The sequence below is a fragment of the Nicotiana sylvestris genome, chromosome 3, assembly GCF_000393655.2.
Source record: "Nicotiana sylvestris chromosome 3, ASM39365v2, whole genome shotgun sequence".
NCBI classification, from domain to species: Eukaryota; Viridiplantae; Streptophyta; class Magnoliopsida; order Solanales; family Solanaceae; genus Nicotiana; species Nicotiana sylvestris.
Window position 1 is genome coordinate 9875729 of NC_091059.1, and position 72089 is coordinate 9947817.

General features: G+C 40.8%; 3 protein-coding genes and 1 non-coding gene across 4 annotated transcripts; 1 reads left to right on the forward strand and 3 right to left on the reverse strand.

Annotated features, from left to right (window-relative positions):
- Positions 1–23058: 23058 nt before the first annotated feature.
- LOC138887027 (uncharacterized) lies at positions 23059–23454 on the reverse strand. The gene has a single exon (XM_070168738.1). The coding sequence runs from the start codon at positions 23452–23454 to the stop codon at positions 23059–23061; it is 396 nt and encodes a 131-aa protein (XP_070024839.1).
- A 777-nt stretch (positions 23455–24231) lies between these two features.
- LOC138887028 (uncharacterized) lies at positions 24232–25241 on the reverse strand. Its single transcript, XM_070168739.1, has 2 exons — positions 24925–25241; positions 24232–24556 (listed from the first exon to the last, which is right to left on the reverse strand). Exons 1-2 carry the CDS (start codon positions 25239–25241, stop codon positions 24232–24234), a joined length of 642 nt encoding a protein of 213 aa, XP_070024840.1.
- Positions 25242–39861: 14620 nt separating this feature from the next.
- Positions 39862–39968, forward strand: LOC138888894 (small nucleolar RNA R71). The gene has a single exon (XR_011406461.1). It is a non-coding gene; the product is annotated as a small nucleolar RNA R71 (small nucleolar RNA).
- Positions 39969–57467: 17499 nt separating this feature from the next.
- Positions 57468–58694, reverse strand: LOC138887029 (uncharacterized). The gene has a single exon (XM_070168740.1). The coding sequence runs from the start codon at positions 58692–58694 to the stop codon at positions 57468–57470; it is 1227 nt and encodes a 408-aa protein (XP_070024841.1).
- Positions 58695–72089: the final 13395 nt, after the last annotated feature.

The window sequence follows — 72089 nt, forward strand, 5'->3', positions numbered from 1 at the left end:
GCATCTATAAGAGTCTAAATACAACTACAAAGCCTGAAATATACAAAAATAGTATTTATAAATAAAAGGAAGAATGCGATGTCACGAACGCTGGCGGTCACCTTGCTACTCCGATAACTTAGCCTTCAATTAGCTCAAAACCCGCGACCGGGTGGATAAAATACCTGCATCTGCACACGAGGTGCAGGGAGTAAAGTGAGTACTCCCACTCAGTAAGTAATAAAGGTAAATAACAATTGAACAGTAAGAAATCACGTATAACAAATCATCATGCTGTATAGAAGCAGTGCAAAACCCTTTGAGAAAAGTAGTGAAGCTGTGAAATTTTTAGAAATATCTTAGCTCAGTTTAAACCTTTTGTGAAAATGACTTTTTCAACAATTACGCAAATGAATGCGAACAAATGGTGCAGATACGTATAGAAATCTGCCCCTCGGGTACAACACTCAATTAACAGATAATGCTAGACAATCAGGTAGATACCACATGAAATAGCACAAACAACAGATATTGGCAGACAAATGAAATAAAGTAAACACATAGAACAGTACCAGTACCGCTGCGATGTGCAACCTGATCAACATATCGCTGCGACGTGCATCCCGATCCATTTATCGTCAACGACGCTCACTAGGGGTGTGCAGACTCCGGGAGGGGCCCCTTACGGCCCAAGCACACTATCAAGCCATTTCATGGCATCAACTAGGCCCTCGGCCTCATATCAATATCAATATACTACTGCTGCGGCGTGCAACCCGATCCCATAGTATCCTCACATCTGGCCCTTGGCCATACTCAAGTCCAAAAATCATACAAGCCCCTCGGGAAACAGTAAAACATGATGCTCAGCCCAAAAACATTATTGGAAATATTATTTCAAGTGTTAAAGCAAAATAAATTGGCTGAGTTTTGAAAACAGTGGAAAATACACGACTGAGTTCAAGTGTGAAATCAAAACAGTGAGGAAATATCAACAACCATCCACGAAGGGGTTCAAATAATTGGCCTGAAGCCCAAATATGGCAATCGGCCCAAATTATGATGATAACAAATAAGTTTCAGTCAAATATGCGGTAAAATCATCAATCGAGATGGACCAAGTCACAATCCCCAGTAGTAAAAGACCCCACGCTCATCATCCAGCGCGTGTCTCACCTCAATATAGCACTACGATGTGCAAATCCGGGGTTTCAAACCCTCAGGATATCTTTTACAATCATTACTCACCTCAAACCGGCTAAATCTCTAGCTCGTGACGCCTTTGCCCCTCAAATCGGCCTCCACGCGCGTCGAATCTATCCAAAATCAGAACGAATACATCACAATATACTGAGGGAACAAAGCCCAAGCGAAAACAATAAAAAATATCAAAAACTCTCAAATCCGACCTCAAATGGCCCTTCAAATCCCAATTTAAAATCTCAAAATCCCAAGCCCTAGTTCTTCCAATTTTAGCTAAATTTCCATGAATTTCTAGGTTAATATTACATTATAATCACATTTTTGGTTCATAGAACTTACCTTCAATCAATCATCTTCGAATCCCTCTTCAATTTCTCCCAAAGAGCTCTCAAAATACTCAACAATAGAGGAAAAATGGCTAAGACTCACGGATGAAATGTTAATGAACTCACTGCCCAACCCCTGCAATTACTTCTACGCGATCGCGACCAAGGTCCCACGATCGCGAAGCACAAAAATCCGGCCTCTCAAAATAACTCTACGCGAACGCGAGTAGAGCCCTGCGAACGCGATGTTTCCATTCTCAAAGCTATGCGAATGCGTCACATTACACGCGAACGCGAAGGGCAATAACACAGGACCCCCAAACTCTTATACGCGAACGCGAAATACCTTGTGCGAGCACGAAGAACCACCAACTAATACTTCGCGATCACGAACACTCAAACACGAACACAGAGAACAAAATTCCTGCCTCCCAAATTACTTCTACGCTATTGCGACACCACACCCGCGATCGCGAAGCACAAACACTCTGCAACTCCAAAATGCCAAGATTGGTCCGATCGACCACCCGAAACTCACCCGAGGCCCCCGGGACCTCAACAAAAGGTACAAACCCATCCTAAAGCCTCATTCAAACTTGTTCCAATCATCAAAATACCTCAAACAACACCAAAACCATCAATTCACATCGAATTCAAGCTTAAGTTTTTCCAAAACTTCCGAAACACGTTTTTGATAAAAAACCAAACCAAACCATGTCCGAATGACCTGAAATTTTGCACACACATCCCAAATCACATAATGAAGCTACAACAACTCTCGAAATTCCATTCCGACCCTCGGATCAAAGTCTCACCTATCAACCAGAATTCGCCAAAATACTAACTTCGCCAATTCAAGCCTAATTCTACACCGGATCTCCAAAACCAATTCCGATTACGCTCCTAAGTCATAAATCACCCAACGAAGCTAAACAAATCATAAAAACTCCGATCCGAGCTAATTTACAAATAAGTCAACTCTTGGTCAAACATTTCAAATTCAAAGCTTTCAAGTGAGACTCTTTTTTCAAATTCATTCTGATTTTCTTGAAACCCAAAACCAACGATCTACATCAGTCATAATACATTACATGGGGCAAGTCATGCCCGAGATCTGGTGATCAAAGTGCAAAAGCTCAAAACGACTGGTCGGGTCATTACATCCTCCCCCACTTAAACACACGTTCGTCCTCGAACGTTTAAGGAGTTGTTCTAGAAGCCAACCAATAGCTGAATAACCTTACCAAGCATATACCCGGGGGTGATCCCACGTCATCCTATCTCATATAGGTTCGATAACACATAGAAACTGAAATTACACAACCCAATCTAGCCCATGAATCATAGAACCACATTTTCACTCCTGACACCATCAATGCGATCAAAGCCTCACACCTACACTCTGAATAGACCCGAACCAGCTGTAATAGCCCATTCCTGCAACTTCAGGTGTAATTATTTGATATACCACATAGCTCAAACACATGCAGAGATAACTTCCATTCACAGCAGCTGCCCACAACAACCAAACACCGATAGAAAACCTCTTATCATCTAAAGTCCCGTTCCAACACTTTCATATACTGCCAACAATAAATGAAACACGCAAAAAACCATAACCATTCCTCAGATCAACCATTTATGAGGCCATTTCTCCTCTGGCAATTACCATAGCAAATTTTGAACCTAACCTCGATATTTACCCATCAAACATGCTGAAATCGAATCCGCTTGTATTCATTAATGACCCCAACGATCTCTTCTGACCAAACACACCACCCTGGTGACATGACACATCAATACGAGCCTAAGCCACAACTTGCATAACTACGCGCACCATTAAGCAATAGTTCGAACATACTCAAATCATGAAAATGACTCAATTGAAAGAGCTGTACCCCAAGCTCACCGGTACCATCACAACACAAGGCTGAGAACCCGTCTCACATCATAGAATAGAACACACAAATCTAACCTGCAAGGTCATATCTCCACATAGCCTCGCTGAAATGCATGATCCTATCCAAACACTACTCCACATGAAACACCCAAGTCACTATGCTCGAAATTGACAACCACGCACCATTTGATGTCTGGAACCAAAGCAAATCATCACACCCGCGATGAAACAAATATCATATACCACGCAAACCCGATAGGACATAACCGATACGCCACCCACCGAGCAACACCCAATCACTATTCCCGCTCGACTTCCACTAAGAACCTCAATAGAACCGCACCGTGTGTGCCCATAACCAGAAATCATAACGTTTCGCAATGCAGAAAGCAACTCATAGATCTCTCCAGATCACTGATAAGCTCAACAATGGTCGAATAAACCTATCCCTCAACAATACAATTCGGGGCCAACCAAGCCGACTCAAGCTAGAACACGCATCCACATTAGCCTGCCAACGAACTCCTTACCAAGGAAGCCTGAAACTGTTCCTTCCACTACCATAACTCTTGCCAGAGCCATACGATACGGTTCCCGGCACCAAACAAATACCAAAATCCACAACCTCGCCTGGCGACATGCCCGACCACAAGAAACACATCTGAAAGGTCCCTCAACACTGGAACTGAATCAATGATAGCAACCTCTGTACTGACATCCATCACGAAGGCCCATTCAAGAAAAGCAATCCTTCCCAGCCATCCGCTAGGTCTTCAAAATATAAACCACTCTACTAGGACATACTCTGACGCACCTCGCCACTCAACTTGTGGCATTTCTAGCATAGCCCATAGCGCAATAGTCCAGAATAATCCAACATTTAGATAACCAGTCTAAACCCCAATATAATATCCAAATTCTAACATACCAAGAAAAGAAAGATCCATTCGGGCCTCTAAATCTCGGTAGTCACTAAACAGTGCCGATACACACGATCCACAACCATAACATAGCCTGAACATGAGAACTCCCAGTCTCCAACTCCATATAGCACACGAATCATTATACCTAATCCCAATTTCGCCGTCCGAAAGCATACCACACCTTAGATACCCCATCATTCCGCGATAGATACTCTAAAATTTCCCTGTGCCACCAAGCAAACCCGAACATCACCCGTCGATCTAACAAGAAAGTGCCGCAATACTACCGAAGTGCTATCAACTTAATCACATTACCCTTTTCTTGAGCATATACTATCGTCAAATCACTTCCAATTAGAAATATAATTCCCTTAACTATTTGAGGCTACCCGCTGCTTAATAGTTTTATGAACTCCCTTTTAGAACTGAACTGTAACCTAACACACGCAAGTCTCGGTCCTCCACAACATACCGCATATACCATACCATCTGAGGCTAACATGAAAACTTTATCTCCCTTCCGAGCCACAGAAATCTATGCACTCAACTAGTCAAGAACTTTCCATTGGTCCCATCTAGAAGAAAAATCATTATATATCACATGCTTCGCATGCCCATAGAAAATATATATCTCCAAACCGCGGTAAAAAAAATCAACAAGGACTCTCCCAACTCTGTTTGCACCACAAAGTTGCCAGGACTGAATCCTTCTAACTAGACCAAGCTAAGCAAGCCATCACACCCACGAGCATTGCTACGAAATACCAGAAATAACTCATTACCTCGAACACACCCAAAGAATTAATCATATCCTTACCATGTCGATCCGGTCTACTATCAAGCTACTCCATCTATCTAAATTTCTTCTGATTTATCTTCAACTTGATATTTTCCTTTGTTGTAGCACCGTAATTCCTCAACTCAGGCTTACCACACTAGACCCAAGCATAAAACCATATTGTCTAAGACCCATAAGCTGTTGAACATTCTCTCAAATATTCCTAGAAACACCACATTCTAGAATACTTTACTCTAAAGAACTTCCTGCGAATCTAAATCTGTTACCTTTCCTTTCTTGATACTACTATATAGAATCCCATAATTACATAGAAATACCACTAGTCTTGACCTCTCCCAATGAAAACACAGTCTCTAACTACATACACAACCTTAAGATACCCGATTGTTCCCTGTAGAATCTTGAACACATTAGAACCGTTCTCGCAAGTCATTCACTCTTTTTCAAACCGCAGTTTACCTGACCTTAACGAATAGAACCACCCATGCCTCATTGGCACTTCGACACCACATAATTAAATCCTCGCCCCAGTACAATCAAGCAACTTCCTGCTCTATGCACCGAGTGTTTTTACCAATAACCACTTAAGACATCCCATGATCCTATTACCCTATGAAGCATAATATACCCTTTGTCAACCTTTTTCCTTTACTCAACCCTCTTCGGTCTCTATTTTTGCTAGCCATTACTGATTCGCCGCACGCCTTAAACTGGAACCAACGTAGCACCTAACCGTGCAATTAACTACTCACAGCAGACTCCTCCACTTGGATCGGAGCCATAAATCAAGATGCACTCATAACTCATAGCACTTGTACTCCATTGATGCCACAAAATCATAGTGAGATTAAACTCAAATCATTTATAAATTTCTGAAAACACCGATCATCTAGTACTACAATCTTCTGCAAATCTCGCATTCATTCCCGCAATAGCTAAGCCCACTCTCTTAGGTGACCCGAAATTTCAAATTTCAACACGTACCTTTCAATTACCCATGAGATCTTCTAATATACACATAGGGTTCACACCACTTCAGAACACTCTGCAGGAGATAACCCGCCTGTTTCGCCTCAATATAACATTTCTGTATACCTTTCACCATCATAAACTGTCCGCAGTCACTTAGTTTTCCTAAGTCTGAACTCATACCGTAACATGGATTTTACTTCACTCACAGCCGAAAAACATGAAAAGATCCTTCACACGCCTATAACTCGGGGATATACCTCGAATTACGATGGAATTCAAACACCTAATAGTTCTTCTATTATCCAGCAGACCTTCATCGTCACTTCCCAGTCACATAAATACATCTCGCAGTACTAACATACTCATCACATGGCTATCCAACCATCACTTCCACTTATAGGGACAATACCGAACATATAAGTTCAAAATACTTACTCACACAATCAGCACCTTGGTGCTCATGCCATAGGCAAAGATCCGGCCGCAAGTCCTTCAGACTAGCCTAACATCAACTCACAGAGATCACATCTCGCCCCTCGATCAGGGAATCACAAGCCATCAAGGCACATATGATACCGAGTGCTCATGCGCGCATGCGAACGGGTGGATAAAATACCTGCATCTGCACACGAGGTGCAGGGAGTAAAGTGGGTACTCCAACTCAGTTAGTAATAAAGGTAGATAACAACTAAGCAGTAAGAAATCACGTATAACAAATTATCATGCTGTATAGAAGCAGTGTAAAACCCTTTGAGAAAAGCAGTGAAGCTGTGAAATCTTTAGAAATATCTTAGCTCAGTTTAAACCTTTTGTGAAAATGACTTTTTCAATAGTTACGCAAATGAATGCGAACAAATGGTGCAGATATGCACAGAAATCTATCCCTCGGGTACAACACTCAATTAACAGATAATGCCAGACAATCAGGTAGATACCATATGAAATAGCACAAATAACAGATGTTGGCAGACAAATGAAATAAACTAAATACATAGAACAGTACCAGTACCGTTGCGGCGTGCAACCCGATCCACATATCGCTGTGGCGTGTAACCAAATCCATTTATCGTCGATGGCGCTCACTGGGAGTGTGCAGACTCCGGGAGGGCCCCCTTACGGCCCAAATGCAATATCAAGCCATTTCGTGGTATCAACTAGGCCCTCAGCCTCATATCAATAACAATATACTACTGCTGCGGCATGCAGCCCGATCCTATAGTATCCTCACATCTGGTCCTTGTCCATACTCAGTTCAAAAATCATACAAGCCCCCCGGGCAATAGTAAAACATGATGCTCGGCCCAAAAACATTATTGGAAATATTATTTCAAGTGTTAAAGCAAAATAAATTGGCTGTGTTTTGAAAACAGTGGAAAATACACGACTGAGTTCAAGTGTGAAATCAAAATAGTGAGGAAACATCAACAACCATCTATGAAGGGGTTCAAATAATTGGCACGAAGCCCAAATATGGCAATCAGCCCAAATCATGATGATAACAAATAAGTTTCAGTCAAATATGCGGTAAAATCATCAATCGGGACGGACCAAGTCACAATCTCCAGTAGTAAAAGACCCCCATGCTCATCATCCAGTGCGTGTCTCACCTTAATATAGCACTATGATGTGCAAATTCGGGGTTTCAAACACTTAGGATATCATTTACAATCATTACTCACCTCGAACCGGCTAAATCTCTAGCTCGCGATGCCTTTTCCCCTCAAATCGGCCTCCACGCGCGTCGAATCTATCAAAAATCAGAACGAATACGTCACAATATGCTAAGGGAACAAAGCCCAAGCAAAAACAATCTAAAAATATCAAAAATCCCGAAATTAGCAAAACCCGAGCCCCGAGCCCATTTCTCGAAACTCAGAAATTTTCACATCAACGGATTCCTTATCCTTCCACGAGTCCATACATATCATATTCTCTCAAATCCTACCTCAAATGGCCCTTCAAATCCCAATTTAAAATCTCAAAATCCCAAGCCCTAGTTCTTCCAATTTTAGCTAAATTTTCATGAATTTCTAGGTTAATATCACATTATAATCACGTTTTTGGTTCATAGAACTTACCTCCAATCAATCATCTTCGAATCCCTCTTCAATTTCTCCCAAAGAGCTCTCAAAATACTCAACAATAGAGGAAAAATGGCTAAGACTCACGGATGAAATATTAATAAACTCACTGCCCAGCCCTTGCAATTCCTTCTACGCGATTGCGACCAAGGTCCCGCGATCGCGAAGCACAAAAATCCGGCCTCTCAAAATAACTCTACGCAAATGCGACTAGAGCCCTACGAACGCGATGTTTCCATTCTCAAAGCTATGCGAACAGATCACATTACACGCAAACGTGAAGGGTAATAACACAGGACCCCCAAACTCTTATACGCGAATGCGAAATACCTTGTGCGAACGCGAAGCACCACCAACTAATACTCCGTGATCGCGAACACTCAAACGCGAACGAAGATAACAAAATTCCTGCCTCCCAAATTGCTTCTACGCGATCGCGACACCACACCCGCGATCGCGAAGCACAAACACTCTGCTACATCAAGACAGTAGAATCTGCAACTCCAAAATGCCAAGATTGGTCTGATCGACCACCCGAAACTCACCCGAGGCCTCCGGGACCTCAACCAAAGGTACTAACCCATCCTAAAGCCTCATTTAAACTTGTTCCAATGATCAAAACACCTCAAAAAACACCAAAATCATCAATTCACATTGAATTCAAGCTTAAGTTTTTTCAAAATCTTCCGAAACACGCTTTTGATCAAAAACCCAACCAAACCACGTCCGAATGACCTGAAATTTTGCACACACATAGAAAATCACATAATAAAACTACAATAACTCTCGGAATTCCATTCTGACCCTCGGATCAAAATCTCACCTATCAACCGGAATTCGCCAAAATACTAACTTCGCCAATTCAAGCCTAATTCTACACCGGACTTCTAAAACTAATTCCGATTACGCTCCTAAGTCATAAATCACCCAATGAAGCTAACCAAATCATAAAACCGAGCTTATTTACAAATAAGTCAACTCTTGGTCAAACCTTTCAAATTCAAAGCTTTCAATTGAGACTCTTCTTTCAAATTCATTCTGATTTTCCTGAAACCCAAAACCAATGATCTACATCAGTCATAATACATTACACGGGGCAAGTCATGCCCAAGAACTGGTGATCAAAGTGCAAAAGCTCAAAACGACCGGTCGGGTCGTTACAAAATGTTCCTTGATACAAATTATTCCATCTTTTTTCCAGTATTTTTGCATTTTTTTTACAAAGAGATATAAGAATATAGACACACTTATATATTATATCTCTCTCTTTTGTTCTTTTTGTTTTCTTTTCTGTTTCATGCATTGCACAATCTTTCTTTTCTTTTTCTAACAAACATTAATTATCATGGCTGGAAGAAGTAGTAACTATAATAGTAATATACATCTCTTTTTTCTTTTCTTTTGGGTGGTTATAGACCATGGTGTTTTTAAAAAAATAGGATAAAGGCTTAAAGATAGGTTCTAAGAGGTAAAAGCTTCATTTTTTTCTTGGAGAGAATAAAATAAAAGAGGCTAAAAGGTATATCAAAGAAAGCCTAATTTCATCTTTCAAGAATCACTGTCATCCACTATTTCGCCTCGAAGAACATTTAGAGCAAGTTCTAGAAAAATTATTGAGTATACCTTCTTGTGATAATAACTTTTCTCGCCTTCACAAAAATAAAGTCATAGGCATGGAACTGATATGGTAATGACAAATAAAACTTAATATTTGTGCACGATAGAAAGAATTTATTTTACTAATTAAAAACCTATAGTGACACAAACATTAAGATGAAAAAGTTTATTATAACATTATATATATATATATATATATATATATATATATATATATATATATATACATGAAGTACCAAATAAAATTTTGAAAATTAAAAATCTTTTTAGCTTTCAAATTTACAGCCACAGAGAAAGCTTGAAAAAAACTGTGACCACACATATTCTATGTGCAATAGACTGAACTAGCTTTTAGACCTTATCAGTTATGGGGTCCGGGTTTAAATATAAACCAGAAAATTTACCTGAGCCAATAATTAATTTATACAATTAGATAATTAACCAACCAGTGACTTAGGCATACCGACCACCATGGAATTACTCCTGTATAGATGGCTCTATTTTTTTAGAGGCCTTCATGGGATGTCCCGATTGTACAATAATCTGGATATTAACCAGATCAATTGGTTAAGCATTTATTCATATAAATTATGTTGGCTTATGAGGCTCCATTGCTTTACCCTCAATGGCTACAGGTAAAGAAATTATAGTTCTGAGTTTAATGTCATAAGCTCGACTTATTAAAAGCGAAATGTTTAGGCTATCAATGTTACCAATAGTTGTTGCTCAAAATGTCCTCCAAAATACAACTTTAACATGTGACCATTTACCTTAAATTTGTCTCCTCCATTGATCTGTTGAATTTCAATTGCCCCATATGGAGCAACATCTGTAACATTATAAGGACCTGTCCATCTGGATTTTAATTTTCCTGGAAATAGCCTCAGCCTGCTATTGTAAAGAAGTACTTGATCTCCAATTTTGAAAATTTTTGGTCGGATCAAATTGTCATGCCATATTTTTGTTTTTTCTTTGAATATTCTGGAATTTTCATAAGCTTCCAACCTCAGTTCTTCCAATTCATTAACCTGATAAAATCTCTTTTTACTAGCAGAAGTTAATTCAAAGTATAATGTTTTCAGTGCCCCAAAAGCTTTGTGTTCTAATTCAACTGGCAAATGGCAAGCCTTTCCAAAGACTAATTTATATAGGGATGTTCCATTTGGCATTTTGAATGCCGTTAGGTATGCCCATAATGCATCATCTAATTTTAAAGACCAGTCTTTCCTTGAAATTCCAACCGTCTTTTCAAGAATTCTTTTTAACTCGCGATTGGAAACTTCAACTTGCCCCTGTGTTTGAGCATGATATGGTGTTCCAGTTTTGTGAGTCACACCATATTTTGATAGCAAAGCAGAAAATTGCTTATTCATGAAATGAGTTCCTTGTTCACTAATGATGACTCGAGGTGTGCCAAATCTAGTAAAAATATTTTTTCTAAGATAACTACACACTGTATGAGCATCATTCTTCCTTGTGGGGATGGCCTCAACCCATCTTGATACATAATCCACAACTACAAGGATATATTCAAATGAATGAGAAGAAGGAAAAGGACCCATGAAATCTATTCCCCAAACATCAAATATTTCAGATACCTATATTGATTGTAATAGCATCTCATCTTTCTTAGTGATATTACCTGTTTTCTGACACTTGTCACATTGTGCAACATATGCTCGGGCATCTTTGAAGAGTGTTGGCCAGAAAAATCCGGCCTCCAATGCTTTAAATACCGTACGGTTTGCAGCATAATGACCTCTAATTGCTCCATCATGGCACTGATACAAAATTTTGGTCATCTCTTCTTCAGGTACACACCTCCTAATGATATTATCTGCATAAATTTTGAACAAGTAAGGTTCATTCTACAGATAGTACTTAGCATCAGAAATAAGCTTTTTTCTCTGCTGGTAAGAGAGATCTTGGGGTGTCCATCTTCTAACCAAGTAGTTAGCAATATCAGCGAACCAGGGTGGTTGAGTCTCAATAGAGTCAACTGAAAAAATGTGTTCATCAGGAAATTCTTCTTTTATCTCGCTGAACTCAAGGGGAGGGTCTTCTAGTCTAGACAAATGGTCAGCTACCTGATTCTCTGTTCCTTTTTTGTCTTTTATCTCAAGGTCAAATTCTTGCAGAAGTAAAATTCATCTTAACAATCTGGGTCGAGCATCTTTTTTTGGCTAAGAGGTATTTTAAAGCTGCATGGTTAGTAAAAATAGTCACCTTTGTTCCTATCAAATAAGAACAAAATTTATCAAATGCAAATACTACCACCAGTAACTCTTTTTCTATTGTGGAATAATTCAGTTGAGCCTCATTCAGTGTTCTACTGTCATAGTAAATGGGACGAAAAATCTTATACTTTCTTTGGCCTAAAATAGCTCCAATTGCTGTATCAATAGCATCACACATAACCTCAAAAGTTTGACTCAAATCAGGGGACACAACTATAGGGGCTGTTGATAATTTCTCCTTAAGGGTGTCAAAAACTATCATACAATCACCTGAAAAATCAAACTTAACATATTTCATCAAGAGGTTAGTCAAAGGTTTTGAAATCTTTGAAAAATCCTTTATGAAACGTCTGTAAAAACCCGCATGACCTAGAAAGCTGCTAATGACTTTAACAGTTGTGGGAGGAGGTAATCCTGCTATAAGATTAATTTTATCCTTATCAACTTCTATCCCATTAGCCGTGATTTTATCCTAAAACAATTCCCTCTGTAAGCATAAAATGACATTTTTTCCAATTCAGAATCAAGTTTGTCTCTTCACATCTCTTAAGAACTAAAGTCAAGTGGTAAAGACAATCTTCAAATGTTTTTCCAAAGAGTGTAAATCATCCATAAAAATTTCATGAAATTTTTCAGTCATGTCAGAAAAAATTGCTGACATGCAACGTTGAAATGTAGCAGGAGCGTTGCACAAACCAAATGGCATTCTCCTGTATACATATGTTCCATGAGGACATGTGAAAGTTGTCTTATCCTGATCTTCGGGTGCAATTGGTATTTGGTTATACCCTGAATAGCCATCAAGAAAATAGTAAAAACTATATCCTGCAATTCTTTCTAACATTTGATCAATAAATGGTAACGGAAAATGATCTTTTCTGGTAGCATCATTGAGACATCTATAATCAATACAGACTCTCCATCCTATAACAGTCCCCGTAGGTATGAGTTCATTATTTTCATTCTTTATAACTGTCATACCTCCTTTCTTTGGTACTACCTGAAATAGACTTACCCAAGGACTATCTGAAATTAGGTAAATAATACCTGCTGCTAGAAGCTTGACAATCTCCTTTTTCACCACTTCCTGCATTGCAGGATTCAATCTCCTTTGGGGTTGGATTATTGGCTTGTAGCTATCCTTCATGAGGATTCTATGCGTAAAAATTGCTGGACTAATCCCTTTGATATCCTCTATAGTCCTTCCTAAAGCTCCTTTGTGTGCTTTTAAGATTTGAATTAGTCTTTCTTCTTGTTCTGCAGTCAAAGAAGAGAAATAACTACTGGAAATAACTCTTGCTCAAGATAAACATATTTTAAATGAGAGGGAAGAACTTTGAGTTCAATTTTTGGTTAAACTTCTTCTGATTGCATCTCCTTTGTGACGACCTGAATCGTTGTCTCATGAGTTACCGCTCCGTTTCCCCCATTTTATGCTTCTCTATGCTTCATTATCGGTATTGGATGTGATCGGGTTGATTTGGATTGGTTTTGGTAGGAAATGAGGCACTTAGTCTCTTTAAGGAAGGCTTAGTTTGGAAAATGTTAACCGGATGTTGACTTATGATTTAGAGGGCTCGGATGTGATTTCTGATAATTTCGTTAGCTTCGCGGGATGATTGGTGACTTAGGAGCGTGATCGGAAGTGGTTTTGGAGGCCTGATGTAGAAATATTCTTGAATTGGCGAAGTTAGTATTTTGGCGAATTCCGGTTGATAGGTGAGATTTTGATCTGAGGGTAGGAATAGAATTACGAGAGTTTCAATAGCTTCGTTAGGTGATTTGGGATGTGTGTGCAAAATTTCAGGTGATTCGGAGGTGATTTGGTTGAGTTTTTGATCGAATGCGTGTTTCGGAATTTTCATAAGAACTTAGACTTGAATTCGATGAGAATTGATGATTTTAGTGTTGCTGGATGTGTTTTGATGATTGGAACAAGTTTGAATAACGTTTTAGGATGTATTGGTACTTTTGGTTGAGGTCCCTGGGGCCTCGGGGTGATTTCGGATAGCTATCGGGAAGTTTTTGGACTTGTAAAGTTGATGTTGCTGCTGCTTCTAGTATTTTCGCTTCTGCAGAAGTTGAACTGCAGAAGCGGTATTGCAGGTGCGAAGATGTAGTCGCAAAAGCGGTTTTGGACTCTAGGTGGATTTCCACAGAAGCGGAAAGGTTGACCGCAGAAGCGGTTTCGCTGATGCAGAATTGGAGCCGCAGAAGCGGCCTGGGGTGTTAAGTGAGTGTCCACAAAAGCAGATAGAGGAACCGCTGAAGCGGTGCCTCATAAGCGGAAATGGAACTATAGAAGCGGTTTTAGCTGGGTAGAAATATCAATGTCCATCTTCACGAATTTTTGAAAGGTTTATCATTCTAACTTTGGACTTGGAGTATTATGGGCGATTTTGAAGAGGGTTTTCAAGGGGCTTCAATAAGGTAAGGATTCTTGGACTTAAAAAACGATTTTATGGTGCAAATACATGAATTAAGACTGAAAAATTAAGGAATCAAGGCTTAAAAATGGATGCTAGGTCTTGAACTTAAGAGAGTTGAGAACGAGGATTTGAGGGGTCAATTGAACTCCGATTCTTGTGATTTTTATATGTATGAACTCGTGGCGAGATAAGGAATCCGTTGATGTAAAATATTTTGAGTTTCAATAAGTGGGACACTCGAGTTTTGTTAATTTCGAGATTTTCGATATTTTTTGATTAGGTATTGTTCCCTTAGCCTATTGTGACATATTCGTTGTGGTTTTGGTCAGATTCGACGTGCGAGTAGGTCGGTTCGAGAGGCTAGGGCATAGCGAGCTAGCGTTTTGGCTGGCTTGAGGTGAGTAATGATTGTAAATTATGTCCTAAGGGTTTGAAACCCCGGATTGCACAATGTAGTGCTATATTGAGGTGAGATACACGTTGAATGACGAGCACGTGGTCGTTTATTACTGGGCATTGTGACTTGGTTCATCCGGATTGATGTTTTACCGCGTATTTGACTGAAACTTAATTGTTATCATCATGACTTGGGCTTAATGCCATATTTGGGGCTTCGTGCCAATTATCTGGACCCTTCAGGGATTTTTTAGCACTGTTTCCTCACTATTTTGACATACTATTTGAACTCAGTCCTGTTGATTTACACTATTTTACAAACTCAGCCACTTTTAAGGGGTTTCTTTGAGCCTTGGTTTGTCTTCTTGTTCTTTCCTCTATTTGGTATCTGTTTTGAATGACGAATTAGACTTTTATCCTTTGAAACTCAATACAAAGCCCCCATCCCTTTCTTCCCCTTTTAGGATTAGAAGTTCTAATACCCCAGGACTGATAGGTTGGGACGAGTACTAGCATGCAATAAGTAAAACGAGACTAATCGCATTTAAATACCTTAACGGGGTGGGAAGTGTAGAATATGGATATGATGACTGGTGCGCTAATATCTCGTGTGAGAATGATTGCTGGGTATTGCACCAAAGTGATCCATATTATATTTTAACCCTATGACCCCTTTTCATCCTTCTTTATTTATTGATGTCTTGTCTTAAATTAATGTTTTCTTGTGATGATTTTCGGATTGATTAAGGCCGAGGGCCATATGTGAGGATATGCTGAGTGATGTGAGAAGACTTTCAGGCCTTATGAGTGATGTGAGAAGGCTTTCAGGCCTTGTGAGTGATGTAAGGAGGCTTTCAGGCCTTATGAATGATGTAAGCAGGCTTTCAGGCCTTATGTTGATATAGCAATTGGGCCGTAAGGGGCCCCTCCAGAGTCTGCACACTCATAGTGAGCGCGGGTACCTATGTGATATGAGAGAGAGCCCGAGGGGATGATATTATGATGAGTGAGTGATACTGAGCCCGAGGGGCTGATACTGTTCTGAGAGATTGATATTGAGCCCGAGGGACAGATTTCTATCTATATTTCATCTGTTAAATTATCTGTTTTACCAGTTTTAAAGAGAGTTATTTGATACTTCACTGCTTAATTGATTTTACTGCTTAGATAGTATTTCCTTGTTCCATTATGAGATTTCATGCTTTCAGCCATTATTTATACCTATTACTCACTAGGTCGGAGTACTCACATTACTCCCTGCAATGTGTGCGTGCAGATACAGGCATAGCAGAGTTTGCTCCTGAGCGCTGATTCCTTCTAGACCAGGCGGTGACTAGGAGTGACGAGGTATTTGTTGACGTCCGCAGCCCCGTTTCTCCCTTATCTTCATTACTTATGTTATATTCAGACTTTGTACTAAGTTCCAGACCTTGTAGAATTTTAGTAGACTCTATAGTAGCTCATGACTTGTGACACCCCGATTTGGGCTGTGTCGGGATGGTTTCCCTGTTTTATTATTTTATTCCGCACTTATGACTATAATTAATCATGTTTAGACTTATTTATGTTAATTAAATGTTAAAAGAGGTGTTTCGTTCTGTTCGGCTGACCTTGTCTTCACGAGAGGCTCCATCACGATCGGGTTCAGGAATTGGGTTGTGACAAGTTGGTATCAGAGCCTAGGTTACATAGGTCTTACGAGTCATGAGCAGGTTTTGTAGAGTCTTGCGGATCGGTATGGAGACGTCTGTATTTATCCTCGAGAGGCTGCAGAACCTTTAGGAAAACTTCATATTCTTGAAATTATTGTCGTGCGACTGTGTTGATCTGAGAACTAAACTTCTATAATCTATTCTCTCACAGATGGCAAGGACTCGCGCTACCGGATGAGACGGACAACCACCAGCACCACCCACTGAGGCCACTGGAGGCCGTGGACGCGGTTGTGGTCGTAGTAGAGGCAGAGCAACGAGGGCAGCACCTGTAGATCTATCAGCTGCCCCAGCCTAGGATCAGGCTCCAGCTGCAGATGCTCCAATAACACCTGTTCAGGCACCGGCGGTGCCCATTGTGATTCTGGGTTTTCAGGAGGCCTTGGCTCAGATATTATTAGTTTGCACTGGCCTGGCTCAGGTGGTTTCAGCCACTACCACAACATCTACTTGATCATTGCCGACTCAACGCTACACGAATGTAGGGAGAGCGGGTCGCTAACAGCTTTTACCCGAATAGTGGTTCGGGATCGAATTTCCACAGGGAGATTGGAATGGAGTTATTGTCTATTTAGCCTAGGATCGCGTTTGTACTTCTAATTGCACTCCTAACATTTTGGATTTTCTTTAGATTAATAACTACTATTATGAACTAAATATTAATACTAAATTATGCTAAGAAAATATTGCAAGTTTGTAACTAATAGGGAGAAAGGCACTAGGGTCGTGGCATCACATAGGTGGTTAACTAACAGGTAGAAATTACTAATCATAGATTGACATATTTGGGATTTATGTTATAACCGTTGCACAATTGTACCCACTCTCACACCTCTCGGTAGAGAGAATGATTTTTCCTAATTAACTCTCTCGAGACCAATTGGGTAGGCCAATTAGACCAAGAAACTAGGATTCAAGTAGGGTGATTACTCTCTCGAGATTTAACTCGTTAATTGGGACTACCATTTCTCATGGATCCATCCCAGTTCCTTGTTGCGTCTATTTTGGGGTCATAGACTCTCTTTCTCAAGAAGAGTCAAAACTCACTAAGCTAGAGTCAATGTTTGCAACCACCAATCCTTAATTAAAGCATAAAATTAACCCAAATAACGAACACCCAAGATCAATCTATCATTAGAAAGCAACACCCATCAATTACCCACACTAGGGTTGAGCCACAACCCTAGAAATGGGTTTAGCTAGACATAATTGAAAGAGAAACAGAAGAATAAATAACCATATTAATTAATAACTAAAGTAAAACTACAAGAATCTATGGAGAAACTAAAGCTAAGATGCCAAAATAAGCCAAAACGTTGGTCCTCACGAGTGTAGATCTGTTCAATACATAAAACTTAACCTAAAAATGGTAAAATATTCTATTTATAGTGGGCTGAAAAAACTGGACAAAATTGCCTCTACGGGGTCAGTGCGGACCTCACACTTATGACCGCGGCCGTACTGGCTGGTTTGAATTCCATTTCTATCTCTCTGAAGTGGCTGGCGCAGACCGCGTAAAGATGTGGCGCGACCGCGTGAAGGTGTGGCACGGGCCGCGTGATAGTGACCGCGGCCGCGTGGCCTGCAATTGCCCAAAACTACATCTTCTCTGAACCCCTTGGCGCGGACCGCATGACGTAATGGCACGGCCGCGCGAGCTGAACGCGCGCCGCCTAAATCTAACTGCGGCCGCATGGTTAAAATCTTGACTTTGCACTTCTCTGAACCCCCCTAGTGCGGCTTCATGCACAATTGTGCGGTCCCTACCAGGATCCTATTCCACCACTTCACTTGGCCTTTGATACTTGAGCAGGTTTCACTCCGTTTTGAGCCAATCTTTGACATTTTGTCACTTTGTAGATCAAACCTACAATCAAGCATAACCTGTAAGCATTTTGGTACTATTTTGTAGCAAATACTCAAAGCATAGGCAAGTAAGGGTATAAAACACGTTAAAATCTTACTTATCAACTCCCCCAAACTTAAACCTTTGCTTGTCCTCAAGCAAACAAAATAAGACCCACCCCTTAAAGAAAACATCCAAGTAATTCTAGCTATCCTAAAGTCACCTCAACAAGCATCAATTGGGACTAGCAATTGCCCTCAATACGAATGCATCATTAACACATTTAAACTTTGAAAATTGTGGATCAAGTGTGACACAAGAACATCAAGATTTGACACATTTCATCAAGGAACTTCTCTCAATTACTTTGGTCATTGTGGAACCCAAACTCACACATCTTCAACTCTCCCTAAGTGAACCTCACCTTTTAGAGTATTGATACACAAACCATGGTTGATGGACTTTCACTCATCTCTCTAAAAAAGAAGGTCAGAAGTCCGAATCTAAGTACCATATGCTTGCCCCTTATGTAAGTATCCACTTATGTAGGTTTCCTTCAACTCAAGATCATATAGAGCTTTTGTGGAGTCATTGTAAAGGTTTTTGGGTAAGGGTAGGATATGTTTTTGTTCGAGTGGGTACAATCTTCCCTTAAGGTCTTCTTTTGATTCATTTTGGCACACTTTCTTGACTCATTGGAGTATTCACTTCTTTTCAAGGGGTTAGAGAGACACATTGTCACTCTTTCTTATGCGATTCAAAACATTTCTCCTTTTTCTACTTTTTCCACAACCTTTTCACTTTTGTTTTCTTTGAATCCCCTTTTTGTTCTTATTCACATTGGTCTTTCTTTTTGTCTTTTCTTTTCTTTCTTTTTCATTGTCTTCCTTTTCTTTTGCTTTTGTACCTTTTACCACATTGTTTCTTTTCTTGTCTCTCCGCCCAAACTTAGACATTTGCCATTACTCAAGGGAAGATTTGGGTGACAAGAGAGGGCATCATTAAGAACGAGTATAGGCTTGTAGCTTTGGTTCTTGAAAGAAAAAGGTTCAAGGCTCAAAAGGGTTAACTAGGGAATCATTTCATTGGTAGGCTATGGAATTGTTCAACTTAGCATTTGGATCAAGGAGAGCCTATAATCACTTCTCAAGTCAAATTTCACCAAGGATTTCTCCTCAACAAACATTCAGGGAAAGTTCTAGACCATCGGCTCGGGACTTGGACTCACAATTCAAATTCTCACCACACACACTCAAGGATTGCTAAAGACATCGAGTCGAGGGCCCACAACGACCTTAGTTACGATTCAAGCGCACAATGGTCAAAAACGACCACATGATGATTGTTTGGTCAACACAAGAGTCTCAAGGCCACGACTTTGACCATCCTAAACACAACATTATGTCTTTGATCATGGGATAAAAGGCAAATGTGTTAGGCCCAAGAGATGCTTTGCCTGAGGTACCCTTAACTACAAAATATCAAAATAAAAAACGGACTCAAACCCTTAAGAAGGTTGTCATGCCATATATCATTGGGAAGAGCCACCCGGTTTGCACAACACTCCACCCTTGGAAAGAACCGTGGCATTAAGAAAACTAAGGGCTTATTGAAAACGCCAAACAAAACAAAAGGCTGCGAGCCTATCTACGAAGCTAAAAATGGAAACATTTGCAAAAATAGAAAACCGAATGAATATGTACAATGGGGGAGTAGAATATACAACGGGGGATGAATATATACATAAAGTAACTTTATATACAAACCAAGACAAAAAGTACGAGAAAAGTAGCTAAAATGTAAAGTTATGTACAGACCAACTAGACAATCAAATAAAAAACATAAAAGAAGTATCTAATATATACAATCATCCAAATAGAAAAAAAGTAGGGCGCACCCCTAGAATAAGAGTTGGCATTGTACCCAATGCCAACTACCAAAATAAGCACAAAATATCAGATAAAGGATATAGAGGGCTCCCTAGGCCTGGTCCATCTACATAGGCTCCTCAGTGGTCCCCTGATCCTCTGTATGGGCGGGAACCTCAGACTGGTTCCCGGCCTGCTACTGCTCTGCTGCTGGGACAAGGTCATGTTGCTGGACCGGCTGAATATCTGGTACATCACCGGAGGGAGTCTCCTGAATCTCTTCTAGCTCAATCACTACTCCCTCAGTGCTGGGCAACTTCCTCTTCTTCCTCAGAGGCCTGGGTGCCTACTCCTGCTATGGCTCTGATGCTGCTGCTGGAGGGGCTGACTCCCCAAATAACAAGTCTAAAGGCAGCTGATCTACCAATAGCTTGTTCACATATGCTCAAAGCACCTTCACTGACTCTTTAGATGCCCTCGACTTTCTCATATTTTTATGCTCCCGGGCAAGCTCCTTCAGAGCTATGCCATGTGCATCAACTGCCTTAGTCAAGGCACCCCGAGTCTCTATAATCTTCTCCTAGTTGGCCAGGAGCTTCTTCAAAGTTTCCTCAATAGACTGAGGAATCTAGACAGTGGCTGGTGCAGAATGAGCCTCAACTGAAGTGGCCAATATGGACAACTTGAATGTCACAACTGACATCCAGTTGTTTAAACTGGCTAAGGTCTTTGCTAACTGCTGGGCTGTCAAAGGGTTGGTCCGGGAAGAGGGGACTGTTGGGCCAGCTGAAGAACTAGGACCCGTAGAGGAGGAGGGCACACCATCTAGAACAGAGACAACTGGAATGGAGGGGAGCTCAGTATAAGGCTCGATAGTAGACTATACCGCAATTGGCTCCTCAGAGTGGCCGGTCGGGGCAGAAGTGGATACCTTGTGCTTTTTTCCTTTGGGTTGTCCGACCCTTAAATGCTGAACCATGAGAATGGGGACACTGGGCGAACTTTAACATAATAGGACTTCTTCTTCACCTCTAAGTCCCGAACATACATGGTGAGGGTGTTTGGATATGGATAGTTCCAGACGCTGTCAATCCCCATTGAAGTGATCTCCCTATACATTAAATTCCCCATATTGATGGGGAAACCAACCATGATAGATGCAATCATCACAACACGGGGGAGTGGGATAGTCAGGTCATGGGAAGTGGGGTCAAGCCTGTTGCACACAAAAGTGAGCCACCATCTAGCCTCGAAATTCAAGTTCTTTCTCAAAATCTTTACCCCCGCTTGTATCCAATCCGGAACAGTGCCCGAATGAGCCAAATACTTCGCCAACCATGGGCGAACCTCCTCCTTCATATCCAGCTTCTCATTGTATTGAGTCTCATCTTCATCATCGAAACCCAAATATTCATTGAACGCCTTCCTAGAAAACACAACAATCTTGTTTCGCACTTTGGTCACAGTGGAGTCCTTTTTGGTGTAGGCTACGTTGCAATAAAACTCCTTGACCATGTGCTCGTTTGCATCAACCAAATCATAGCTAAAATGCTCCCACCCAACTCTGGTTTGAAATTGATCGTATACATTGGGGAGTAATGGCAATAAGTCCCGGGTGATTATGCTCCTCTCTGTGATTAGTTTCCTTTTGGTCCACATTTATCAGAATTTGTTGAAGACCACTTGACTAACAAAGCGGTCCTCCCACACTTCCACTTTCCTTGTTCGTTCTATACCATCAACCTCGGGAACCCCACTACCTGGGACCTCATCATCACTGTTGTCACCACCTGCTACACTCTTCCCAGATACTGAAGCTGTGGGGGAGGTGGAGTATTCGCCGCTACCTGCTGCTGAGCCATTAGATGACTCAGACTATACAACCTGTGGAGCTTGGGCTGAAGGTGGAATTAGGACTGAGGGGGCTTGCCCCGAGTCAGCTGAGATGTCCTGAGAGGGAAGTTACTCACTCCCCGATTGCTCATCCTCACTCACGACTTGTTTCCTTGTTTTCAGCTTTGGTCGGGGAGTGAGTTTGGTTTGTTTAGCTTTTCCTACCCGGGAGGAGTCACCTCGTCCTCTTTGTTTTACCATTTTCTGCAAGCAAACACGTCTAACTTTGTTAGTTTAAGCATATGCAATGTATAAAGTGATAAAATAATTGCATAAGAATAGCAGGGGAAAAATTGCATACACCTTGCAGACATGCCACTACGGCCGCACAATCAGGGGTGCGGCCGCATGGGAGGCACCGCGGGCCGCTAGATCATGACTGCAGGCCGCACTGACCAACTAACAAAAACTTAATCTCTCTGAAACTCACCCACGCGGGCCGCATAAAAAGGAGGTGCTGCCGTGCGGGGCCAGCGTGGACCGCACAAATAGGGACGCGACCGCGTTGGAGACTTCTTAGCTTTCAATACCAAGGCCACCGTGGGCCACGTGAACTACGGGTGCGGCCGCGTCAGGGCCACACGGACCGCGTAATCATGACCGCGGCCGCGTGGTTAGCTTCAGAGACCAGACTTGTTCCTCTTGTGCTAGTGCGGACCGCACAATCTGGGATGCAGCCGCACTGGCATTCTTCAGAGACTGTGCATTTTTACACTTTGTTTTGCAATGTTTCAACACAAGTCCTGTAACATCTCACAAACAATTAGCTCAAAAATCCTAATCTACAAAGAAAATCAAAGAAAAAGAAAAAGACATGGGTTGCCTCCCAAGAAGCGCCTGATTTAACGTCGCGGCACGACGCATGTTCCCATCAATATCACTTCAAATGTATGAGTGCCACCACATGGCTGTCATCAAACTTCCCCAAATAATGCTTGACATGATGCCCATTGACTCGGAAAACTTCACTATTTTTGTTCTTGAGATCAATAGTGCCAAATGGGGTTACACCAACAACTTCAAATGGACCACTCCACTTAGACTTGAGCTTTCCCGGGAATAACCTCAACCGAGAGTTGAAAAGAAGAACCATATCACCAACCTTGAATTTCTTTACCCGGGCATATTTATCGTGAAGATACTTCATCTTGTCCTTGTACAAGGACGAGCTGGAGTAGGCATGAAATCTAAACTCGTCAAGCTCATTGAGTTGCTCAACCCGGAGATTCGCCGCGACATCCCATTCTAAGTTCAACTTCCTCAAGGCCCACATAGCCTTATGCTCCAATTACACCGGGAGATGACAAGCTTTCCCAAACACCAACCGGTACGGAGACATACTAATTGGGGTCTTGTAAGCCATCCGATAGGCCCAAAGAGCATCATCTAATTTCTTCGACCAATCGGTCCTATTGGCATTGATAGTTTTGGACATGATACTCTTAATTTCTCGGTTGGAAACTTCCTCCTGACCACTAGCTTGAGGATGATAGGGGGTGGTCACTTTGTGATTTACTCTATACTTGGCAAGCAATGAATCGAAAGCCTTGTTGCAAAAGTGAGATCCCCTATCACTAATGATAGCACGGGGGGTGCCAAACCTTGTGAAGATACACTTTTTCAGAAATGCCACCACACTTCGGGCCTCATTGTTGGTCAAAGCCACAACTTCAACCCATTTCGAAACATAATACACCGCCACCAAAATATAAGTGTTCCCACAAGAGCTCACGAAAGGACCCATAAAGTCAATACCCCAAACATAAAAAATATCCACCTCAAGAATTGTGTTGAGAGGCATCTCATCCTTTTTAGAAATCCCACTGGCTCGTTGGCATTAATCACATCTCTTAACAAAATCACTAGCATATTTAAATAAGGAGGGCCAATAGAAACCACAACTAAGCACCTTAGAGGCCGTCCTCACCCCGCCATGATGGCCACCATAGGGGGAGGAATGGCAAGCCTCCAAAATACTTAATTGTTCTTCTTCTGGGACACATCGATGAATCACACCATTGGTGCAAATCATAAATAAATATGGCTCATCCTAATAATAATCCAAACTATCCCACTTGAGCTTCTTCCTTTGGTTAGAAGAGAGCTCATACGGTATTATACCGGTCACAATATAGTTGGCGACATCGGCAAACCACAACATATCATGCATTGACACTGCGAGGAGTTGTTCATCCAAAAATGTATCATTGATCTCAAGGCCGTCAGAAGGTCTCCCATCCTCCTCCAAACAGGACAAGTGGTCCGCCACTTGATTTTCACTCCCTTTCCGGTCCATAATTTCTAGATCAAATTCTTGAAGAAGTAACACCCATCTCATCAATCTCTCCTTGGAATCTTTCTTGGTCATAAAATACCTAAGGACAACATGATCGGTATAGATAATCACTTTGGTCCCCATGAGGTATGGTCGGAACTTTTCCATGGCAAAAACAATAGCTAGCAATTCCTTCTTGGTGACCGTATAATTTCTTTGAGCTTCATTTATAGTCTTGCTTGAGTAGTACATTGGATGGAACATCTTGTTGATTCTTTGGCCCAAGACCGCCCCTACCGCAACATCACTAGCGTCGCACATGAGCTCGAAAGGCAAGCTCCAATTGGGTGCGGTAATGATAGGGGTTGTTGTCAACTTATGTTTTAGAAGCTCGAAAGCCTCCATGCATTTCTCATCAAAGACAAACTTGCCCTCATTCTCTAACAACTTGCACAACGGGTTAACTACCTTAGAAAAATCTTTGATGAACCTTCGGTAGAAACCACGTGCCCAAGAAAACTCCTCACCCCTTTGACAAAAGTGGGGGGAGGTAGCCTTGAAATAACTTCGATCTTGGCTTTGTCAACTTCAATACCTCTCTTCGAAATCTTGTGACCCAACACAATACCCTCTTCTACCATAAAATGACACTTCTCCCAATTGAGAACTAGGTTCGTGTCTTTACATCGGGCCAACACACGGTCTAGATTTTGCAAGCATTCTCCAAAAGAGTCCCCAACCATGCTAAAATCATCCATAAATACCTCAAATATATCTTTCACCATGTCGGTGAAAATTGCCATCATACAACGTTAGAAGGTCTCTGGAGCATTATACAATCCAAATGGCATCCTCGAGAACGCGAATGTGCCATAAGGACATGTAAAGGTCGTTTTCTCTTGGTCTTCCGGTGCAATGAGAATTTGATTGTGCCCCGAGTAACCATCCAAAAAGCAATAGAATGACCGGCCCGCAAGACGATCAAGCATTTGGTCAAGGAACGACAACGGTAAATGATCCTTTCGAGTCACCTTATTAAGCTTTCGGTAGTCCATACATACTCTCCAATCCGTCACAGTACGAGTAGGAATAAGCTCATTGTTGTCATTGGTCACCACCGTCATTCTGCCCTTCTTCGGTATATATTGCACCAGAGAAGTCCATGAACTGTCATAAATTGGATATACCACACCGGTGTCAAGCCACTTGATAACTTCTTTCTTAACCACTTCTTTCATAGCTTCGTTGAGTCTCCTTTGATGTTCAAGTGAAGGCCTTGCATCCTCCTCCAAAATGATCTTATGCATGCAAAAGGCAGGGCTTATACCCCAAATATCGGCCAATGTCCATCCAATCGCCCTCTTGCGCTTTTGTAGAACTGCCAAGGTGGCGTCAACCTACACGTTAGTCAAGCAAGACAAATGAATAACATGCGAAGTGAAATTAGGGCCCAAGAATTCATACCTGAGGTGAGCAGGAAGTGGTTTCAACTCCAACACTGGAGGCTCCTCAATAGATGGCTTGATTGGTGGATTTTGCGATTCTCAAGATCCAAGGATAACTTCCTAGGATCATAAGAATATGATACCATACCATGCAATGCATTTACACATTCCACTCTCCCGACATCATCATTAACATCCATGTTCAAAAGCACAGCTTCAAGTGGATCTTCAATATTAATCATTGCGCTTGTGTCATCCACTACCACTGCCTTGACAATGTCAACAAACGAGCACACCTCGGTGCTATTTGGTTGCCTCATAGACTTGGACACATGGAATACCACCTTTTCATCACCAACACGGAAGGTCAACTCTCCCGCCTCAACATCGACCAAAGCCTTCCCCGTAGCTAGGAAAGGTCTTCCAAGAATAATTGGGACTTCAAAGTCCACCTCACAATCTAGTATGACGAAATTGGTCGGCAAGATAAATTTATCAACACGAACAAGGACATCATCGATTATACCCATAGGCCGCTTTATTGACCGATCCACCATTTGGAGCCTTATTGAAGTTGGACGAGTTTGTCCGATTCCCAAGGTCTTGAAGACCGAATATGGCATTAAGTTTATACTCGCCCCCAAGTCACAAAGGGCTTTTGCAAAGTCAGCACTTCCAATGGTACATGGGATAGTGAATGCACCAGAGTCCTCAAGTTTTGGAGCCATAGAATGTACAATTGCGTTCACTTGATGAGTCATCTTGATTGTCTCACACTCCATTGACCTCTTTTTCATAACCAAATCCTTCATGAACTTTGCGTACCCCGGCATTTGCTCGAGTGCTTCCACTAATGGCACGGTGATAGTTAGACTCTTCATCATCTCAATGAATTTCTTGAATTGGTTGTCACCCTTTTGCTTTGCCAACCGTTGAGGATAGGGTGGAGGAGGCCTAGGCAAGGGTGCCTTGGCTTTGGGCACCACCGGCTTGGGTATATCAATCACGTGTTCCCTAGATGGGTTCACGACCTCTTGTGTCTCCTTCTCAACATCATTAATATCAATCCGCACATTATTGTTCACATTGGGTTCCACTACATCCTCAACCACCAAAGGCATATCATCATCTCGCAACTTATCTTCATCAACCATAACTTGATTTCTTCTTGAGGCATGCACATCACCGCCTCTTCCGTTTCGCGTTGTCACCGCCATCACATGATTGTTGTGCCCACCCTTAGGGTTTACTACCGTATCACTTGGTAGAGCACCCTTTGGGCGAGTATTTAAAGTTTGAGAAATTTGGCCAAGTTACACCTCCAAGTTACGGATAGAAGTGTTGTGGGAAGCCAATTGAGCATCGGAGTCTTGGTTCTTCTTCATCATTTGCTCAAACATAACTTCAATTCTCCCAAAATCATTTCCCAAAGAACTAGACCCTTGAGATTGAAACAGCGGTGGGTTGTTCAGTTGTTGAAACATCGGAGGCCTTTGAAAGCCTTGCCCCTGATTACCTTGACTACCATTGTTATTCCATCCACCTTGACCATTGTTGTTGTTCCAATTGTTGTTGTTGTTTCTGTTCCAATGCCCTTGATTGCCCGAATTGTTGTTCCCCTAATTTCCACCTTGGTTGTTGTTATTGTTCCAATTACCACCTTGTTGATTGCCCCAATTTCCTTGGGGTCTCCATTGTTGGTTCCCTTGATTTCCTCTATTCCCTTGGTAGTTGTTGACGTATTGGACTTCCTCACTTTGATCATCATAGCATTCATTTGAATAACCACCACCATCATCATAGTTATCAAAATTTCCTTGAGGTTGTTTCCCTCTTTGCCTCCTTTTCATCATATTCACTCCTTCCATGGCATTGATTTGGCACGAGTTTTGGACTTGTTGTAATTGCACCTTCGCCAATTGATTCATTGTTGTTGTAAGTTTGGCAATGGCTTGGCCGTGATCATGCAACTCCTTATGCAAATGTATGACATTAGGGTCACCTTGAGGAACGTTTGCCCGGCTTTGCCATGCCGAAGAAGTATCGGCCATTTCATCTAACACATCACAAGCTTCATTGTAAGGAAGCTTCATAAAATTTCCTCCCACAAATTGGTTCACAATACATTGGTTGGTTGTGTTGATGCCCCTATAGAATGTTTGTTGAATCATCACATCATTCATGTCATTGTTAGGTCACTCTTTCACCATAGTTCTAAATCTCTCCCATATCTCGTGCAAGGGTTCCATTGGCTCTTGTTTGAAAGCCAAAATCTCATCACGGACCGCCGCCATATGACTTGGAGAAAAGAACTTAGCGATGAACTTGTCCGCCAATTCATCCCATGTAGTGATAGAATGATTGGGGAGCCTCTCTAACCAATCCAATGCCTTTCCCCGAAGTGAGAACGGGAAAAGCCTAAGTCTCAATTCATCCTCCGAGACATTTGTCTACTTGCTACCCCAACAAGTATCCACAAACCCTTTCAAATGTTTATAAGCATTCTGATCGGAGGCACCCGTGAAATAATCTCGTTGTTCGAGCAAGGTGAGCATAATATTTGTAATCCGAAAGTTCCCCGCTCAGATTTTTGGAGGAACTATTGCACTCGCGTACCCTTGATTAGAGAGAACTCTTGGGGCCAATCTTGGTGGAGGCGGGGGAGGGTCTGGTATGTTCTCATTTTCATTGGCATTTGCATTGGCATTTCGACCTCTCCTTGGAGCTTGAGGTAATACATCTTCTTGTTCTAGATCCTTAACCTCCTGCCATACGACCACGTTGCTAAGAGGGTCATTTGTATTTAAATCCATGTGTACCTGAGTGATTGACACAAATAAAGTTAGTAAAAAGAAGGAAAGAGAAGCAAAACACAAAACTAGCTACACAGATAGTCAACACCGTAAGCTCCCCGGCAACAACGACATCGACTTGATTGCTGCCGACTCAATGCTACACGAATGTATGGAGAGCGGGTCACTAACAGCTTTTACTCGAATAGTGGTTCGGGATCGAATTTCCATAGGGAGCTTGGAATGGAGTTGTATTGTCTATTTAGCCTAGGATCGCGTTTGTACTTCTAATTGCACTCCTAACATTTTGGGTTTTCTTTGGATTAATAACTACTATTATGAACTAAAAGATTAATACTAAATTATGCTAAGGAAATATTGCAAGTTTGTAACTAATAGGGAGAAAGGCACTAGGGTCGTGGCATCACCTAGGTGGTTAACTAACGGGTAGAAACTACTAATAATAGATTGACATATTTGGGATTTATGTTATAACTGTTGCACAATTGTACCCACTCTCACACCTCTCGGTAGAGAGAATGATTTTGCCCAATTGACTCTCTCAAGGCCAATTGGGTAGGCCAATTAGACCAAGCAACTAGGGTTCAAGTAGGGTGATTACTCTTTAGAGATTTAACCCGTTAATTGGGACTACCATTTCTCATGGGTCCATCCCAATTCCTAGTTGGGTCAATTTTGGGGTCATAGACCCTCTTTTTCAAGAAGAGTCAAAACTCACTAAGCTAGAATCAATGTTTGCAACCACCAATCCTTAATTAAAGCATAAAGTTAACCCAAATAACGAACACCTAATATCAATCTATCATTAGAAAGCAACACCCATCAATTACCCATACTAGGGTTGAGCCACAACCCTAGCTAATGGGTTTAGCTAGACATAATTGAAAGTGAAACAGAAGAAATAGAAGAAGAAATAACCATATTAATTAATAACTAAAGTAAAACTACAAGAATCTATGGAGAAATTAAAGCTAAGATGCCAAAATAAGCCAAAACGTTGGTCCTCACGAGCGCAGATCTGTTCAATACATAAAACTTAACCTAAAAATGGTAAAATGTTCTATTTATAGTGGGCTGGAAAAACTGGACAAAATTGCCCCTACGGGGTCAGTGCGGGCTGCACAATTATGACCGCGACTGCACTGGCTGGTTTGACTTCCATTTCTATCTCTTTGAAGTGGCTGGTGCGGACCGCGTAAAGATGTGGCGTGGCCGCGTGAAGGTGTGGCGCGGGCCGCATAATAGTGATCGCGGCCGCGTGGCCTGCAATTGCCTAAAACTACATCTTCTCTGAACCCCTGGCACAGTCCGCATGATGTAATGGCGCGGCCGCGCGAGCTGAACACGGGCTGCCTAAATCCAACCGCGGCCGCGTGGTTAAAATCTTGACTTTGCACTTCTCTGAACTCCCCTAATGCGGCCACATGCACAATTGTGCGGTCGGCACTAGGCTCCTATTATACCACTTCACTTGGCCTTTGATACTTGAGTAGGTTTCACTCTGTTTTGAGCCGATATTTGACATTTCGTCACTTTGTAGCTCAAACCTTCAATCAAGCACAACCTGTAAGCATTTTAGTACTATTTTGTAGCAGATTATACTCAAAGCATAGGCAAGTAAGGGCATAAAACACGTTAAAATCCTACTTATCACTACTTCACAGGACGGGGGAGGCAATCAGACCCCCACTGCTCGCACACCTGAGCAAGTAGTGTAGGGATTGCAAACACTAGGAGCACCTCCAGCTCAGCCGGTCGTACCAGTTTAGGACTTTGTGGTTCCAGCTATGTCAGACGATGAGCAGAGTCGTCTTGAGAGGTTCGGGAGGCTTCAAACTCCTTCATTCTGTGGTGCTGAGGGCGAGTATGCCTAGGGTTTCCTCGACAAGTGTCAGCGTATGCTTCGGACAACAGGAATTTTGGAGTCGAGTGGTGTAGCATTTACCACCTTTCAGTTCACTGGGGCTGCCTTCACTTGGTGGGAGGCATATGAGAAGTGTAGGCCGGTTGGTGCAGTGCCCTTGACTTGGCAGGAGTTCTCCACTCTCTTCTTGGAGAAGTATGTACCGCAGTCCCGTAGGGAGGAGCTGCGTAGGTAGTTTGAGTGGCTCCGGCAGGGTGATATGACTGTGTCTCAGTATGAGGCGAGGTATTGTGAGTTGGCTCGTCATGCCTCGTGGATGGTTCCGACAGATTTCAAGAGGATCAAGAGGTTTGTGGATGATCTTAACTATCATCTCCGTATTTTGATGGCAAGAGAGAGATTTTTGGGTATTTCATTCGAGGAGGTGGTTGATATTGCTCGGGATATCGAGACGGCTCGCCGGTATGGTAGAGAGGAGAGGGAGGCCAAGAGGCCTTAAGGTTCTGGCAGTTTCAGTGGTGCTCCATCTAGATGCCAGTTCCAGCACGGTAGAGGCTGTTATTTTAGGTCCGCTCAGTCGGCCCGTCCTGAGTATCGTGGGGAATCTTCAGGACATGGTCATCATGGTTCTCAGCAGGGTCAGCCTTCACTCAGTGCCCTTCCATCTCGGAGTTCAATGCGTGCCCCGTCTGTTTAGGGTTCTTCCACGCCGAGTGCATCAGCTAGTCACTTCGGTACGAGGGGTTCCCTTCAGTCCCATTCTCCAGCACCTGGGAGTTATTATGAGTGTGGAGAGTTTGGACACATGTGGAGGCAGTGTCCTCATCGTGCTGCCAGTTCATCACAGCAGAGGGGTCAACCCTCATCTTCTGCTCTAGTTTCTTCAACACCCTCCTAGTCAGGTAGGAGTGGAGGTCAGGCAGCCAGGGGTCTCCCCAGAGGTAGAGGTCGATCATGCAGTAGCCAGACCCATTTTTATGCTATTCCAGGCCGGATAGATGCCGTTGCTTCCGATGCTGTCATTACAGGTATTATTTCAGTCTGCCACAGAGATGCCTCTGTCTTATTTGATCCCGGTTCCACCTATTCTTATGTGTCCTCATATTTTGCTTATCATTTGGGTACGACCCGAGGGTGTCTTGCTTTACTTGTTTACATAACTACCCTAGTGGGCGATACTATTGTTGTAGGCCATGTGTATCGGTTTTGTGTTGTGACTATTGGGGGTCTGGAGACCCGAGTTGATTTATTGCTATTGAGCATTGTGGACTTTAATATTATTCTGGGCATGGATTGGCTATCTCTGTGTCATGTTATTCTATACTGTCATGCTAAGACAATCACTTTGGCTATGCCGGGTGTACCGAGGATCGAGTGGCGTGGTGTGACTGATTACGTCCCTAGTAGAGTGATTTCTTTCCTAAAGGCCCAACGTATGGTTAGGAAGGGTTGTCTGTCATATTTAGCCTTTGTGCGGGATGTCGGAGCTGAGGCTCCTAGCATTGATTCTGTTCTAGTTGTAAGGGAGTTTCCCGATGTATTTCCTGCAGACCTGCCGGGCATGCCACCAGACATGGACATTGATTTTGGTATTGATCTGGTGCCGGGCACTCAGCCCATTTCCATTCTGCTATATTGTATGGCACCAACGGAGTTGAAAGAGTTGAATGATCAGCTTCAGGAACTCCTAGATAAGGGGTTCATTCGGCCTAGTGTGTCACCGTGGGGTGCACCAGTTCTGTTTGTGAAGAAGAAGGATGACACAATGAGAATGTGCATTGATTACAGGAAACTAAACAAAGTAAGAGTGAAGAACAAGTACCCCTACCTCATATTGATGATTTATTCGACCATCTTCAGGGAGCGAGGGTGTTCTCCAAGATTGATCTCCATTCGAGTTATCACCAGTTGAAGACCAGGGATTCAGAAATTCTTAAGACTACTTTCAGGACTAGATATGGTCACTATGAGTTTCTTGTTATGTCTTTTGGGCTGACCAATGCCCCAACAGTGTTCATGCATTTGATGAATAGTGTATTTCGGCCTTATTTGGATTCATTTGTTATCGTATTCATTGATGATATTCTGGTGTACTCGCGTAGTCAGCGGGAGCACGCAGAGCAGTTGCAAGTTGTATTGCAGAGGTTGAGGAAGGAGAAGTTGTATGCAAAGTTCTCCAAGTGTGAGTTTTGGCTCAGTTCAGTGTCTTTCTTGGGCACGTGGTGTCCAGCGAGGGTATTAAAGTTGATCCGAAGAAGATAGAGGCAATGAAGAGTTGGCCTAGACCGTCCTCAGCCGCAGAGATTCGTAGTTTCCTCGATTTGGCGGATTATGATCGCCGGTTTGTGCAGGGTTTTTCATCGATTGCCTCTCCCTTGACCAAGTTGACTCAGAAGGAAGCTCCATTTGTATGGTCGGATGAGTGCGAGGAGAGCTTTCAGAAGCTCAAGACATATTACCCTCCACCGAAGATTATCCACATATGGAACACATCCTTGACATCGTAATACACCATCCTCACCACCGAGTGAAAATGTCGAAGTCTTGTTATTCAAAACTGCCTCCTTCATCTGTGCTAATGCTGGATCAATGAGCTTCTTTTCCTTGACTTCCGCTACTAGTGACGATTCTGCTCCATTACGCACCATAACCTTCTCCTCGTCTTTGACCACAACTCCAGTACTGGTTTTGCCATCAGCTTTAGGTTCTTATACCGTCTATTGTGATGCTTCGAGAGTCGGAATTGGGTGTGTATTGATGTAGGAGGGTAGAGTGATTGCTTATGCTTTTCGTTAGTTGAAGTCCCATGAGAAGAACTACCCTGTTCATGACTTAGAGTTGGTTGCTATAGTTCATGCTTTGAAGATTTGGAGGCACTACTTATATGGCGTATCTTGTGAGGTATTCACTGATCATCGTAGTCTTCAGCACTTGTTCAAGCAACAGGATCTTAATTTGAGGCAAGCGGAGATGGCTGGAGGAGCTTAAGGATTATGATATTACCATTCTGTACCATCCGGGAAAGGCCAATATGGTGGCCGATGCCTTGAGCCAAAAGGCAGTGAGTATGGGGAGTTTGGCGTACATTCCACTTAGGGAGAGGCCCTTTGTAGTTGATGTTCAGACTTTGGCCAATCAGTTCGTGATATTAGATATTTCGGAGCCTAGCCAAGTGTTGGCTTGTGTGGTTTCTCGGTCTTCCTTATATGACTGCATCATAGAGTGCCGGTATGATGATCCGCATTTGCTTGTCCTTAAGGACAGAGTTTAGCATGATGATGCTAGGGATGTGACTATAGGTGATGATGGTGTATTGAGGATGCAGGGCCAGATCTGTGTGCCCAATGTGGATGGGCTTAGAGAGTTGATTCTGGAGGAGGCCCACAACTCGTGGTATTCCATTCATACGAGTGCCGCAAAGATGTATCAGGATTTGAGGCAACACTATTGGTGGAGGAGAATGAAGAAAGATATTGTGGGTTATATAACTCGGTGTCTCAATCGTCAGCAGGTGAAATATGAGCATTAGAGACCGGGTGGTTTTCTTCAGCAGATGATTATTCCCGAGTGGATGTGGGAGAGAGTCACCATGGATTTTGTGAGTGGTCTTCCTCGGACTTTGAAGAAGTTCGATTCGATTTGGGTGGTTGTGGATCGGCTGACCAAGTCCGCACACTTTATTCCGGTGTGTTCTACCTATTATTCAGAGCGACTGACAGGGATCTTTATCTGGGAGATTATTCGGTTGCATGGTGTCCCAGTGTCTATTATCTCAAATAGAGGTACTCAGTTCATTTCTCAGTTTTGGAGGACTTTTCAGCAAGAGTTGGGTACTCAGGTGGAGTTGAGCACATCATTTCATCCTTAGACTTACGGGCAGTCCGATCATACTATCCAAATATTAGAGGACATGTTGTGTGCCTATGTTATTGATTTCAGAGGTTCTTGGGATGAGTTCTTACCGCTTGAAAAATTTGCCTACAACAATAACTAACAGTCCAACATTCAGATGACACCGTATGAGGCCTTGTATGGGAGACAGTGTAGGTCTCTAGTTGGTTGGTTCGAGCCCGGCGAGGCTAGGTTTTTGGGGATAGATTTGGTCAGGATGCCTTAGAGAAGGTGAAGTTAATTCAGGAGAGACTTCATACATCTCAGTTGCGTCAGAAGAGTTATGTGGATCAGAAGGTTCAAGATATGTCTTATATGGTCGGTGAGAAGGTCTTGCTAAAGGTTTTGCCCATGAAGGGTGTTATGAGATTTGGAAATAAAGGAAAGTTGATTCCGTGGTTCATTGGACCTTTTGAGGTGTTTTGGAGGATTGGGGAGGTGGCTTATATGCTTGCTTTGCCACCCAGCTTGTCGAGTGTGCATCTGGTGTTCCATGTTTCTATGCTCCGGAAGTATGTTGGGGACCCGTCTCATGTTTTGGACTTCAGCACGGTTCAGCTGGACGATGATTTGACCTATGATGTGTAGCTAGTGGCTATTTTGGGTCGTCAGGTTCGGAAGTTGAGATCAAAGGATATAGCTTCGGTGAAGGTGCAGTGGAGAGGTCGGCCCGTGGAGGAGGTTACCTGGGAGACCGAGCGGGAGATGCGGAGCAGATATCCTCACCTATTTGAGACTTCAGGTATGTTTCTTGACTCGCTTGAGGGCGAGCGTTTATTTTTGTTGGGGAGGATGTGATGGCCTGAACCGTCGTCTCATGAGTTACCACTCCGTTTCCCCCATTTTATGCTTCTATATGCTTCATTATCGGTATTGGATGTGATCGGGTCGATTTGGATTGGTTTTGGTAGGAAATGAGGCACTTAGTCTCTTTAAGGAAGGCTTAGTTTAGAAAAAAGTCAATCGAATGTTGACTTATAAGTTAGAGGGCTCGGATGTGATTTTTGGTGATTCAGTTAGCTTCAGAGGATGATTGGTGATGTAGGAGCGTGATCAGAAGTGGTTTTGGAGGCCTGGTGTAGAAATAGGCTTGAATTGACGAAGTTAGTATTTTGGCGAATTCCGGTTGATAGGTGAGATTTTGATACGAGGCTCGGAATGGAATTCCGAGAGTTTCAGTAGCTTTGTTAGGTGATTTGGGATGTGTGTGCAAAATTTCAGGTGATTTTGTTGGGTTTTTGATCGAATGCGTGTTTCAGAAGTTTCATATGAATTTAGGCTTGAATTCAATGAGAATTGATGATTTTAGTGTTGTTGGGTGTGTTTTGATGGTTGGAACAAGCTTGAATAACGTTTTAGGATGTATTGGTACTTTTGGTTGAGGTCCCTAGGGCCTGGGGGTGATTTCGGATAGCTATCAGGAAGTTTTTGGACTTGTAAAGTTGATGTTGTTGCTGCTTCTGGTATTTTCGCTTCTGCGGAAGTTGGACCGCAGAAGCGGTATCGCAGGTGCGAAGATGTAGCCGCAGAAGCAATTTTGGACTCTAGGTGGATATCTGCAGAAGCGGAAGGGTTGACCGCAGAAGCGGTTCCACTGATGCGGAATTGGAGTCACAGAAGCGGCCTGGGGCGTTAAGTGAGTTTCCACAGAAGCGGATGGAGGAACCCTGGAAACGGTGCCGCATAAGCAGAAATGGAACCACAGAAGTGGTTTTAACTGGGCAGAAATATTAATGTCCATCTTCGCAAATTTTTGAAAGGTTTATCATTCTAACTTCGGACTTGGAGTTTTGTGGGCGATTTTGAAGAGGGTTTTCAAGGGGCTTCACTAAGGTAAGGATTCTTGGACTTAAAACACGATTTTATGGTGCAAATACATGAATTAAGACTGAAAAATTAAAGAATCAAGGGTTAAAAATGGAGGTTAGGGCTTGAACTTAAGAGAGTTGATAATGGGGATTTGAGGGGTCAATTGAACTCCGATTCTTGTGATTTTTATATGTATGAACTCATGGCGAGATAAGGAATCCGTTGATGTGAATTTTTTTGAGTTTTAACAAGTGGGCTTGGGGATCGGGTTTTGCTAATTTCGGAATTTTCGATATTGTTCGATTGGGTATTGTTCCCTTAGCCTATTGTGACGTATTTGTTGTGGTTTTGGTCAGATTCAATGCGCGAGGAGGCCGATTCGAGAAGCAAGGGCATAGCGAGCTAGAATTTTGGCCGGCTTGAGGTGAGTAATGATTGTAAATGATGTCCTGAGGGTTTGAAACCCCATATTGCACAACATAGTGCTATATTGAGGTGGGACACGCGCTGAATGACGAGCGCGGGGTCGTTTATTACTGGGGATTGTGACTTGGTCCATCCCGATTGATATTTTACCGCGTATTTGACCGAGACTTAATTGTTATCATCATGACTTGGGCTTAATGCCATATTTGGGGCTTTGTGCCAATTATCTGGACCCTTCGGGGATTTTTATCACTGTTTCCTCACTATTTTGACATACTATTTGAACACAGTCATGTTGATTTACATTGTTTTACAAACTCAGCCACTTTTACTTGATTTTGAGACTTAAATGATATTTCAAATGTTGTTTGGGCTGAGCACTATTGTTTTACTGATGCCCAAGGGGCTTGTGATGATTTTCGGACTGATTGAGGCCGAGGGCCATATGTGAGGATATACTGAGTGATGTGAGAAGGCTTGCAGGCCTTATGAGTGATGTGAGAATGTTTTCAGGCCTTGTGGGTGATATGAAGAGGCTTTCAGGCCTTATGAGTGATGTAAGCAGGCTTTCACGCCTTATGTTGATATAGCGCTTGGGCCTTAAAGGGCCCCTCCGGAGTCTGCACACCCACAGTGATCGCGGGTACCCATGTGATATGAGAGAGAGCCCGAGGGGCTGATATTATGATGAGTGGCTTATACTGAGCCCGAGGGACTGATACTGAGCCCGAGGGACTGATACTTTTCTAAGAGATTGATACTGAGCCCGAGGGGTAGATTTCTATCTATTTTTCATCTGTTAAATTATCTGTTTTACCAGTTTTTAAAGAGAGTTATTTGATACTTCACTGTTTTACTTCTTAACTGATTTTACTACTTTGATATAGTATTTCCTTGTGCCATTATGAGATTTCATGCTTTCAGCCATTATTTATACCTATTACTCACTGGGTCAGAGTACTCACATTACTCCTTGCACCGTGTGTGTGCAGATACATGCATAGCAGAGTTCGCTCCTGAGCACTGATTCCTTCCAGACCAGGCGGTGATGACGAGGTAGCTGTTGATATCCGCAGCCCCGTTTCTCCCTTATCTTCTATTACTTATGTTATCTTTAGACTTTGTACTAAGTTCCAGACCTTGTAGAATTTTAGTAGACTCTATAGTAGCTCATGACTTGTGACACCCCGATTTGGGCTGTGTCGGGATGGTTTCCATGTTTTATCACTTTATTCCGCACTTATGACTATGATTAATCATGTTTAGACTTATTTATGTTAATTAACTGTTAAAAGAGGTGTTCCGTTCTGTTGGGCTGGCCTTGTCTTCACGAGAGGCGTCATCACGACCGAGTTCGGGAATTGGGTCGTGACATCCTTATCCTCTGAATATTTTTCCAGTATTTCAGCTTCTCTCCTAATTGTGGGATCATCATCTTGTGCGGTGCCTGATTTGGTCAAACATCTTTCCATTGAGTCTGAAATTAATTGATCATCTTTGAATTCATCTGCAAGATCACTAATCATGTCAAAAGAAAAGCATGAAGATGATGCCTCATCTCCTGAAAATCTTAGTATCTTTTGCATATCAAAAATGACTCTTTCTTCATCAACTCTCAAGATTAGTTGCCCTTGATGAACATCTATGATTTCTCTTCTTGTAGTAAGAAATGGTCTACCCAAAATTATTGGTTCATCAGGACATTCTTTCATTTCTAGTACTATAAAATCTACAGGGAACAAAAACTTATCTACTCTTACAAGTACATTTTCAATTATTCCCTTAGGTTTCTTAGTACTCTGAGTTGCAAACTGAAGAGAAACACTTATGTCCTTCATTTCACCGAGATCCAATTTTCTAAAGATAGAAAATGGCATCAAATTTATTGAAGCTCCAGAATCGCAAAGTGCTTTTTCAAAATATACACCTCCCAAAGTGCATGGAATGGTAAAACTGCCAGGATCACCAAGTTTTTGTGGTAGCTTATTTTAAAGTATAGCACTGCATTTTTCAGTAAGCATTACCACAGAAACTTCTTCCAATTTCTGTTTACTTGACAAAATTTCTTTTAAAAATTTAGCATATGAAGGCATTTGCAACAAAGCATCAGTGAAAGGAATATTAATATGAATTTGTTTCAAGATTTCAAAATTTTTTGCAAATTGACCATCAAGCTTTTATCGTTTCATTTTTTGTGGAAAGGGAATTGTCACAGGTGGGGCAGCCATTTTTTCAGAAATGTTTTCTTCCTTATTCTTTATTTCTTTCTCCTTTGATGGTTCAGATGGTTTTTCAAAATTCTTACCGTTGTCTACCTGTTGTTCTGTCTGCATAAGGTTCATCAAGTTCCTTACCTGACCGTAAAGTGATGGCCTTAAGGTGCTCCTTTGGATTTTTCTCTGTATTGCTTGGTAAGGGACCCTGAATCTTTTCTAACACAAGAGCTGCCAATTGGCTTAATTGAATTTTTTGATTTTTGAGGGATGAATTTTGGCTTTCCATCTTTTCATCAGTGACCTTAATATACTTGTACAAAAGGTCATCAAGACTTGGATGAGCTTGTTGGGGCCTCTGCTGATATGACCCTGCTTGTTGATATGGGCTTGCTTGCTGATAAGGTCTGTAACTCGGTTCCCCGCGATTTTGACTCTGGTATCCTGGCGGACCTTGTCCCTATTGTTTTTGGAAGCTTTGAGAGTTTTCTGCACCATTTGGTTTACTCCACTGAAATCCTGGATGCTTCTGTGCCATTGGACTCCCAAAAGGATATGGTTTGTAACCGATGACATAAGCCTGTTCATCTGTTTGATTGGTTGCTTGACATTCATGGTTCTGGTGGTTTCCTCCACACATGTCACAAGCCTTAGATTGGTTTGATTGTTGTGTATTCACCTGAAAAGATTCAAACTTTTATGCCAAAGAAACAATCTGTTGCGTTAGTGTATTTAAAGCATCAACATGATTTACCGTAGCAGCCTTTTTAATGATTACATGCTCAGATGGACATTGGATAGCGTTCTCAGAAATTTCATTCAACACTTGCAATGCTTCCTCTGTGGTTTTTCCCATTACAGAATCTCCTGCAGTTGCATCTATCACATTTCTAGCAGAGGGTTTTAACCCCTGATAGAAAATGTACAATTGCATATGTTCAGGAATGTCATAGTGTGGGCATTTTCTTAACATTGCTTTTAATCTTTCTCAAGCTTGATAAACTGATTCAGTATCAGTCTGAAAGAAATTAGATATGTCTTGTCTTAACTTTGTTATTTTAGCAGGGGAAAAATATTTGTTTAAAAACTTCTGAGTCATCTTGTAAGGCCCCAGAAAATTTCGCTAAGTAATTTAGGATTACGTGCTGTTTCGTAGGCTTATTATAATACTTTATGTGCTATTAACATGGTGTACATCAATTAGATTTGGTAAATATGTGTATATGTCCTATGGTAAGTAATTTGGAGTCCAAGGTGTAAAACCCCAGAAAATTTTGCTTAGTAATTTAAGTTTCTGTGGTGCCAAGGTAGGCTAAATACTTTATCTTGCGTGAAAATGAGGATCTAGGATATAATGGATATCAATTGGATATATAATAAGCGTATAAGTCATATTAGAAGTGAAATGGGGTTCTAAGGAGAGGCTTAAGTCTAGGCCAAGTTGGAAAATTTCATAATAGACGAAAGTTGTAAATAAGTGCGCGCAAGACCTCACTTTGAATGATCATATCTACAGTTATATAAGAATTTGTGTGATTTAAAACCTATCAAATTAAATCCCCTTGAGTCTAGTTTCCAACGCAACAAACCGTTCGTCATTTGGAGGTGTATACAGAAAGTTATGACCATTTTACCTGACATGTGTCACCAGCGCGCCCAGGCGCGCGACCGCGGTGGGTAGGGCTGTGCACGGATCGGATTGGATCGGATTTAGCATATTTCGGATTCGGATTTCGAATTTCGGATTCTGAAAAGTGAAATCCGAATCCGATCCGAATTAACATTGGATTGGATCGGATTTTAAAGTTTGGATCGGATAATTTTTCGGATTGTCGGATCGGATTGTCACAAAAATTTTCAACAATTTAAAGTTCATTCGGTGTCTCTATCTCATCTTCCATCTACCAAAACAAACAAAAAAATCAAAATAAAATCAAAAGTTGAAGAATAGAACATGAAATAGACATAAAAGACAGAAGAGAAGAGAAGAGAGGCGGAAGAAAGAGACATAAAATCAAAGTAAAATCGGAAGTTTGAGTCATTGAGACTCTTTTAGTCTTCACTAAAGAGAAGAGAGGTGCAAGAGAGGCAGAAAAATCTAAGTGAGTGAGGGGGTGTGTGAAAAATGAATAAGCATAACCCTAAAATTTTAGTGTGTATTTATATAGGTACATATAATTTCGGATATCGGATCGGATCGGATTAAAATCATACCAATCCGAATCCAATCCGAAAATCCGAAATTTCATAAAACACAATCCGTATCCAATCCGAAAATCCGAAATTTGAAATCCGAAAATCCGAAATAGAGTGGATCGGATCGGATTTCGGATATCCGATCCAAATGCACAGCCCTAGCGGCGGGACCGCGAGAAAAACTATTTGCAAGGGTGTTTCACCTTGGTGGGACCGCGGTGGGAGCGCGGGGGAACAGTTTAAATGACTAAAATACCCCTGGTCAGTGTAAAAACCGAAGGGGTATCATCTTTTCTTTATTTTTGTCATCCAAGCTCGAAATTTTGGGGTTTTCTTCACCCTCTCAAGACCTTCAACTCCCCCAATCTTCAAGGTAAGTAATCCTTATGATCTTGGTGTGAAATTCCATCATTCCTACACTACTATTGATAAAATTTTCTCTTAAAACACTTAGATTTTTCAAGAAATTCCTTCAAGAACCCAAAGAAGGGTTTTGCAAGATTTCTTCCAAAAGGTAAATCCTACACCTTAGACTTACATATATGGAGTTATTATGGAATTATGAGTATGAATCATGTATTACAACGTATGGTATGGTAATTGGGAGCCATAGGTGCCTAACCTAGGTTGTGTTGGTATTGTAGAGATTGTGAGATGGGTCATTGAGGTATGATTCTTAGTATAATAGTATTATGTATACATGCATGTGCAAATAGGGTTTGTGGGAAGATTGATGAACTTAAATAGGTAAAGATTGGGTTGGGGAATGAAGGAAATCTTGTAAAAGAGAGTTAAAAATCAAGATGCTCAACTAGTGTTTGATAAAATGCTCAAATGAACTGAAACCATGAATACCTTCCTAATTTGTGTTAATTTTGTTATGTCTTAAGTAGATTGGGATTGCTAGACATTCCGAAATGTCATAGTAACTTAAGGAAAGCTTAATCGAGGTATGTATGGCTAACTTTAACCTTTGTAAATTCACCTTGTTTAGAGTACGAGAAATTGGTACGTGTTATTTATGTGAACTATTTGTGAATTTTGGTTGTTTCACGGGTGTTAAGGCAAGATGGCCTATTTCATGAATTCTTGTGATTAACATGTCTTGAATGTTGTTGGTTAAGTTTTCCCAATATAATGGTGTACTTAATTGGCAATAAACCAAATGTGATTTTGAGAGTGTTATGTGGTAAGAGCTGAGAAACAGATGATGGGAGGAAATCGTAAATGATGCAATTGGAACAACTGTGGTAATAATATTTTTGGCTTGCTGTGGGTAATTATTGTGGTGACTTAAATTGCATATGGATTGTTGAATATGATGGAAATGGTATTGATGGCTACAGAAATTCTTGTGAATTGTTGTGGTTGCTCTTTGAGAATTATTGTTGTTGTTCTATGTGAATTATCGTTGTTGTTGTGCTGTTTGTGAATTGTGATTTGTTCGGTGGGAATGGGTTGCGCGCTGCAATACGAAGTAATAAGGTGTGGGTTGTGGTGATAAGGGTGTCCGAGGTAATAAGGGTGGCCGAGGTAATAAGGGTGGAAAAGTGGTCGAAAACACTATTGAAATGAAATTATGAGAAAGATTGTGGAATTATTGATGTGAAAATGTTGAAGGGGAAAAAGGAGAGATTGTAAACTTGTTTGGCTTGATTGTACCTTTCATGTGTATTTGATTGTTGATTCTACTACTGATCGTTACTTGTGTATGGTTTGAGTTTACTTAGGGTAAAAAATTTTCATACATACCAGTACAATTCAAGTGTACTGACGCCCATTTAGCCGGGGGCGCTACATTCGTGTCATGATTGTAGGTGGATCCATAGCAGGTACTCCAGTCCACCGACCGTAGCTCCTCATCATTTCCTGTCAGCTGAATTGGTGAGCCCCTTTCCTTCTGGGGCCCTGCGTGGCTCACGCCACTTTTGTTCTTTTCTTTTGGGATTTTGTTTTGGTATTTGTAAAAGGTATAGCCTGAGCCTTGTTGCCGGCAAGTATTGTATTATCCTTCTTCATCCTTAGAAGCTCCATAGACAGAAAATGTGGGTCATGAACTCATGAAATATGTATTTTATATATTTGGGTAATGTAAGATGTAAACCACGCTGGGAACCATGTACTTTGTGTATGTTTTGTAATGAATCGGTATTTTACATTAATAATATGGTTATTTCACTTGACTAATAAGTAATGAAAGATGTGGGGTAACACATGGGATAGGAAAGGCACTCAGGTCCGCTTGACTGGGGATATCCGGTCAGGCATCGGTCATGTCTCTCGAATTTGGGGCGTGACACATCTGGTCCCATGTCGTAATGGATCCTTGAGGTAAACTTCGCAACCAAGTCTTGGCATCTCCTTTTAAAGAAAAAGCAAATAGCCTTAACTTGATAGCTTCAGGAGGTACTCCATTGTACTTAGCAGTTTCTACAAGTTCTAGAAAATCAATTAAATGACTATGTGGGTCTTCACTTGTATCACCAGTGAATATACAAGATTGTTGAACTGTCTGAATCAGGTCGGTCCTAATTTCAAAGTTGTTGGCTGCCATTAGGGGCTTCCTACAACTAGATTCACAATTAAAATGATCAGGTCTGTCACACCTCCTTTTTACCTACACCCGGAAGGGTATAAAGGAGTTTTTCTAATTAAAGGACAATCGAAACGGGATTTATTATTAAAGATTCAGAGTCGCCACTTGGGAGATTTATGGTGTCCCAAGTCACCGGTTGAATCTCTAATCGAGGAAATTATTGACTCTGTTAAACAGTCTGCGCATCAAAAATCCCGTTAAGGAATTCTGTTAACCCGGGAGAATGTGTTAGGCATTCCCGAGTTCCGTGGTTCTAGCACGGTCGCTTAACTGTCATATTTTGCTTAATTATCCGATTTTACACAATTATGAATCTATGTGCGAATTTTAACTTTTTACCGCTTTTATTATTTTAAAGAGAATTGCAACGTCGTTAAAACACGTCTCGAACCACGTCACATAAATGCACCTGCGGTCTTTGACATATTTCAACTTTGTTGGGATTTGGATTAGGGTCACATAAATGTGCACCCGAGTTTAAGAAAGTAGATTATTAAATACGCGCCTAAAGCAACTACGCATTATTAACTTTGCGAGGGCCATGAAAATTAACTAAATGTCACGCCTGGTGTTCTAAATATTTTAAAGACATAATTAAAGAGGGCCGCGCAATTTGTCATTTTATTTTTGGCGCGGCGCACCTCAATTCTATTTTAAAGGCTATTTAAACTAAAGCTCGGAGGACCATAAACTATTTGTTATCTAATACGACTCAACCCCCATTGATTTTAAGGAGTTTAATTGACAGAACGAGACTAGTTAGTTTAAAGAACGCAAGGGAATTCCTACTTATGTTGTGCCAAAACTAAATCAGTAATTTTAATAAAACATTGAATTGATAACGAACCACCCCTACTAGATTGTGGACTAGTTGGGTTGATCAAAATCCCATGGCTGACCGCCCATTTGCAGCAGGCTCACATGTGAAATAACTGGGCTCCCAAATGAAACCCAACTCGACAGTTTGATGATTGCGGACAGTGCCATTATAATTGGGCCAAAAGACAGCCCAAAACATAAAACAACAAATTCATTTGAAGCTAATTGCATCACTTAAAGAAATCTGGAATCGAGTAAACATAGCTAATCTCTAATTCAAATGCAAAGAAGACTTCTAAGGCTAACATGGATTCTAAGGCAATACTAGTTGCAATAACACCATCTGTTGCACAAACTATTCACTAATTACAAAATCTCAAGGTTCACACAACTGGTATCAAAATACGGTAAGATTCAAGCACATTTAAAATCAACAGACTTGATTTGTTAATTGGCAAATTCCAAACTACTTCAAACTTTGAGAGATCAGAGAACAAACAAACACCCAATACTAAGTTAATTGGATAAGCATGATTCTCATAAAACTCACGAAAGATAAGTCAATAATAATTAAGATCAACAAATGGAAAACGAAAGACCTACTTGCAGCCTTAAAATGAGCCTTCAGTGTTCATGTTATATCATTGACTGATATACCAAAACAAAGGGCACAAGTGAAATAATCAGAAAAAAAAACAGAACAGAAATAGATAGCTCGCAAAACATTTACTCAGATTAAAATTAATTACAAAAGGGCAATGATCTAAGTTGTAGAACCCATAAATGAAACAGTAACAAGGTTAAATTCATAGTAGAAGGCTGAAAACATATTGAAATTGCAGAATTTCCATCTTCATTCATCAAATCAGTTTACACATGAGGTGGAGTGTAAAATGTACCTGGAAAATGAAATAAACAGCAAAAGGTCAGCAGCTGAACAACACAACAACAACACAGCCCAAAAATAACTGAAGGAAAACCAGTTTTGAACCAAACTCCAACCAGCAGAAGGATCCAATAATGTCCAGTAATCAAATGCAACCAAAAACTCGAACCTAAACACTTGAAACCAACCGGTTTAAGCCATTTCAAACCTCCGATTATCTAAGGATTGTTTCAGAAATAAAAAATCTTCAAGAGTTTTAGAAAATTTTAATGGAACAGTGTTTTTTGGATATTTTCAGCTAATTTGTTATTTTTTGGGTTTTTTAGCTACCCAAAAATCTGAAATGAATTTCTCTTAGCTATCCCTTTATAGGCAGCTACTAGGGCAGCTGAAAATAGGTTAAGTTTTTCACTTTTAGACCTTTTCCAATTTTCTAATTTGCTACTTAACCCCTTAACTACTGACTTGGTGCCCAAGCTTATCCACTTAAAAGCCTGAAATTGGCTAGTAATCCCAGCTAGAAGCTTCTTCTTTCAGTTGAGAAAAGATTCCCCGCACTTAAACTACCCAAATCACCCTTGTAGCTACTGTTATTTACCTTGAACCCACCCAGGCCAACTGGCCAAGCTAACTGGGTCATAAACCCTGAATTGAATCCCTAAATGGGCTTAGTACTACCAAAAAAGCACTCTGGCCCAAACTCTTTTACACAATGATCCAAACAAGCAATCACAATAACCACAAAACCTGATGACCCAACCCAACTAAAACATTATAATATTAATTTAAAACCCATTATAATACAACGAAACTCAAATCAAGAATGCAAAGTTCAAACAATCTGAATCTTAAAATTAATAGAGGCTACCGCTAATCTGAACTGAACACATGTTAAAAAACTAGAAAATGGCAATCCTAAATTAATACTGACCATTATACTAACATGACTCGATCTTAATGACACTTTTGAAATGGTAAAAACAAAAGACAAGAGAGGGGACGGAGGAGAAATGAGAGTGAATTTGAACTTAACAGAAAAAGAAAAATGCAGGAAAAACAAAAAGGGAACTGGAGGTACCTACAACTGGATAGGCAAGCCTTGAGGTCATCCCTTGAGCCACAAATTTTGAACGAAATGGGTCTTAATCATGTGTTTTCAGGCAAAAACACATGAATGAGATCAATTTCGACCTCAATCTCACGATTTGGGTTTTTTGAGAAATCAGGGTTCATCTCTGATCTGAAATTTGAAGGGTTTCAAGGGTGTTTGAGGGGTTATGCGTGGGGATTTGGACTGAGGTAGGGACAGGGGTTTAAGGGTGTGAATTTGGGAGCGGTTGGGTGGCGGCGCCACCGGACACGGCAGAGGTGACTGTTAGGGTTTCATGGAGTCGAGGAGTTCTAGCAATATTCGAGGGAAACTAATGGTGGTATGAGTATGAGGGGGAAGAGGCGTAGCTTTGGTGTAAATTGAGGGGCCATCGAAGACCGGCCGCCGCCATAGGGCGATTTCTAGTGACGACATGCGGTGGTTTGAAGCGGCGCTGGGTTTGGGTCTCTGAGGGTACATGAGAGATGATGGGGGGGGGGAGGTGGGGCGTTTGGACATATAAGTATTATTTCCACCATAGTTCCAAGCTGTTGGATCAAGTTACCTCGACGACCCAGATCTGAAGTTGATGAAACGATGTTGTTTTGGTCGTGGGGGGTGCTGGATCGGGTTGGGGTGGATTGGGCTGGGTTGGAACGGGTCTTTGTGCACTTGGGCTGAAGTATTTGAACAAAAATGGCCCAATTTTGGGTCTTTTATTAAGAAGACTTCCTTTTCTTTTTAATTTCTTTTTCTTATCTTTTCCAAATTAAACTAAAAACCCTGAATTAATTCTAAAAACTGAATTAACCTACCAAATCCAATTAATTAACTCTAATAATTGTCACAAACTAATCAAATACCAAATTAAAAAGAGAAACTACCAATATTCCAAAAGTTAAAATTAAAACAAAAGTAAACTATTTTTGTGATTTTTGTAAAACTGCTAATTGCTAATTAATTCCAAAAATAAGTAAAATTAAACCCCAAATGCAATGCATATTTTTTATATTTTTATATGAATTAACATGCACGGACAAAATGCAAGCTATTAACATAAAATACCACAAAAATCCACAAAATTGTAAATAATAAAAGGCAATATTTTGTTTTGAAATTATGGGAGTAATTCATATAGGGCAAAAATCACGTGCTCAAATCTGCCCCTCTTTGCTCGGAAACACGAAGAGTTTTCGTGCAAAGATAAGTGAGCGGATACGAGCATTTTTACCCTCTTGAATACTCCATGTGAAGAATTTTTTGAAAGATTTGACCGCACCCTGCTTCGGAGGTTGCCTACATATCTTTGGCTAAAAAGGAATCAGGTTAGTATAGTTCGGGAGTGTCTGGTAGTTGGGACTACCATAAAGTTATGATCTCACTGTTGTTGCTGTTGCTGCTACTGCTTGCCGATCCCTCTTATTACACCATGTCAAAATAAAAACAATTTAGACTAACTATGATCTATGAATTACAGAAATCCTATCTAAATCTTCACACTTGCTCTTGTATTTCCTGTTGCCTTGTTGTCTTGTATCCTCTCGGTGAAATCCATTGTTGCCACTTTGAATTGTAAACTGATATGTTTTTCCTTTCCCTCAGACTGCTGAACTGGATATGTATTTCCTATGTTATACGAGCGAGCTCCCGACTTCAAAACTTGAAATGTATGCCTCTGTTATATGGGCGGGCTCCCGACTTCAAAACTTGAGAATGTATGCCTCTGTTATACGGGCGGGATCCCGACTTCAAAACTTGAAAATGTATGCCTCTGTTATACGGGCGGGCTCCCGACTTCAAAACTTGAAAATGTATGCCTCTATTATACGGGCGGGCTCCCGACTTCAAAACTTTAAAATGTATGCCTCTGTTATACGGGCGGGCTCCCGACTTCAAAACTTGACAATGTATGCCTCTGTTATACGGGCGGGCTCCCGACTTCAAAACTTGACAATGTATGCCTCTGTTATACGGGCGGGCTCCCGACTTCAAAACTTGACAATGTATGCCTCTGTTATACGGGCGGGCTCCCGACTTTAAAACTTGAAAATATATGCCTCTGTTATCCAGGCGGGCTCCTGACTTCAACAAAATAGACAAAAATAAGGAAAAATTTCTGCCCCAATTTGATAGCTGGGCACATATTACCAAACATTAATAAGAATTTGAAAACTAAAACTTGAATTGTAACACCTCTGTTCTCCAGGCGGGCTCCTGACTGCCGAAACTTGAAATGTATGCCTCTGTTCTCCTGGCGGGCTCCTGACTTCTGAAATTGAAATATATGCCTCTGTTCTCCAGGCGGGCTCCTGACTTCTACAAATTAGACAAAACAAAGAAAATTTTCTTCCCCAGTTTGGAAGCTGGGTACATGGGTGAGTGTTAACTGAATCATTCTACCAACTTTTACTAAGAATTTGAAAGTTAAGTCCTATTATCCAGGGAGGTCCTAACAACTCCTATAATTACGAACCTAAGTTATATCTTCTAAAGGTATTACTCTCACTACATCATGTTATCTACAAGGGTTTTTGAACTACATCCTATTATCTAGGAAGGTCCTGAATACTCCTAATTGAATCCTATCTTAATCGTGCAAACTTTGAAACCCACTTATATTCCTTTGAGATACATTTATGCCAAATTATGCTTCTCATAATTGTTTTGAATTTTAACTAAACCACACTTCCCAGAAGTTCCTGAGAGTTTACGGTCAGACCTATTTTGGTGCTTGCTCTTTCCCCTACGGAGGGTTTCTCCGAAACAAACAAATTTTCTGCCCTTGTTTCACTCAAAGAAAATTTGTCAGTTTAAAATGGTGGTTAGTTCATGGAATTCTTGCTGAAAAATCTTTCCACTGCATTGTTTTATTTTGACCGGCTTCCTCGAACTGGCCCCGAACTGCTTGACTTTCTGACTGCCTTTCAAACCCCCTGACCTTCGACGACCCAAGTGTCCTAAACCTATGCTGTTGTTTCACACCTCTGACCCCTTTATCTGAACCTTTGCATTTCCCATGACATTACCAAATCATTCCACCGATGAAACTTCCGATGATTTCCTGTATTCCACCTTACATCATGTTGTCTTTGACATGCCCTGACCACGTTATGATTTACAATTTTGGAAGTTGGTAGTAAGCTTTGAAATCCTTTTCCACTTGCTTTGTATCACAACTAACATTGAAACATATTAGACAGATAAACCTCAAAGAAAATGAAATGCAATGATTTTACGAGTTAAGGATAAGAAGAATCCAAAACCGGATGACTGCTAAAAGAGAAGGAAAAGAAACTTATCTGACCGGATTAGCTGGTACCAATGGTCATGACATGTATTTCGGACTAGTCGGCCCAATCTTTCAACCAATCAAATTCCAATTTCCATACCTCGTTGCCTCAGAATTTCCATAACTTAATTACTTTACCCAAACCTTGACCTTGTTAATCCCGCAGTGCCTTGAAACAATTTTCCACCAACAAACCTCTCTCATTTGTTCACTTTTAAACTCACTTTCGCCTCAAGGTGCCCGTGAGGTTTTTCACCAATATAAGACTCTCTCATTTCAATTTCAATCAACTCACGTCGCCTTACGGTTCCTGTGAAGGTTTTCACCAATAAGACTCTCATTTTATTTCTCTCAGCTCCCATCGCCTTACGGTGCCCGTGAGGGTTTTCACCAATAAGACTCTCGCATTTTTTATCTTTCCTACTTGAACCAGAGTGTTGCCCCTGACATGAATTACCTTTACCTGCTTGACTTGGCATTTCTCAAAGGCTGATCAGAATGACTTTCTTTGGACCGTAACGTGGGCTTTTGGACGGGGTTAGAAAGAAAGGGTATAAAAGGCTCAAACAATTCAAATGGGTTAAAATTTTCAACTTTCGGAATTATATTTCTCACAACAACCACAACTTCTGCCCCAGTTTTTGCTTGGGGACTTTTGGATTTTATTTTGATGGGACCGAACTGTGAGACTACTTACGTATCCTTAAAAGGAATTAGGTCGAATGTAGTTCATGTCATAGGAATTATTTTGTTGTTGTGATTTTTCTTTCTCTTCTCTTTCTTTTTGTTTTCTGTTCTTCTTTTCTTTTTCTTTTTTTTTTCATTTTTCTTTTCTTTTCTTTTCCTTTCTTTTATCTTCTTTTTTTACATTTTTCTTCTTCTTTTCTTTTCTTCTTCTTTCTTCCTTTTTTTCCACTTACTTATCCTCCGCACTTGCTTTTCTGAATTGTGCCATTGATTCCGAAAGAGGGGTATGAAAGAAAATAAATAAGTCTCAAAAGGGGTGACAAGGAGTAAAGTATTCAAATAGCAGAACAAAACGCCTTTGTCATTTCAATCTTCAAAATATGCCAAATACAAACAAATACAATTAAACAAAGAACTCATACATAGTATCTCTTGACTGCATCGGAATTGATAGCCATTTCTATATATTTTCCTTCCACATATGTTAAATATAGTGCACCATTAGACAACACTCTGGTTACAACAAAGGGCCCCTGCCAGTTTGAGGCGAACTTTCCTTTTAATTCAGCCTGATGAGGCAAGATACGTCTCAGCACTAACTGTCCCACTTCAAACTTCCTCGGACGCACTTTCTTGTTGTGTGCTCTTGCCATTCTTTGTTGGTACAATTGGCCATGACATACTGATGCCAATCTTTTCTCATCGATCAAACTCAACTGTTCCAGGCGGGTTTTCATCCATTCATCATCATCGATCTCAGCCTCCGCGATAATTCGAAGGGACGAGATTTCCACTTCTGCGGGTATAACTACTTTGGTGCCATACACCAATGAATAAGGAGTCGCCCCTACTGAAGTTTGAACGGTGGTGCGGTACCCCAACAATGCAAAAGGTAGCTTTTTATGCCACTGTCCAGAACCTCCCACCATTTTTCGAAGTATCTTTTTTATATTCTTGTTGGCCGCCTCAACTGCTCCATTTGCCTTAGGGCGGTACGGGGTAGAATTGCGATGGGTAATTTTGAACTGCTCACATGTCTCTTTCATCAAATGACTATTAAGATTAGCTCCATTGTCTGTAATGATCACCTTTGGTATCCCAAACCTGTGACGCCTCGCAGTATTACGTCGATGTTATACTCTACAGTATTATATTACGATTATGTTACGCTTTGCGGTATTAAGTTACGACAGTATTGCACCCAACAGTATTACATTACGGTGATGTTACGCTTTGCAGTATTAAGTTACGACGATGTTGCACCCTACAGTATTATACGTTGAATTTGTCGTAAGGTAATTGACATCAGTCCAAAGATTATTTGGAGATTATAAGGATTATGCTATTCCACAAATGATTAGTAAATTCGTGAAGGTGAAAGGGGGAGCAAGTCAAAGAAAATAAATTTTGTTCAAGTTTGGTATTTTGGGGTAAAATACGGCCCGAGATAAAATACCCGGTATTTGTGGACTAGTACCATACAAGGTACCACATGAACATAATAGTAAGGTGTATAAGGTATGTGAAAAGTAAGTAATATTTTAAGTAAGTGGAAATAATTCTCAATTTTACGGGTAATTAATTAATTACTGGATAAAGGACATTACCTAATTAATTGGGGATATATTTGGATAAAGATTAAATTTTTTCACCCCACCCCCATGTGGCAGCCCATGAAGTGGTAAAAAAAGCCAATAAATGACTCATATGGTACATGAAAAAGTGTCACATTATTAGAGTATTAAGTCATGACTCATGTATGTTAATTTCTTGGATTCATCACCAACCTGTCCATATCAATCTCTAACTTTGACATAACAATCAGCACGTACTCTAAAGCTTTTCTAAACTTAGAATTCTTTCCAATTACAAAGTTTCCTAACATATTCAACAAGAGTTCTTACAGAATCTTCAACAAAATTCATACGTGATTTCTTACACTACAAATTCCTACATGATTTGTTCAACCAAGGAGATGTTTTTAGCACATTATTCACGTTAGATTTTTTGATCCTAAGAGAGTACGATACAACCTTTTTCAAGAATATCATACGAATTTTTCCCTACTTTAGGTATGTTAAGGCTATCCCTTCTTTATTTTGGCATGATCCATACAATACGAACGAAACGTGCAAATGCACAAATTCCATATATGACTCTATTCATAGAAGTATTAGAAGTGCCTATGTTCTTGAATTTCCATATGTATTATTATTCCATCGTCTGTTCATGGGTCTCAGAAAATACGTAAAATGATGTTATGATATCAATCAAAGGTATAATGGTCTTATGACGTATCGAGAGATTTTGTTATTATATTTCATATGCATTTCATGCATTTATACATGTACATTGACCCATGACTCTGACGACGTTATATATGCGTATATATGTATATGGGATATGGAAAAATTTTATGGCGTTATATACGCACCACCACCTGATCAGCTGGTATATGATGATGATATTGCCCACAGTGGCTGAAATATGATTCAAACGGCGTTATATACGCATATATGTGTATGTATTCAAATGGCGTTATATACGCATATATATGTATGTATTCGAACGACATTATATACGCGTATATATGTATGTATATATATGTATATGGGATATGGGAAATGTTATGGCATTATATACGCACCACCACCTGATCAGCTGGTATACGATGATGATTTTGCACACAGTGGCCAATATGATATGATGGGATGCCCTCAGAGGCTATGATGTTATGAAATATGTACCTATGCACGACATGACATTCATACGCATATGCATGACGCTAAAGGTAATTTATGATTTACAAAGTTATTCAGACTTACAAGTTGAGTCATGTACTCTATATTTCTTCCATGTCTTGTATGTATCTATTTATGTGCTTTACATACTCGGTACATTATTCGTACTGACGTCCCTTTTGCCTGGGGATGATGCGTTTCATGCCCGCAGGTCCTGATAGACAGGTCGAGAGCCCTCCAAGTAGGCTATCAGCTCAGCGGAAGATGTTGGCGCGCTCCATTTGCTTCGAAGTTGCGTATTTGGTTAGTATGATTTAGTCGTCTATTGTTTAATTTGGCGGGACTCTATCCCGACCTTTGTGACACTTATGTATTCTTAGAGGCTTGTAGACATATGTCTTGTACGTGAAAGATTTTACGGTCTTGTCGGCCGATGTCTTGAGTTTTTGAATAATCATGTTGGCCTATTAGAGCCGTATGTCATGTGTATGTAATAAGAAAGATACGTTACATTGGTACTCAGTTGAGTAAGGTACCGGGTTCCCGTCGCGGCCCATCAGTTTGGGTCGTGACAAAACTGACAGATAATGTTTGAATGCACAAAATCCACCATAACTTTCTTAGTTACAGACTTGAACGTTTTAGCCTCTACCCACTTGGTAAAACAATCTATAGCCACCAAAATGAACCTGTGCCCATTTGACGCTACTGGCTCGATTGGCCCAATGACATCCATGTCCCATGCAACAAAAGGCCACGATGCGGACATCGTGTGTAATTCTAATGGTAGAGAATGAATCAAATCTCCATGCACTTGGCACTGATGATATTTGCGTACGAAACTGATGCAATCCCGCTCTATAGTAAGCCAATAATGCCCTACTCGGAGATTTTTTTTTGCCAGAACGTACCCACTCATATGCGGTCCATAAACTCCAGAATGTACCTCAGTCATGATAGCTATGTCCTTCCTCGCATCAATGCATCTTAACAGCCCAAGATCCAGAGTTCTTTTGTACAACACCCCTCCGCTGAAGAAAAACCCGCTTGCCAACCGTCGAATTGTTCTTTTCTGATCACCTGTGGCCTGTACCGGATACACCCCCATCCTGCTATATTCCTTGATGTCATGAAACCACAGCTCACCGTCAAGTTCTTCTTCCACCACATTACAGTAAACATGCTGATCGCGGACCTGAATCTGCAAAGGGTCCACATAAGCCTTATCCGGATGATGCAACATTGATGCCAAAGTAGCCAACGCATCGGCAGCCTCATCATGAATCCTTGGAATGTGCCTGAACTCTATTAATTGAAACCGTTGACAAAGATCATGCAAACATTTTCGGTATAGTATAAGCTTTAAGTCCCGTGTTTCCCATTCTCCTTGAATTTGGTGTACCAGTAGGTCTGAGTCACCTAGGACTAAGACTTCCTGGACACACATATCTACAGCTAACCTCAGACCCAAGATACATGCCTCATATTTTGCCATGTTGTTAGCATAATAGAAACGAAGCTGAGCCATTACAGGGTAGTGCTACCCTGTTTCAGAAATAAGTACTGCTCCTATTCCCACGCCTTTCATGTTTGAAGCCCCATCAAAGAAAAGTTTCCATCCCGGCTTCTCAACTTGTTCTAAATCCTCAATATGCATCACCTCTTCATCGGGGAAATAAGTCTTCAAAGGTTCATAATCCTCATCAACTGGATTCTCAGCCAAATGATCCGCCAAGGCCTGTGCTTTCATTGCAGTCCGAGTTAAGTAGACGATGTCAAACCTTGTAAGCAGGATCTGCCACTTTGCAAGCCTCCCTGTGGGCATAGACTTCTAAAAGATATACTTCAACGGATCCAAACGATATATGAGGTATGTAGTATAAGATGACAAATAATGTTTTAGCTTCTGTGCCACCCAAGTTAGGGTGCAACATGTCCTCTCAAGATGAGTATACTTAACCTCGTAAGATGTGAATTTCATGCTGAGATAATAGATAGCATGCTCCTTTCTGCCAGTAACATCATGTTGCCCCAGTACACAACCAAATGAATTATCCAAAACCGTCAAATATAGAATCAAAGGCCTCTCTGGTTCTGGCAGTACCAACACGGGTGGGTTCGACAAATACCCCTTTATCTTATCAAAATCCTCCTGACAGTTATCCGTCCACTTGACTACAACATCTTTCTTTAACAGTTTGAAGATTGGCTCACAAGTTGTCGTGAGCTGAGCAATGAACCTACTGCTATAATTCAATCTCCCCAACAAACTCATCACCTCGGTCTTGTTCCTCGGAGGTGGCAATTCCTGGATAGCCTTGATTTTTGACGGGTCCAGTTCAATACCCCGGCGATTGACTATAAATCCCAACAACTTTCCAGACGACACCCCGAAAGCGCACTTTGTAGGATTAAGCTTGAGATTGTACTTGCGAAGCCTTTGGAAGAACTTCCTCAGATCCCTAACATGGTTAGACTACTTTCTAGACTTTACGATCACATCATCCACGTACACCTCAATTTTCTTATGTATCATATCATAGAATATTGTCGTCATTGCCCTCATATAGGTTGCCCCAGCATTTTTCAAACCAAACGGCATGACCCGATAACAGTATGTTCCACACGACGTGATGAATACCGTCTTTTCTGCATTTTCCTCGTCCATTAGAATCTGGTGATATCCCGCGTAACAATATACAAAGGAAACAATCTCATGTTTGGCACAATTATCAATCAATATATGGATGTTTGGCAGTGGGAAGTTATCCTTAGGAATGGCATTTTTAAGGTCTCGATAATCAACACACACTCTGGTCTTGCCATCCTTCTTTGGTACATGCACCACATTGGCTAACCAGGTGGGATACCGCGTGACCCGAATGACTTTCGCATCGAACTGCTTGGTGACCTCTTCTTTGATTTTTACACTCATATCCGTTTTGAACTTTCTCAGCTTCTGCTTGATAGGAGGGAATGCCGGGTCAGTGGGCAATTTGTGAACCACTAAATCAGTGCTTAGACCCGACATATCATCATACGACCATGCAAAAACATCTTTGTATTCTAACAATGCTTTGATTATCTCCTCCCCGAGTTGTGGTTCCAGATGAACACTTATTTTAGTTTCACGTACATTATCTTGGTCCCCTAGTTTAACTGCTTCTGTGTCATTTAGGTTAGGTTTGGGGTTTTCCTCAAAGTGGCTTAATTCCTTACTAATTTCTTCATAGGCCTCGTCATCAACATATTACAACTCATCATGACACTCAATTTATTGTATTATTATTTCCGAGTTAGATTGGCTTTTAAAACTGGGCCGAAGATTTCTCATGCATGTCATGTCATTGATATCAGCATAAAACGAACTGTACAAAGAAGAAAAGAAAATAAAAAATAAAATTAGGAATGAAGAAAGAAAAGACAATTGTATTTCATTGAATATAAAGATAATAGGGCTTTAAAACATCCAACTGGATGGAACATAAAATCTGAACTACAAACCCTGGAATAATCCAGACAACAAAAGAAAATCAAAAATCACTACCAAGACTCCCTCCAAATAGGAAGAGGAGTAGCTTCCCAGTTGTTTACTTTTGCACATAGTCCGACGAACTGCACATCTGCCTTGTTTAACCCTTCCCCAGCCTCAACCATATTAACCTCAGAGAATAACCATTCGAACCCCTTGTCCAAGTCTCCGTCAGCACTAATCAATGACCCAGGAACCTTTGACAATAGTTGCCTTCTGATACCCGGTTTGATGAAAGATCTGGACAAACGCGGGATTGGCTTGGGAAAGACCCATGCCCTCTTTTTCATTTTGCGAGCCCGTCTTACATCCGCAGCTGTGGGTTTGAACCCCAATCCAAAAGTATCCAGATTCTTGGAAAGAGAAACTGCTTGTACAATGCCTTGAAGAGCAGCACCCAAACCTTTACCCGGTATGAACCTATTCTTTAACATCTCTAAAGCCACCATGATAGTTGCGGATGTTATTCTAGGAACTGGGATGCTTTTCCCCTCTAGGACCTTTTCCACTGAGACTGTGTCAAAGACTTGGTAGACCCATGGCCCCTTGTCATCGTCAACTTCTATGAAAGGCACAATGGCATCACTTAAAGCGCACATATTGTCTTCACCGTGCACTACAATCTCCTGTCTGTCCCACTCGAACTTAACCATTTGATGCAATGTAGAAGGCACCGCCTTGGTGGCATGGATCCATGGTCGCCCCAGCAAGAGGTTATAAGAGACCGCCACGTCTAGTACCTGGAACTCCATGGTGAACTCCACTGGCCCGATTGTCAATTATAGTATTATGTCGCCCACTGAATCTTTGCCCCCCACCAACGACCCCCCGCACACAAATGCTATTTTTATGAATTATATCATTATCGAACTTCAGCTTGTTCAACGTGGACAAAGGACAGATGTTTGCACTAGACCCATTGTCAACCAGCACTCGGGTGACTACAGAATCCTCGCACTTCACTGTCAGATAAAGGGCCCTATTATGTTCCGTGCCCTCCATGGGAAACTCATCATCGGAGAAGGTCACTCTATTCACCTCAAAGATTTTATTTGCTATCTTCTCTAAATGATTCACCGAAATCTTATCAGGGACATAGGCCTCATTCTGTATTTTCATCAACGCCCTGCGATGCTCATCTGAGTTGATCAGTAATGAAAGCAATGAGATCTGGGCCAGTGTCTTCCTTAACTGTTCAACAATAGAGTAATATTGCAATTTCATCTTTTTCAAGAATTCTTCTGCTTCCTTTTCTGTAACGGCTTTCTTAACCAATACCGGGTTGTTTTTGGGGACCCTAGATTTTCTTAACTCTTCGGGGGCAAAGCACCTTCCCGAACGAGTCAGACCCTGCGCCTCACAAACTTTCTCTTTGATTTCTTTCCCCTTATATGTCACCATCACCTGTTCATAACTCCAAGGAATGGCTTTATTGTTGATCACTGGCAACTGAGTTACTGGATTTATGATAACAGGCTCTATGCGAGCTCCCTTCACGACCACTACGGGTTTGTTTGCTACCCCTTGTACCACCACTCTTTCTTGTTCTGGTTTCATGGCAACAATGCTCGATGACCCTTTCTCGGCTACCACAGCTGGCTTACCGTCCACCCCTTTCAACTGGACCACCACTTTCCCACTGGTTAAATTTTTCTTTGAAATGGTTTCGCTAGCACGGATCATCATTACTGTTTGCGAGGGTTTCTTGGGCTCCCCTCCCTTGTGTATCAATTCAATCATGTGGGCCTCATGGTGAGCCGGAGACGGATTCTGATTGATATTCGGTGCCTCTGGGGCCTGAACCTCGATCTGGTGAGTGTCAATGAGTTCTTGCACAGCTATTTTCAGTTTCCAACACTTTTCTGTATCATGTCCGGGTGCCCCCGAACAGTATTCACAACTTACTGAGCGGTCCAGATTTCTAGGAAGGGGATTTGGCATTTTGGGCTAAATTGGATTCAACATGCCTAACTGCCTCAATCTGTGAAAAAGATTGGTATATGATTCTCCTAGCGGAGTGAATGTCTTTTGTTTTTGTGCTCTTTCATTCCTGAAGGCTTGGTTTGAACGGAAACCTATTCCCGGGGGATTTCTGTAGGCCTTTGGGGGTGGATAGGTGTTTTGTGGAGCTGGATATGAGTTTTGGGGAGCCGGTGCACGACATTGCGCGTGAGCCGGAGGCTGGGTATAGGTTTGAGCATGGTGGACGGAAAAATATGGATCTGGCGGTGGGTAGTAGTGTTGTGGAGGGCTATATAGAGTGTAGGGGTAATTTTGGTGGTGGGGTTGGGGTTAGTTGTAGTAGGGTGAAGGGCCTCTAGATCCGGACCAGGCTCCAGACTCAACTGTTGCAACCCCTTCTTTATTCTTCTTCCCAAGCACGCCCCAATGCCGCTTTGGATGGCCTGGGTGGTTGGTTTGATCGCTGAATAGCTCATGATTTTATTAGATTTAAGTCCTTCCTCAACCATACCTCCCATCTTTACAACTTCATTAAAAGATTTGCCTATTGCTGTTACCAAGTGACCAAAATAAGTCGGCTCCAAAGCCTACAAAAAGTAATCAACCATCTCACTCTCTTTCATTGGAGGGTCGACCCTGGCGGTCAGCTCCCTCTAGCGGAACCCATATTCCCTAAAGCTCTCCCGGGGCCTTTTCTCGAGTTTTATCAGTGACAAACGGTCTGGAACAATTTCAAGGTTGTACTGGAAATGGCAGGCGAATGCTTGTGCCAAGTCATCCCAGGTGTACCATCTACCATGGTCCTGTCGCGTATATCATTCCATTGCAGACCCACTCAGACTCTGGCTGAAGTACGCCATCAGTAACTCATCTTTTCCACCTGCCCCTCTCATCTTGCTACAGAATCCCCTCAGGTGGGCTACCAGGTCACCATGCCCGTCATACAGATCGAACTTAGGCCTTTTGAACCCTGCTGGTAACTGAACATCCGGAAATAGACACAAATCCTTATAGGCCACACTAACTTGGCCACCCAATCCTTGCATATTCCTGAAGGATTGCTCCGGGTTTTTTACTTTTCGAAACATCTCTTCCTGCTCCGGGCACTTAAGCGGCTTTTCAATTTCTGTCGGGAGCTCAAAGTGAGGGGTGTAAGGATATGGCTCAGGAGCTTTAAAGGTAGGCTCAGGAGGATAGTATTAGCTGTCATGAGTTTGAAACAGTGGCTTACTGGAAGATCTTTGCAATGTGGCAGTTGGAGGAACCACAAAGACATGGGTGATTGGTGGAGGAGGGTTTTGTTTGGGTGGTGGAGCTTGGGGAGGGTAGGAGGTGGTTCCATAGCTCTGTTGGTAGAAAGGGAAGGCTGGAGATGAATTCACAGTAGGAGGCTCCTAAGACTGAGCCAAAGGTGGGACATAGGCTGGATTGGCGGGATAAACTGATGTCGGCTGCCCTTTAGCCCAGACCTCATGCATTTCGGCCATTTGCTGCTTCAATTTATACATTTCTTCCTTCGTTGCATTAACATCCACCACCTCTACCTCTTTTGATGGGTCCACAATACTGGTATCTAGTTCCTGGCCTGTCACTTTTAGCTTGTCTCTTGATCGGGTGTTGTAGGAATAGGTTGCCAGAATGCCAATAAACTAACAACCTTCCTGTACTCAATACATCAACAACAACTTGGTTAGTGGTTAGGGTTTTAACAGATTTGATAACCGCACATTTGGGGAATGAATGTACCTAAGCAGTTAATGGTTTCTATTATGCATTTGCTCGACTGCTTGCGTCATCCCGGCTTTTCCTTATTTCCAATTGCAAACTTCTCTTCTTTTTTCTCTTTTTCCTTTCTTTCTCTTTCTTTTATTTGTTCTTGCCTTTGTTTTCTCTTTTTTCTTATTCCCTCTTGTTTTGTCGTTGTTCCTTTCTTTTAGTTTCTGTTTTCTCTCTTTTGTTTTTCTTTCCTCTCTTGTTTTTCACCCCTTTTTTTCCTTTCATTTCCTTTCTTATTTTTCCTATCTTTTCTTTTCCTTCCTCTTTTGTTTTCTTCCTATTTTCCTTCTCTTTTTCCTTTTTCATTTGGTTACGGTCGAATCCTATGGAGATTGCCTACATAGCATGACCCCGCATGAATCAGACCAAGCGTAGTTCTTGCAGATAAATGTAAAATAATAAAAAAAATTGGAATTTCAATTTTTCATAAAACAAAATTGATTACAAAGACTCGAAAACTAACAGACTTAAACAAGAAACTTTGATTAAAGACGGAATACTGACTCGAAAAACTACTAAATCACATAATAAGAAAATACAGACTCCGATACAAACTGGCAGACTTTAATGGAAAGGAAATACAGACTCAAAAATCACGAATACATTAGCACTTCAATTACTCCTGGGACACGCGGGGCATCATTCGGCCTTGTCGCGGGTCGGCTAGATAAATCCCCTTGGAGGTGGTGGAGGTCTTCCATTACCCGACGAAGAAAAGCATCGTGGTGGCGAAAAACATAGACTTGGTTATATCCTCACAGCTGCTGCACTTCGTGGCGATGTAATGGGCGATTGTCCTGATTCTCTCTCTTATGACACCTTTCTCTTGTAATAACCGCCCAATCTGCTCAGTTCTGGCTCCCAAAGTTTGTTCGGCTACCTGATTATGCTCTCGGAGCTGTTGCAAATCGTTTTCTAGTTGTGCCATTGCTGCATAACACTGTTCCCTTTCAACCTTGAAGTCTTTTGCCTGTCTGATTTTCTTATTTTCTGCGGCGATGACCTTTTTCTTTAGCCCTACGACCTCATTGTCGTATTCTTATTTCAACTACTTAACCAGACGGACTCGTTCTGCCTCATTTTCAGCCAATTATTTTCGAACCCAAGCTAGTTCTCTTTCTGCTTTGTTCAGATCAAAACTATAGTCATTCACTTTCTGCCTCAAATTATTTATCAGTTTTGCATCTTTGGCACTTCGGACAGGGTTTTCTGCCGCTATTTTCATTTTCTAAATTTGGGCTCGAAGAGCCTCATTTTCTTCAGCTAGTTTCTTCTTTTCGCCTTCATCCGCGGCGGCCTACAAATCTTTCTGAAATTGCAAATCCATGACCTGCTTCTCCAGTTTGCCTATTGCAGCCCTGTACGTGTGTTCTTTAGCCAACCAGTCCCATTGTTCCTGCGACGCCTCGATGAATTCCTGGACATGGGGCCTCTTGGTAGGTCTCTCGAACTCAATTTATCTCCTGTACCAAGCAAGGTATCCTGGCAACACTTCACCCCTGGACCGATCTCGTACACAAGTATCTGCTGTTAAGTACTGACATTCATTCCAAATTTTGCGAACTACTGCTTCATGAAATTGACCATCAGACCCGATCTGAACTACTTGGCCACTGAGATCCTCATCCTTCGGGACTATTTGGCATCTTCCTAACTGCCTCAGAACTCGATACGGGGTATAAGGATGAATACTCCTAAGTCCCATCAGTAGAAAATGAGGTCCGGTGACTGGTATATATATGACTTCATCCACAGATAACTACCCAAATGTCCACTCTATCTGTTATGCAGTGACGGAACGGAGGCGTGTTACCCATTCTGCGACCCCCTCTGGTAAGCTAATCCTCTTAACCTTCGTAGCCTCTATGCATGTCTTCTCTGATGACCCATAACTCATAAATCGGGGATGATTTCATAAGTGCTCGATCATCCACATCTGCAGCAGCACATTACAACCCTAAAAAAAGTCCCATCCGGCTTTGCAAACAGTAAGAACGCGGAAAATCTCAGCTACTATCATGGGTGCGAGGGTGTTGTTGGCCTGAGTAAGCAAAGTACTAACAACCCCACATACTCAGATGTCAATATTTTTGTCTTTTCTAGGAAACACCAGAAGTCCTAGAAAGGCCACCATGAACGCAACATGCCTATGTTCCTCCCATTTAAGGCGGTTTCCCTTGCTACAAATTTTGTTCTCCGGTTTGTTGAACCCTCCTATATGAACATATCTTTTGTATATAAATGGCAGCTTACAAAAGCCAGCTGCCAGGTCCGAGTTGTGTACCACCCTGCTTATTTTCAAAGAATCCAGGAACCTGTGTACGGCTACAATCCTTGGAGCAATCAGGTATTGGTGCCTCAGAGGAACCTTGGGACCCCCGATGTATCCAGATATCTCTTCTAATGTTGGGTTAAGTTCAAAATCTGAGAAGTGGAATACATTGTGAGCTGGGTCCTAGCATGTGACTAAGGCCCTTATGATGTCTCCCCTGGATATAATCTCCAACAGTCCAGGAAGGCCCCCAAGTATTTCTTGACCTCGTCTTGCCCTTCTCCACCTAAATCATTCCACCGCAGCCGCAACTCCAAAGGGATTTTACTTATGATTGAGGAAGGTTCATTTTGGGATTGTGCTCATCCTGCACATTTATTAAGGTGATTAAGCAAAATAGTCATGATTTTATTCTATTTGACTCCAAAATCAAAATTGACACCTTTTTTGTATTTTTAATTCTAAAACCAAAAACCCAGATTTACCGATACGGCCTTTTAGCACTTCCGGAGGAAGATTTTAAGGTTGTGCCCGCTAACTGGCCAAAAAATTGGAAAAAGACCAAAGGTGACTGTTTATGCAAAATCAGCCTTCCGGCGTCCCTTTCGGGAACATTCAGCTATTTTCGACAAAAATGCATTACCTCACCTATTTACAATAAAAAATAAAATTTTGTTCATTTCGGGCTACTTTTGCAAAAAAAGAAGAAGAGAAGTTGGACCCGATGGGGGTTGCCTACGTATCTCACGCCCTGTGAGAATCAAACTGGACAAGACTTTTTTCATTCTCTTTTTCATTGGCAAATAAAGCAAACTATTTTGAAAACAAGGCAAAATAAAACTATTTTTGAGAACAAGACTTTTTTTTCTTTTTTCATTAGCAAATAAAACAAACCATTTTTGAAAACAAATTTTCCTTTTCCATTTTTTTTTTCATTTTTCTGAAAAATTCGGTTGAGTTTCGGCACTATTTGGACATTGATTTTTCAAAACAGGCGATTAACTCTCTTTACCCTCATACTGTTATTTCTCTTTTTCTCAACTTTTCCCAAATATTCAAAAGCCGGTCAACATGCAAGTCCGAAACAAATAAATGCACACGTAGCACGTAAGATGCATCAGGATGGTCTTTTTCTGTGACGACTCGACCCGTCGCCTCGTGAGTTACTGCCCCGTCCATCCCATTTCCTGCTTCCTCATGTTTCATTATCGGCATTGGGTGCATTAAAATTGACTTGGAGTGATTTTGATAAGAAATGAGACAATTAGTCTCTTTAAGGGAAGGTTGGTTTGGAAAAGTCAACCGGAAGTTGACTTGAGAGTTAGAAGGCTCGAAATTGATTTATGATGATTCGGTTAGTTTCGGGGGATGATTTAAGGTTTAGGAGATCAATCGGAAGTAATTTTGGAGGTTCGGTGTAGAAGTTTGCCTATTTTGGCGAAGTTAGGATTTTAGTGATTTTCGGTTGATAGGTGATATTTTGATCCAACAGTTGATGTAGCTTCATTATGTGATTTGGAATGTGTGCGCAAAAATTTTATGTCATTCGGAGGTGATTTGGTCGGGTTTTTGATCAAATGCGTATTTTGGAAGTTTTGGAAAAACTTAGGCGTGAATTCGATGTAATTTGATGGTTTTGGTGTTGTTTGAGGTGCTTTGATGATTGGAACAAGTCTCAATAATGTTTTAAGATATTTTTGTGCTTTTGGTTGAGGCCCCGGGGACCTCGGGGTGATTTCGGATGGCTAACGGGAACTTTTGAAGTTGGAAATTTTCATAATAGACGAAGTTGTAAATGAGTGCGCACAAGACCTTACTTTAAATGATCTTATATCCAGTTATATAAGGAGTTGGGTGATGAACAACCTATAAAATTAAATCCCTTCGAATCTAGTTTCTAACGCAACAAACCGTTCGTCATTCGGACATTCCTACGCAAAGTTATGATCAAATTACCAAAGCAGCGCAGAAAATTGCACTACCGCGGCGCCCGGCGCGCCGAGCCTGTATAAATTCCAGTATGGTCCGAAATTTCATTTCCAGAAACATTTTGCACTGACTCCCCGTGCCCCGCGGCGCCCCACGCGGCGCGGTAGTACAAAAAATAGGGTTTTAAGACCCGAATCCCATTTTATTTAACTCGTTTGGGGTTTGTTATTTTGGGATTTTCTGGAGCTTTTAGAGAGAGGTGAGAGCATTTTATAGATATAAGGAAGAACCCAACATTTAAATCATCCAAACCTTGCATAAATCTTCAAGAATCAAAGAACCCAATCATAAGTTCTTAATCAAAGAGGTAAGGTTCCGTACCCTAGTCTTCAATCTCGTTTTTGGGTGATTGTTGAGTAAGAATTCATGTGAAAACTAGAGATAAGTCACTTGTGCTCATTGTTAGTCAATAATATGGGATTATCATCAAATATCCTAACTCGATTACTTATTTCGAGGTTAAATCCGAAGGTCTGAGCCTAGGGATTTGAAAATAAGAATTTGATGATTTGGAGGCCGAATTGTTGTCGGATTTTGGTAAAATTTATATGGTTGGACTCGTGGTTGAATGGGTTGTCGGATTTTGTTAGTTTTGTTGAATTTCAAAGTGTGGGCCCGGGGGACGGGTTTGAGTAATTTTGGGATTTTGATGTTAAATTGGATATTTTCGAGTGGGCTTCACTCCATTTGCATATTTTAATGATTATGTACTGACTGTGGCTAGATTTGGAGCCTTCAGAGGTCGATTCGTGCGGGCGAGGCATCGCGGGCTAGAGTTTGGACCGGATCAAGGTGAGTAATTCTTGTAAATGATATTCTGAGGGTTTGAACCCCGGATTTCACATCGTAATGCTATATTGAGGCGTGACACGCATTCTATGATGAGTGCGGGGTCGTTTACTGACGCGGATTATGACTTGGTCCATCCCGAGTGTTATTTTCTACTATATTGAGAATTGAGCTTACTACTAGGTTTGGGGCCTTGTGCCGACCTGTAGAATCCTTAGGGGATCCTTATGTGATTTTCCTCACTTGTCTGCATAAAACCATACTCTCAGCCATGTTTCAACTGTTAAAAATGTTATAAGAACTGTATTTTTAACATGAATATTGAATTAAAAGCATATAAGGGCTGAGATCCCTATAACTTGTTATGCCCGAGAGGCTGTGCATTACTTGACTGAGATGGGTCAAGGATCCGATAGTGAGGATGTTTATACTTGATATGGATCGGGTTGCACGCCGCAGCAATGATATATTAATATGGATCGGGCTGCACGCCGCAACAATGATATATTTATATAGATCGGACTGCACGCCGCAGCAATGATATATTGATATGGATCGGGTTGCACGCTGCAGCAATGATATATTGATATAGATCGGGCTGCACGCCGCAACAATGGTATATTGATATGGATCGGGTTGCACGCTGCATCAATGATATATTGATATTGAGGTCGAGAGCCTATTTGATGCCACGAGATGGCTAATATTGCGCTTGGGCTGTAGGAGACCCTCCGGAGTCTATACACACCCCCAGTGAGCGCCGTCGATGATAAATAAATGGAGCGGGCTGCAAGCCGTAGCGGGTACTAGAGTGTATTGTCATATGCATTGCATTGCACTCATGCATTTGTTCCTTATCTGCATTATCTGCCATAATAATTATGTGCTCTTATTTCATTGTTTTGTTGCTTCATACTGTTCTGAGATACTGATATTGAGCCCGAGAGGCTGATGTTGTACTTTGTGAGTTGGGAGTGAGCCCGCGGGGATGATACTGTACTGAGAGGCTGATATTGAGCCCGAGGGGCAGATTTCTGATTATTTCTTACTTGTTGAAATTATTTTCGCAACTGTTGAAAGGATCATTTTAAAAAAAAGAGGTTTTAAAACTGAGCCAAGATATTTCTAAAGATTTCACAGTTTTCACTGATTTTCTCAATTGAAGGGCTTTTCTCTGCTTCTATACAACATGACGATATGTTTTACGTGATTTCTTACCGCTCAGTTGTTATTTACTTTTATTACTCACTGAGTTGGAGTACTCACTTTACTCTCTGCACCTCGTGTGCAGATGCAGGTAATTGTTCACCCGGTAGCGGGTTTTGGGCTGATTGGAAATTTTGCTATCGTAGCTGAGCAAGGTGACCGTCAGCGTTCGCGGTACCTTATTTCTTTATTAATTCTAAATTCCATTCTGTATAATGCTGGTCTTGTATTAGTGTTTAGATTCTTTAGATGCTTGTGACTTGTGACACCCCGGTTAGGGCTGTGTTGGGTTGTATTTCCGCTAAATATATTGTTATTAAATTATCTTTGAAACTGTTTATTTATGTTTAACTATTGTTAAAAAGGCACTTTGAGTTGGTTGGCTAGCCTTGTCTTCGCGAGAGGCGCCATCACGATCGGATCGGGGTTTGGGTCGTGACATTTTTATTTTTGATACACCTATCCTAGACAGGCCTAACCCCTGTGTTGAGCCTCCAAAGTCAAATGCACATGAAGCAAACAAATGTTCCTACTAGGGATCCAGCATGAAGCTGAGTTATTCCAGGTTCAAAACCTGGGTATTTGTTCTAGACTGTGTATCCGAGCGGACAACTCGAGTCGAGGAAGGGGCTACGCACCGGGGACCCGCAAGATTGTCCAGCTTAGTAACTTGTCCGAGCCTCTTTCTTATTTCAAGGTATGACGTTAACAGAATAGGGAGTCTCGACCAGCGAGCACATCCCCGGAGACAAGAAGAGAAGGGTTTCGTAACAGTTTATATGTACCGTTCAAATAATATCAAAGAGGTAAAAAAACATCACTTAGCACATTAGGCCCAAACATGTAATAAAATCAGATAATAAACAAAGTCAAATACAACAATTATTCTAAGCTCGAATTCTTGAACCCTGAACCAAAAGTTTTGGGTTCTGTTTCCCTAGCAGAGTCGCCAGAGCTGTCACACCTCCTTTTTACCTACACCCGGAAGGGTATAAAGGAGTTTTTCTAATTAAAGGACAATCGAAACGAGATTTATTATTAAAGATTCAGAGTCACCACTTGGGAGATTTATGGTGTCCCAAGTCAGCGGTTGAATCCCGAATCGAGAAAATTATTGACTCTGTTAAATAGTCTGCGCACCATAAATCCGAGTAAAGAATTCTGTTAACTCGGGAGAAGGTATTAAGCATTCTCGAGTTCCATGGTTCTAGCACGGTCGCTTAACTATCATATTTGGCTTAATTATCTGATTTTGCACAATTATGAACTTATGTGCGAATTTCAACTTTTTACCGCTTTTATTATTATTTTTAAAGAGAATTGTAATGTCGTTAAAACATGTCTCGAACCACGTCGCATAAATGCACTCGCGGTCTTTGACATATTTCAACTTCGTTGGGATTTGGATTTGGGTCACATAAATGTGCACCCGAGTTTAGGAAAGTAGATTATAAAAATACGCGCCTAAAGCAACTACGAGTTATTAACTTTGCGAGGTCCATGAAAATTAACTAAATGACACGCCTCGTATTCTAAATATTTTAAAGACATAATTAAAGAGGGCCACGCAATTTGTCATTTTATTTTGCGCGGCGCACCTCAATTCTATTTTAAAGGCTATTTAAACTAAAGCTCGGAGTTCCATAAACTATTTGTTATCTAATATGGATTCCCTCCCCCATTGATTTAAAGGAGTTTAATTGACAGAACAAGACTAATTAGTTTAAAGAACGCAAGGGAATTCCTACTTATGTTGTGCCAAAACTAAATCAGTAATTTTAATAAAACATTAAATTGATAACGAACCACCCATATTAGATTGTGGACTGGTTGGGCTGATCAAAATCCCATGGCTGACTGCCCATTTGCCGTAGGCTCACATGTGAAATAACTGGGCTCCCAAATGAAGCCCAACTCGGTAGTCTGATGATTGCGGACAGTGCCATTACAATTGGGCCAAAAGATAGCCCAAAACATAAAACAACGAATTCATTTGAAGCCAAATGCATCACGTAAAGAAATCTGGAATCGAGTAAACATAGCTAATCTCTAATTCAAATGCAAAGCAGACTTTTAAGTCTAACATGGATTCTAAGGCAATACTAGGTGCAATAACACCATCTGTTGCACAAACTATTCACTAATTACAAAATCCCAAGGTTCACACAACTGGTATCAAAATATGGTAAGATTCAAGTACATTTAAAACCAACAGACTTGATTTGTTAATTGGCAAATTCCAAACTACTTCAAACTTTGAGAGATCAGAGAACAAACAAACACCCAATACTAAGCTAATTGGATAAGCATGATTCTCATAAAACTCATGAAAGATAAGTCAATAATAATTAAGATCAACAAATGAAAAACGAAAGACCTGCTTGCAGCCTTAAAATGAGCCTTCAGTGTTAGTTTGAGAGATCAGAGAACAAATAAACACCCAATACTAAGCTAATTGGATAAGCATGATTCTCATAAAACTCATAAAAGATAAGTCAATAATAATTAAGATCAACAAATGGAAAACGAAAGACCTACTTGCAGCCTTAAAATGAGCCTTCAGTGTTCATGTTATATCATTGACTGATATACCAAAACAAAGGGCACAAGTGAGCTAATCAGAAGAAAAAAAACAGAATAGAAAGAGATAGTTCGCAGAACATTTACTCAGATTAAAATTAATTATAAAGAGCAATGATGTAAGTTGTAGAACCCATAAATGAAATAGTAACAAGGTTAAATTCGTAGTAGAAGGCTGAAAACATATTGAAATTGCAGAATATCCATCTTCATTCATCAAATCAGTTTACACATGAGGTGGAGTGTAAAATGTACCTGGAAATGAAATAAACAGCAAAAGGTTAGCAGCTGAACAACACAACCTAGAAATAACTGAAGGAAAATCAGTTTTGAACCAAACTCCAACCAGCAGAAGGATCCAATAATGTCCAGTAATCAAATGCAACCAAAAACTCGAACCCAAACACCTGAAACCAACCAGTTTAAGCCATTTCAAACCTTCGATTATCTAAGGATTGTTTCAGAAATCAAAAATCTTCAAGAGTTTCAGAAAATTTTAATGGAACAGTGTTTTTGGATATTTTCAGCTAATTTGTTATTTTTTGGGTTTTTAGCTACCCAAAAATCTGAAATGAACTTCTCTTAGCTATCCCTTTATAGGCAGCTACTAGGGCAGCTGAAAATAGGTTAAGTTTGTCACTTTTAGACCTTTTCCAATTTTCCAATTTGCTACTTAACCCCTTAACTACTGACTTGTTGCCCAAGTTTATCCACTTAAAAGCCTGAAATTGGCTAGTAATCCCTGCTAGAAGCTTCTTCTTTCAGTTGAGAAAAGATTCTCCGCACTTAAACTACCCAAATCACCCTTGTAGCTACTTTTATTTACCCTGAACCCACCCGGGCCAACTGGCCAAGCTAACTGGGTCATAAACTCTGAATTGAATCCCTAAATGGGCTTAGTTCTACTAAGAAAGCACTCTGGCCCAAACTCTTTTAAACAAAGACCCAAACAAGCAATCACAATAACCACAAAACCTGATGAACCAACCCAACTAAAACATCACAATATTAATTTAAAACCCATTATAATACAACGAAACTCAAATCAAGAATGCAAAGTTCAAACAATCTGAATCTTAAAATTAACAGAGGCTACCGCTAATCTGAACTGAACACATGTTAAAAAACTAGAAAATGGCAATCCTAAATTAATACTAACCATTATATTAACATGACTCGATCTTAATGACACTTTTGAAATGGTAAAAACAAAAGACAAGAGAGGGGACAGAGGAGAAATGAGAGTGAATTTGAACTTAACAAAAAAAGAAAAATGCAGGAAAAACAAAAAGGGAACTGGAGATACCTACAACTGGATAGGCAACTATTTTTGTGATTTTTGTATTTTTGTAAAACTCCTAATTGCTAATTAATTCCAAAAATAAGTAAAATTAAACCCCAAATGCAATGCATAATTTTTGTATTTTTATATGAATTAACATGCACGGATAAAATGCAAGTAATTAACATAAAATGCCACAAAAATCCACAAAATTGTAAATAATAAAAGGCAATATTTTGTTTTGAAATTATGAGAGTAATTCATATAGGGCAAAAATCACGTGCTCACAAGGTCTAGCATGCTCCTTAAGGATTCTGTTTGCTGGCCTTGGTACCACTTCATCAAATTTCTCCTCTACATTGACTGGTGGTGGGATCCCAAGTGGATTAATGTCCTCTACTTCCTGGTTTTCATTTCTTCATAAGTTGCTCCTTGAGAAGACGATGTTTGTTTTTTCCTGCGCAATCGAAGATATCTTTCAATTTCAGGATCGTAATTAGCCAATTCTTTTATAGAAGAGCGGGTCATAAACTACTTAAAATTTTGAAAGTAAAAAACAATTAACATTAATTTCTAGTATAGTACTAGTAATTAATACCTAAACTAAAGTAAATTTCCAATATAAATAGTTAGTGAAGAAAAATAAATACCACAATATTATTGATAATATTACTAGTAATTACTCTAGTAAAATAAAATAAAAATATAAAACAATGAAACTAACAAGTAAGCATCAGTAGTAATACTACCAATGAATTGAAATAGTATAGTATTATTAATTATAAACAAAAGTTGTACTAGTAAATAAGAGTGATCAGTAAGAATAACATTGTAGAAGTACTAATACTAACAATAATAATATAATATTACAGAAAAATAATTATAAATAAACAATGATAAGAAAATAATAATATGTAACAACAAACTATATTGAAAAATAAGAATAAAAGTACGTCAAAGTACTGGCAATGAGAAAATATGATACAAGAGGTGATAGTACTAATAATAATTACACTAAATATAATGAAGGAAAGCTAGTGATAGCAATAATAGGAAGAAGTACGAATATAAATTTTTTTCTTTTTAAAGTGTTGTTACAAAAGAAAATGATTATATTAATATTACAGTAGTAGTTATAGTACTGCTTAGTAATTAGTGATAATAGTAACAAATAAATAACAATAATAAGGTCTCAAATCAGTAACAAAATATTTAATCTGAAGTAGATGTACGCCAATCCCCGGCAACGACGTCAAAAAATTGACGAGGCCAATGTGTATAGGATTTTCCTGCTCGTGCTTTGTCAAATTCTAGTATAATTTATGATATCGTCCCACAGAGATTGGAACACCTATGCTACAGACTTTTAATATTTCAACTACTATTTGAGAGAATCAATTTGATGAAAAGTGAGTGAGGTTTAAAGCTTGTTAATTACCTAAATAAAAACCAAGAACTTTCAGGAAATTTATAAATTAAA

Bases quoted from the DNA above. Each gene is read 5' to 3' on its own strand.
- LOC138887027 (XM_070168738.1), bottom strand. From the start codon at position 23,454: ATGTGGGCCTTGAGGAAGTTGAACTTAGAATGGGATGTCGCGGCGAAT.
- LOC138887028 (XM_070168739.1), bottom strand. From the start codon at position 25,241: ATGGTGAAAGATATATTTGAGGTATTTATGGATGATTTTAGCATGGTT. The intron at 24,557-24,924 runs GTAGTTAACCCG...TGTTGTCCTTAG, and splicing joins TCATCAAAGATTTTTCTAAG to GTATTTTATGACCAAGAAAG.
- LOC138887029 (XM_070168740.1), bottom strand. From the start codon at position 58,694: ATGCCAAATCCCCTTCCTAGAAATCTGGACCGCTCAGTAAGTTGTGAA.